Here is a 72089-nt window from a genome sequence, read left to right as displayed (position 1 = left end):
TGCGCATCATTCGAGGTCGTCAGACTGTCAAAAGGAAAATCATGTAACGGGTGAAGATGAGCTCCCAGACAGTAGCTTTCAATGGGTTTAAATTGCATGATCATTGGATTGGTGAGCGCCCATTTGCAAGAAGGAGAAGCCGGGGAAAAAACGAAGTTTATCTTTGTGCTTATCTTGAGAGTCATGAAATTTTGGGGGTAAGGAGGGTTCACATGGGGTAGTGCCATGTGGCAACAGGGTATATCCCACATGCGCAGATGCAGTGCGAATTGGTGAACCATATGGGCCAGGGGTATGAACCCTTTGAGATGTAGTAAAGGGAGAGGGGAGCTCCCCTTGCGTGGTGGCTATGGCTGCAACCGACGGGGCACTCTGTGGGGCGTGTCCGGTTTTGCGTTGGGCGGTCCTGGGCGATTTTGAGTAGCACCGGTGGCGCAGTTGTCTACCACGGGTAGCGGGGCTTACAAAGGAGGTGATGATGTGGCTGTCCGGTGGGGGCAGTTGCACATGCCCGTAGGGGCCAAAATCTTTTTTGAGGGCGAAGGTGGGAGCACCGACGGCGCCGTCGGTGCCCCGGTTGGAAAGGGATGTTCATGCAGTGGTATGAGGCTCAAGGAAAACCTGGTGCCTTCACATGCAAGGGGACGAGATAAAAATAGGAGAGGAGGATTCCGAGAAAAAAAGGAGGAGGTTCACACGCCCAAGGGGGACCCGTTTTTTTGGATCTTGGGGTCATAGGTTTCCCTCTATTCCAATGAGAGATCTTATGGTCCTAGGGCCATAGGGATGCCAAGGTGCCCATGTAGGTTCCTTTGAATGATCTAAATGCTCTTTGAGATCTTTTACATTGACACCTAGGCCACCCTCTAGTCGTAATACCATAGGTTTCCCTCTATTCTAATGAGAGATCATAGGGACCTAGGGTCATAGGGTGCCAATGTATAAGGTCAAGCACCATAGGTTACCTCATATTCTAATGAGAGATCCTATGGCCCTAGAGCTACCATGGTGCCCATGTAGGTGTCCATAAATTTCCTAAATGTTCTTTGAGAGATTTTACATTGACACACCTGGCTTTATGGCCATAGGGTTGCCATGGTGCATATGTAGGTTCCTTTGAATTTTGTTAAAGAGCTTTTACATTAACACCTACGCCACCCTCTAGCCCTAGGGTCATAGGTTTCCCTCTATTATCATGAGATATCCAATGGCCCTAGCCCCATAGGGTGCCAATGTAGAAGCTTGAGAGATCCTATTACTTGTAGGGCCATAAGGCTGGCATGGTGTCCATTTAGGTGCCCTTGAATGGCTTAAATGCTTTTTAGATCTTCTACATCAACACCTAGACCATTTGCTATCCCTAGGTCCATAGGCTTCTCTTGTTTGTAATGAGAGATCCTATGGTTTTAGAGCCATAGGGTGAAAATGTATATAAGCTCAAGGGCCATAGGTTGCCCTCTATTCCAATCAGAGGTCCCATGGCCCTAGTGACATAGGGCTCCCATGATGCCCATGTAGGTACCCTTGAATGGCCTAAATAATCTTTGAGAGCTTTTACATTGACACTTAGGCCACCCTCTACCCCCAGGGTGATAGGTTGTCCTTTATTGTAATGAGAGATTCTATGGCCCTAGGGCCATAGGGTGCCAATGTATAATCTTAAGGGCCATAAGTTTCCCTCTGTTGTAATGAGAGACCCTATGTCCCTAGAACCATAGGGCTGACATGCTACCAATGTTGGTGCCCTTGAATAGCCTAAATGCTATTTGAGACCTTTACATTGACACTTAGGCCAACCTCTGGCCATAGGGTCATAAGTTGCTTTCTATTTTGATGAGAGATCCTATGGCACTAGGGCCATATGGTACCAATGTATAAGCTCGTTGGCCATAGGTTTCCCTCTCTTCTAATGAAAGATCCTATGGCCCAAGGGACATATAGGTGCCATGGTGCCCATGTAGGTGCCCTTGAATGGCCTAAATACTCTTTGATATATTTTTCATTGACTCCTAGGCCACCCTTTGTCCCTAGGGACATAGGTTTCCTTCTAATCTAATGAGAGATCATATGTCCCTAGGGCCATCGTGTGCCAATGTAAAATCTCAAGGGCCATATGTTACCCTCTATTGTAATGAGAGATTCTATGGCCTTAGAGTGATAGGGCTCAAGGGCCATAGATTTTCCTCTATTCTAATGAGAGATCATATGGCCCTAGGGCCTTATGGTGCCAATGTATAAGCTCAATGGCCATAAGTTTTCCTCTATTATAATGAGATATCCTGGCCCAAGGGCCATAGGGCTATCATGGTGTCCATGTAGACACACTAGAATGGCCTAAATGCTTTTAAAGAGCTTTTACATTGACACCTAGGCCACCCTATAGGGCCATATGGTGCCCTCTATTCTAATGAGAGATCATATGGCCCTAGGGCCATAGGGTGCCAATGTATAAGCTCAAGGGCCATACGTTGTCGTCTATTGTAATGACCCTAGAGCCATTGGGATCAAGTCCTTTAGGTTTCCCTCTTTTCAAAAGAAAGATCATATGGCCCTAGGGCCATTGGGTGCCAATGCATAAGCTCAAATGCAAGAAGCCTAGCAAAGCACTTTGTGTTGCATAGTAGAGAAAACTTTGCAAATGAAAGGTTGAACTACAAAAAAAACAAGCATAACTTGAAATTTACTAACCTTGTCGCCGTCTACTAAGACGAGTGGCCGTCGATTGAATCTAGCTCATAGCCATGTATGTCCTAGCTGCCATCATGGCTTGGGTCATACTGACCTCCAAGAGAAAATCAAATAGACATGGCATCAAGTTTCCCGAAGTTAGTATGCTAATAACATATTCTAGACTTTGGAAACTTCTATGCAAGATGCCTTGAAGTGAAGCCTAATTTCTCATAGCTAACAAGTGCTCCTAGTGACACACATATGTCAAAGCAACAAAGAGTTAACCAAGCTTTTGTAAAGAAAATTGGCCTAGCCACAGCATACATCTTGTTGAGAATCCTTAGATTTCTCAATCTTGAAATAGATAGCTCAAGAAGATTAGCTATCAAATTTCATCTTACTACCAATCTCTACTCGACCGAAGCAGCGTTTGCTTGTCAAGTTGAATTGTAGAAAATGTTGCAAAAGTGAATAAGTTCAATTTTGTAACTTAAAGGTGACATACTTACCGATTTCTATAACCACTATCCTTGGAATCGAAAGTGGAACATCTAGTGGCATGCTTGTGATTTTAATGTACTTCACGTACCTATTTGCTTGCTCACTAGAAATCTATGATGACTTTAAAGTGATTATGCATCCAATTCATATCCATACATACACACGTGCGTGCGCGCGCGCGCGCACACACACACACACACACACACATAGGGAGCCATGTCCCTGGAAGTCTTGTTGTAAGGAGCCTTGCTCCCTGAGTAAAACATGATTGATGTATCCCTTTGAGAATTGGTCTTGTCGAGTAGAATACCATATTGGAAGCATAAAATTACCTAGACAAAGCGTACCTGAGGTGTGCAATAGTAGTTGCATGCACCTGTTACCAATTCCTCTTGAACAACCAAATTGAATTCGTCTTGTTGATCATGACTGCATCAAGTGTGGAGAAATTTCTTAGGAGCCATTTTTGGAGTGCGCGGCTCTCCAGGGTTGAACGGGAACGCACTGGGCTTCTCGCTGTCGCTGTAGACGGAGAAGTAGTCAAGGCATAAACCGAGCAAAAAAAATGGGGTTAGGACCAATTTGGTGTTAATAAGAAGACATAGAGATGATTATAGTGAAAACCCAGAATAAAATCACGACTCGGATCACAAATACCAATGGAAAATAAACTAAAACCCTGTTACAAATCGATTGCATACTCCATTGTCAGTATGCCTGTTGATTTGCAAACCCATACTAAGAAATCTCCAACCCAGTGGAAGTAATCTGTAATCACCAAGAAAACCCCACCCTTTGCAGTGTTCCCTCGCTCTTCAGTTCCCAAAATTTCCCTTCCGCCCTTTGCTCAGTCAAATTTTTACCTCCTCTCTGTCTTGCAAAACACATCCCTTATGCACTGTTTGATCTCCGTTGCAATGGTTGACTCCAAGACTTCAAATATCCTCTCGATAGGGACGAACCCCCACTAGACATTCCTTCGTTTGAGCTTTCGATGATGTTTGTCAATCCTTATCACCATAGCTTCGCCTTTCTTGTGATATAAAATCTAGAGAGAGAGAGAGAGAGAGAGAGAGAGAGAGAGAGAGAGAGAGAGAGAGAGAGAGAGAGAGAGAGAGAGAGAGAGAGAGAGAGAGTTGGCTTTTGGTTCCCAAGTTATGGAGCCTGATCTCAGCTCGAGAGAGCTCTTATCCCTTTGAAATGGCTTCTCCTTATCAACTCAAGGCAAGAGAGAGAGATTTTTCCTTTGATGAGAGAGAGAGAGAGAGAGAGAGAGAGAGAGAGAGAGAGAGAGAGAGAGAGAGAGAGAGAGAGAGAGAGAGAGAGAGAGAGAGAGAGAGAGAGAGAGAGAGAGAAGAGGCAAGAGAGAAGCTTCCTCTCCACTAAGCCTTACAAGCTTTTGAGAGATTTGTCTCTCCCCTTCATTCTTCCCTTGCTTAGCCAAGAGTGGATATCCCCCCTGACCTCCCGCTCCCTGCCAGTACATTCCTCTCTTTCCTCCTCACGCTATGCCCTCCCTTCTTCTCGTTTATGCCCCCCTTATAAAAAAACCACTCTATAAAATAGCTCCCCCCTTTTCCTAAGCAACGATGGCGCCATCATTGCTAGGGACATGGCAACCCCTGATGATGTGGCAGCTCGTGGCTTCGATTAGTGCCAAATCCGTTGGGACTAGGGCCAAAAAGATTTGCCTCTGCAAGTTGGGCATCTTTTTCTTCTTGCTCGATGGCGTCCAAGCACTGTAGTAGCCTCTGCGAGCTCCTCTTCCCATCCCCAACGCCGTTCTCACTGCGTGCAACCCTCTTCACCTTATCCCCTCCTCCCCCCCCTTCCTCCCCCCTTCACACCCATTAACCATAATGGGCAACCCCTTTCACTCCCCAATGGGCGGCCATCCTTTGAATCTTATGGGCGGCCATAGCATTTTGAAAGAGGCACTCAAGTCGCATGTGCTTAAAATTGCCTGAGCTCCCTTGCCATAGCCCTATTGTAGGCATATCATAGTTAAAATGTCCCAAAAGATGGCATTTTACACTGAAAGCTCATCAAGAACTTCACATGCTTTCATAAAGGCACCACATTTGGAAAACACATCAATCAAAGCATTGTTAGGCATGAAATATCTTGGTGCTTCTCTTGATTGTCATATTAGGAATTGCCAAAGCATCACTCTATACATAAATCTTGACCACGGTAGTGCTGAATGAGCACAAATTCACCAGCTTATCCAGCAACCAATGTGCTGCAAGAGATGACATTCCAAACAAGACTCTCCTTGACCACCTATTGCACCACATTCCAAAACCTGGATGAAGCTCAAAAATCCCAGATGGCACACCAATCGAGGCGACCAAACTGGCTCGAAACTGGCCCCCGATGAAACTTTAACCTGCAATATCTTGGCAACCAAAATTTCGATTGCTGATCTGAAAAGAGCAACACGCTCCATAAAGTGATTACTTCAGCCCCATGCATTCATATCAACTTTGACCCTTCATTAGCAGCTACCCAATCCGGTACAGGTCTGCAAACCATCTAGACTTCAAACTGCCATAACTTCTTTACGTAGCTCCAATTGACGAGCCGTAAAGACAGGCATGGAGAGCACGTCAAACACTATAAATTTGGCTTATAAAATCACATTTTGGCAGCATCACTTACAACTCGTCTTGCATGCAACAACTCCATTTCTAGGCAATGAACCCCACATTTAGCATACACTCCATCATCCTGATGGCATAATAGGTTTTGGCATAAATCTTAAGTTGGGAAAAACCTCAAAAATGTATGCAAATTTGCATCTTTCACCCCATGCCCGCAGGAGGCATGACACCATGCCCTAGCAAATCCAAAACTTCAACTTGAAAGAAAGAAGACTGTCAACTTCGTAGATGGAAACAAATAGTTGGCCATGCCGAGCATTTGTGCCTTATCAGCCACATGCCTTGCCTGTGACTTCATGCCAAACATCCTTGCCTGTGACTTCATGCCAAACATCCTTGCCTTATTGGCCACAAGCCTTGCCTGAAATTTTTGTTACTTCTTGGAAACGCTGCTTTTGCATCAAAAGTGAAGTCTCAAAGATCCCTCTATAAAATTATGTAAGATTAGTTCATACATGGATTAATAAACCCACATATATGAAATGTCATACCTACAGACCGTGTCGTGAAATAAGTAGCAAAATGCCTAGCATATTGTTGTAATTTGAATTCCATTACTAAATCCTCCACATGACTCCCCGCTCATGCCTTGCATGCATTTGATTTGTCACATGCCTGATGACGAAGTGGAAGCTTGTAGTGTTATTGAACCATGTTTGGAAATCAACTTGAGCTCTCTGTGAGTGGAAATGGGATTGCCTTTGCTATCATACTTTTCCTAATAGCAAAAAAGACTCTTACAAGTCCGTTTCGAAACGACGGAACCATGTCTTTGTAGCCTCAATACTCTCACTGTCAACATCTTGCATATTGCATGATAGAGTCCTTACATGTGCCATCTATAGCAGAAGCTTCATAACGTAGAGGCGGTCTGTGGCCGTTGTCTCAACCATCAATAGGACTGTCTTCAACATGGACTTCGGGTGAGAACTATCACAAGAATTCTTCCACGTTGGTGGTAAGGTGCTCTTGGAATGGTCCTAGGACTACCCCTTGGGCACCCAAATTTGCGTTAATATGAAAGAAAAAGAACCTATCCATGGTTGCTACAGAGGCCGTCGAGAAGCACAAGGGAGAGAATAAAGAGATGGTGCAAGTTGTGGTGCTTCTCGGCTTGCATGTCAGCAACAAAAAATGTGGCCCTTGTCCCTGTTCTCCTAACAACCCTGCTCTCATCGGTTGTGGTGTAGGTTGACCTCTCTCTCTTCCTTGTTGCAAGTGGCCCTACATACAGAATGTTCCTTCCTTGATGCTCATGTGTATACAAGGGTCCATGCCAAACCTTGCTTGCTTCAATACCTTGCAAGACAGCTTGTCCACGGCCCAAGCTTGGGGGGGGAGAGAGAGAGAGAGAGAGAGAGAGAGAGAGAGAGAGAGAGAGAGAGAGAGAGAGAGAGAGAGAGAGAGAGAGAGAGAGAGAGAGAGAGAGAGAGAGAGATCATGCAAACACCTTGTAAAAAAAACATGCAAGGTTTCCGGCCCTCCTTCATAGCTCTCCCCTCCTCTGATTTCTGATACCAGTGTAAAGACTGGGGACATCAATTTCCACCCAATCATGCCCTATATAGGTCATGCCCAACTAATAATAGGGACCCCCTATACTGCATGTCTGTGTTGGTCCTTGGTCTGCCCGATCTTACCCTAGGTGTGTTATCAAAGTTGTTAACATGAGTCTCATGTGGGTGAAATGATGTGGTAAGGTGTTAATATATGTTATAGATCTAAGCTTGATGCACTGGTATGAAGTCATACACCTTCCTTTTCATGTCATGTATGCATTTTAAAATTAAAAAAAGTTGTTTTGCACCTACATATGAAGTTATTGCATAGGGATGATGAAAGTGGTGGGGTTGTTTTGCATCATGAGTGGAATGATTTGGTCATGTTGTATAATGTATGGAATCTCAAAGATGGATGTGAATGTCTCATGCATATGTCCACCCTTAAAATTCAAAATTAGCTTTATGTGGTGTAAGGGGGCGAGTTGCAGTCATAGGACATCATTTACACATGGTTGAACACTCCCAAAATGGTATTTTGAGATTATGTTTGGTCGCTAATTGGGATTTCTTCACGCATAAATTTTTTTTCTTTAATGTTGAAATTAGGGTTGCAAGAAATACTCATAGCTTGGAGAATACAAAGGAAGCTTAAGGCACATAATAGAGTGTGTTACTTAGTGTAGAATGCAAATATAAGTTAACCCTACAGTAATGGGCGTATCTACAATGCACGGGGGGAAAAACCTCCTAGTTAGGATATGTCAAGATGATCTCTCCTGTTGAGAGCCTCTCCCTAACATACTGGTAATGCACCTTAATGTGATTTGTGCGAGCATGAAAAATTGGGTTCCTTGCAATTGCCAATGCACTTTGAATGTCAGTGTAGATAGTGCTGGCAGTGTCCTCTCCAACACCCAAATCAGTCATAAGGCATCTGAGCCATACACACTCAACTTTATATCTGTGAAGACTGCCCTGTACTCAACCTCACAATTGAAAGTGGCCACAAGAGGTTGCTTCTTGCTCAACCATGATATGCATGAACTACCAAGCATGAAACAAAAACCACTTGTGGAAACTCGTGTGTCAAAACAACCAGCCTAATATGTGTCCGAAAAAGCATTCAAATTTGGCGGCAATGATCCTCCCTTCTGATAAAACAAGTCAAGACAAAAAGTGCCACCCAAGTAGCAAAAACTCCTCTTGACAGCCTGCCAATGCTTAGACCCTGGGCTATGCATGAATTTGCTGACCTGTGTGATTGAAAAACTGGCCTCGTGTTTCATACATAAATGAGGCATCCAATAGCATTTTGGTAAAGAGTGACATCTGTAGGATCACTAGCATCATGAAGAATCAATTTCAAACCTGTTTCCATGGGAGTGGAAATAGGTTTGCGATCCTCATGTCCAAACTTACATAGCAATGTCTCTATGTAACTTTTCTGACACAAGGCAATACCACCATCACATTGCTTAAACTGTATACCCAAGTAATGATGCAAAAGCCCCAAATCTTTCATCTTGAAAGTAGTAATCAAATCAGCCTTAAATTCAAAAATATGTCTCTCATTTGTTCTAGTGATCAGCAAATCATCCACATAAAGAACCACAATGATAAGTGCATCACCTTCACGCTTTACATACAATGTGATTTCGGTTGGACTGTTACAAAAGCCTCATTCGACCAAATGAGTATCAACCTTCTCATACCAAGCACGAGGAGATTGCTTCTACCCATACAAATCTTTGCTACATTTGCACACATTATCCTCTTGTCCTTTCTTGACAAAACCACGAGGCTGCGTTACACAAACTTCTTCAAATATTTCACCATTCAAAAAATAAATAACAATGTCTGTTGATTGATGTACATCTCAACCAAAATGAGCTTCCAATGCACATAGAAAATGCACAGTAACATACGACAAGTGGGAAGAAAAGTATGCATAATCTATGCCTTTTTTATGTGCATAACCTTTGCAACAAGTCGAGCCTTATAGCCATCAATCTCACCATTCGGCTTGCGTTTCAACTTGTAAACCTACTTTGCACCAATGAACTTTTTGCCAGGAGGCAAATCAGATAAAGTCTATGTGTCATTTTTTATAAGTGCATCGTATTCTGATTTCATGGCAGCCATCCAATTTTTTGAATTATGTGCTTCATCAAAAGGAAGAGGTTCCTCAACATCATGTAAGCTAGACAAAGCCAAAGCATAACAATCTGATGCATAAGATCCATGGAAAGAACCCGAACAAGTATGACTAGATAAAGGTGCATCCGATTTACTGTCACAAAAATTATGCACCAACCATTTTATCATACCTCTAGCCTGATCATTTTCAGCCCTTTCCTCATCTAGTATATTATGTACATCTGCGTCAGTAATAGTCTGGTCTGTAACATTTTCAGAAACCCCCATAGGATGTACATTTGCTTCATTGTAATTTACATTTAAACTTCCACCAGTGAACAAAGGCAACAAAGTGTCATAAATATCTTGTGAGCTTACAGTACTATATCTAGTACATGATAGCAAGGGCTGATAAAAGTCTTCCACAAACACAACATCTCGTGAAACTAGAATACGCGTTGTTTGTGAATGATACAATCTGTAACCTTTGCTTTCAACACTATAACGAAAACCCTATCATCCAATTTTTTGTGTTGTGTTTGTGGCACCAAAGCATATGCCAAACAGCCAAAAACGTGTAGTGCTCAATAGAAGGATTTTTATCATGCCATGCTTCTTATGGAGTCATAGACTGCAAAGCTTTTGTAGGACACCTATTAAGTACATAAGTGGCACACATGATGGACTCAAGAAAAAAAAATTGTGAAAAAGTTTGACTTTTGACCATACATCGTGCCATTTTTGTAAGTGACATATTTTTCCTCTTAGCAACACCATTTTGCTGAGGCATATAAGGAACTGTACATTGGTGTTTTGTCCCACAACTAGACAGAAATGCATTAAATTCATGAGACATATACTCCCCCTCTCGATCAGAACGAAGGGTGCCCATAGTACATTTTGAGACATTTTCAGTCATAGCCAAAAATTGTTTGAAGCACATAAATAATTCGAACTTCTCTTTAAGTGAAAATACCCATGCATGCCTGGAGTAATCATCAATGAAAGTCACAAAGTAAAGGTGATTGCCCAAGGATGGAGTTTGCATGGGCCCACAAACATCACTATGCACAAGTTGCAACCTGCATGTGGCCCTAACTGAACCATCCTTTGGAAACTTAGAATGCTGCATCTTACCCAAAATAAAGCCTTCACAGACGTATTTGACAGTTGATCCAAGAGGCAACAAAGAAGAAACCATATCAGATTCTTGCAAACGCAGCAAATTGGCAAAATGCAGATGACCAAAACATGCATGCAAAAATTTTGCATGTGAAATAGCCTTTGAATCCACAACTGCATTTGCAAAATTCTGCCCACACTTTTCATACAAAGTGAGCTTATACAACCCACGACATAAAATGCCAAATGCAACAATTTCATCACCAAAATTGAGATCATCTACTGTACATCTGATTCATCCACAAATTTGACTACAATACCAAGTTTAGCAAGTGCAGATACAGACAAAATATTCTTCTTGATCCCAGGTATATAAAGTGCATCAACAAGTGTGAAAGAACTTCCATTTCTAGCAGTAAGCACAATCTCTCCAGCTCCCTGAACTGGATAATAGAGTCATTGTTGGCACAAGTAACTGAATTCCCATGAGGGACAGATTCAAAAGAGGTGAACAAATCTCGATGTGAGGTCATGTGCTTTGTAGCACCACTGTCAAAATACCACAAATGTGAATCTGCAACACATGCATGCATCATGGAAAACATGATTATAGGTACACTCTGCACTAAAAGCCCATTCTGCATCAACATCAACATCACAGTATCTTTTCACAGAAGACTCAACAATAGCTGCGTTTGTGGTGGAACCTGCATTAGTAGTGGAACAAACCTCTTTCTTCTTAGCCTCTTTGGCGTTCAACTGAGGACATTGCTTGATGATCATTAGCTTTATAATAATGGCAACGCATCTTCTTTTTACCCTTATCACCAAAATTTCTAGATGAACTGCTATCAGCAGAAGCATTAGGAACAGGTGATTTTCCACTCGCAGAAGAACCATGAGAAGTGCCTGCATTACTGCTACCACCTTTTCTTTTTGCAACATTAAAGTCCTGCTCAACTGCACACTGTCTAGTCTTATTTTTCCTGGAAAGTGACTCTTGCAACAACAATGTGCATAATGCATCAAACTTGACAACTTTAGGATTTCCTTGGGTCATAAGTCTCCAAGTACTAGCAAAAGTCTAGTAAGAACCTGGAAAGGAATTAAGAACATTCTTCATAAGAAAACTGTCTGAAATGACTTCTCTTACAGAAATAATTTTCTCATTGATATCCTTGACACCATCAAGGAAAGTGTCCATGTCATCTTCCTCATGCATAATCTTCCATTCCAGTCTTTACGCAGCAGCAATGCAATTTTTTCCTCATTATGACTTGCATAAAGACGAGCCAAAATATCCCAAGCCGCTTTGCAAATTTTGTTGAACGAATGTGAGGAGTAATAGTGCGCTTCACAGACAGCACAATCACTGCATGATCATGTGCATCTTTTACATCTTAGCAAGCTTGTTCTGTCATGGGCAAAACAACTCTAACAACAGCAATCCTTGCAACAAGACCTGCAACATTTGCAACATCGCCTATATCCTTAGAACTAGGATGTACATCAACGCCCTACACAATAGTCCAGACACCCTTTGACACATGAACATGTTGCATCATCTAAGCCCACATAGGGTAATTGTCCCCATCCAATCTGTCCTCACCAGCAAACATCTTGAACACATCTGTGTTGTTGTCAGCCATGGTGAATGCCTACACCTGATGTGAAATCTGCACGAAAAGAGGTGAAATGAAGCGAGAACAACACATGCTATATAGCAAAGTCATAGAAGACCGTGAGAGACTTGTTATGCAGAAAATGGTGTGAGCAGGATGGAAACACAAACAACGCCTCTCTAATCACCTGACACACACTCTTGGGATTACACACACACACACACACACACACACACACACACACACACACACACACACACACACACACACACACACACACACACACACACACACACACACACACACACACACTATGGGGCACCACTCGGCTTACACAATCCACCTGGCCGAGACAGGAAACACACCTATGGAGTGAGAGGAGAGAGAGTATTCATTTTTCCACTCAACACAAAGACACACACCCAAAAACTTCAGCTCAAAAGAGGAAGATTTATGATGTTTAGATACAATTGAGCTTGGGACAACACCAATGGGGCAAATAGCTCACACAATATGGATGAAATATGCCAGATACAATCACAAATTGGAGTAGAGACTTCGCTCACAGGAGAGACTTACACGCCAAAACAACAAGAAAAATTAAAAATTTGGCAAAATGGACAGTGCCATTGCGTCTGGAGTGGCCAAAAACCCCAGTCTACAATATCCAAGTGCTCAAATCCGACCTCTAATGAGCAGTTTATTTCCAAAACAGGCTCCAAAAATAGCAAAAATTGAGTTGCGACTGTTCCTCCTCTTCTCTCCACGTTTTCTGGTCTCTTTCTCAGTTTTTTTTAGTGTCCACACTTCACTTTATCCCTTGGTAACCTTTGGCCTTTTAGTTGACCTCAAACGGACCCCGAACAGGCCAAACACTGGCCACATAGTGCATTTTTGTCACCCTTCTACATCCATATGCACACTTGGCACTCAACTTTTTCCAATAATGCATCCCGCAACCATGTGAAGTGGCCCCTAAATATAGTCCTCATGATGACATTTCTCCATAATCATCTCACACAAAAACACCCATGTTGTGTCCTCGCTTACCCACGTGCAAGTATTGACCCCATTCGACCTCCTGATGCCACTAAATTCCATCTGACGCACCTGCTTACCTCATGTCGTCGGCCTGTGGATAGCTTCCTTGAGAATTTTTACGTGCTACCAACTCCTCATTATTATAGTAAAAACACACTGATACTGGTGACGATGAAAATCGATGTACTATGTACACGCTATCCTACCCGTACACATGTGGGCCCCACGTAACCACTTGGCTCTGGAAAATGGGAAATCCTATATTTGATGCACCATGCATGTGTATGTACATATGTGAAATCACTTATTCCAAAAAACTCCTAACAACGGCAATGAAAAAAATTCTGCACAAAATGATGAAATATCTTGCATAGTACCGCCTGTAGTGGAAACGGAGGCTAAAATGAGCCCGAATGAAAAATTTGAGCAGACTAAGCTCTTCGAGTTTACCCAAAAATTTGTCGACCTACGAATGCTTGCCAAATCTCACTGAAATCGGATAGATGAGGAGGCATGTGCTGGAGCTACTTGCGACTAGGTCTGGGAGGATGCAACCTGCTCTAATACCAATTGTGGAATTTTAGGGTTGCAAGAAAATACACACATCTTCAAGAAGATGAAGGAATCTCAAAGCACACAATAAAGAGTGTGTTACTTAGTGTGCAATGGAAAGATAATTTAGCCCTAGAGTAATGGATCTCTCCAAGCCATGTCAATGCCAAATTTGACCACAAAAACACGTTTGCTAGGTGAACCCCATTTTACACAAGGTACATAAATTTCTAGACAATGACCCTATTTTTCCTACAAACATCAATATGCTTTGTCTTGTGAGCATGGTGGAGCTCACCCAAAAACAAGACATGTCTCGTCCTCTCGCTCAAAGCATGCTAACAAAAGAACCAAGAACATACCGTCTCAAACCTCATATAAATGTATAGGGTAAACCAAGACATTGCGGGCTCCCCTGGCAATCACTAGTGATCTGCAATGCATCTAGAAATATTACTCTCTAAGAAATATCTCACACCTAGCAATATCTCACACCCACAATTTGCTAACTGTCTCATAGAGATCAAGCTCTGTCTCAACTGAGAAACATAGTGCACATGTCGTAGCGTATATGACACACCACTGGGCAATGACAAGCAAACATCTCCTGCACCTGCAATGTCAAACAGCGAATCATTGGCCAAGTGCACACAACCAAAACTCCCACTAGAGAAGGTGCTAAACCACTCACAATGTGGTGTGACATGGAAAACTACATCCTCATCTAGCAATCAACGAGAAGGTGTGTCACCTCTAAAAAAAATGTAAGGAGGAAGAACGCTAAAGGGAAACATGAAATCACCGTCATTGGCATATGAAGCCACCACTTTAGCATGTGTCAAAACCTCATCTGCATCTCGCATACAGCTTTGCTATTGTCTCATATGTCTCAAACAACTTTACCTTACGTGCCTTGTGTGAGCACAATGCCAACATCGCAAGTATTGACAACTACAAGAATGTCGTCTCTCACAATTCATCACTGTCGACTTTGAATTGTCACACATGTGTGCTAATTGGATGCCAAGAAAATATGACAAGAAAACCTGGGAGAAAATTGGTAGAGTCTCCCCTATAGATTAAGTAGATAACTCAAGCAAAATCTCAACCATAGACCATGAACATCTGGAAATAAAGTGGGAGATAAATCGACCACTACATAATCATGGAGTGAGAAAACAGTGCTCAAAACACATCCCAAGTAGGCCTGCAAAGATCTGCCAAAAAACCTGTAGAACTTGTAAATCCTATGGCTATCTGTCAATAGCTACACGAGCAAATGAAACTCTCACTCCTATGAGAGTGTGTACAAGGACACTAGTCTGTGTCAAGTTCACAAAACCTATCAAAGTGGGAGTCAAAACTTAACCAGTAAACCATCACAGAATAAAACTACAAGTACGCATGAAACATGGCAAGAACTCAAAAAAAACCCCGATAGAGTTTGCCTTGAAAATTGAGTTAAAACTCAAAAATCTCATTAAAACCGCATAAAGCATCAATAGACACTCAATGTCTCAGTAAACAGATCCACATGTGGTATACATCAATTGCCAAAACCTTGGCAAACAAGCGTCTTTATGGACCTGTACTTGTCCAAAAATGGTGTAAACCTGTGAACCTCCTACTTGTGAGCTATGCGTAGCTCAAGATGTATCCACAAATACATGCATAGCATAGGCTGCACAAAATTATGCTAAAACCACTCTCAGGACACTACAAGAGCTCGCTTAAATTCCGACATCAAGTTATTGGTGTTAATGGCGGGCGTCGATATATGCGTAGGTAAATCTAGAAGAGATTAAGTTTTTTCAAAAAATAATTTTCGAATTTCCGACGCTCATACCAGCGGCCATCGGTGCCTATATAGATGACTGTATCGGCACTCATACCGATGCTTATACTGGCACCCATACTGACACCTGTATCCATGGACCCTACAAAAAATTAGAACCGCGGGTCTTTCCTTTGCATTTTCTCCTCTATTCGCTTCTTCTCTTTCCCTCCTCCTCACTTGCTGCAGATCTGTTGCCTAACGACTTGTTGGAGGTGAGATTCTTACTCGTGGACTACTCCCCATCATCAAGGTGAGATTCTTTTCAAGTTTCCTTGTAGGTTTGTGCAATTTAGTGTATGTGTGTGTAACATAGTGTGTGTGTGTGTGTGTGCATTTTTGCAGGTTTGAGGAGGTTTTTCCAACTCTTTCTTGCTCAAATAGGCCGCATGTGAGTGCTCTAACTTTCTTTTTTGTTGCATACACACACACACACACACACACACACACATTCACATAAACATGCATGCAAGTAAATAAAAATGCACAATAAACAATATACTAAACACACACAATTAAACACACTACATGCACACACAATCACATTAATTTCAAATTTACAAATTTTTTAAATTTTTATGCAAAATTTATTTTAAAATTATGTTGTACTTTGAATTGTGGCTTATCGTAGGTGTTATGAATGTTAATGTAAAAATGTTCAAGTTATAAAGCTGGTTTTAGTGTTGATTAGTTTTGATTAGTACATTTGATTATTTTCATATGTTTGACCGTTTTAAGTTTAGCAGTTTAGCAGTTCAAGTTTAGGTTTAGGTTATAGGTTATAGGTTAGTGGTTTTTGATTTGGCTACTTTAAATCCTCTTATTGTTGTATTAGTTTTAGTAATCCGCTTTTATAGGGCTAGCTACTTATGTAAAGCGACATTTGTTGTTTCAGTCCGGATACAGTTAGCAACTTAGGTTTTAGTTGTTTGCAATTTGCCTGTTTCAGGCCGCAATTAGGATTAGCGGGTTTAGATTTGGCCATTCTAAATCACCTAATTAGGTGTCACATTAGTTTAGGCATTTCAATAATCTGCTTAAGATTAACCACTTATAGGGTAAGAAATTGAGCTATTTCAACCCGCTTAGGGTAAGCAGTTGGGCTTTTTCAACCCACTTAGGGTTAATTGTTGGGCTATTTCAAACTCCAAAACAAACACACACTACAAGAGGTCACTTGAATTCCGGCGCCACATTACCGGCGTCACTGGCGGGCGTCGGTATATGTGTGTGTATTTACGGAGGGAGCCAAGGTTTTTTTTAAATTTTCATTTTCAAAATTCCGACGCCTATTTCGGTAGGTGTTCCGACGCCAGCGCAAATGCGCTTTTTGACGCCCGTTCTGTTGGCTGTTCCGACGCCTACACCGACAGCTGTACTGTCGGTACTTGCAAAAACCGAAACCGCGGGCTTTCTCTGTGCATTTCTACTAATTCTTGCGCCACATCTCAAGCTCTCCTCTTCACCCTCTCTCACAGATCTGCTGCTATACACGCCATCGGAGGTGCTAATCTTGCTTGTGGGTTAGCGCATAACACTAAGGTAAGATTATTTTCATGTTTTCGGGTTTAAGGTTTAACTTTGTGTTTGTGTTTGTGTGTGCGTTTTTGCAGGTTCTACGACTTAGGCGACAACTTTCATTGCTCAAATAGGACTAGTGTGAGTTCTCAAACCTTTAAATGCATATTAAGTTTATTACTTTGTATATTTAAAAAAGAAAATTTTGTGCTTTAAACTTTGAATGTTTTAAAAGAAATTAGAATTTGTTATGTGAAATTTCATTTAAAATTATGGAAATTTTTTGTTTATGTTTATGAAAAAATCTTGTTTTGAAGAAATTTTTTATTGAATTATGTTGTTTTTCAAATTATGTAGTTGATGGGGTTTATGTTTTAGGTTAAGTTTAAGTTATAAGCTAAGTTAGATTAGGTTAGGTTATGTTAAGTTAAGCTACATCGTTATGTTAGGTTATACGTTAGGTTAGGTTAGGTTATCGTATACGTTAGGTTAGATTAAATTAAGCTATATTAGGTTAGGTTAACTTAAGCTACATTAAGTTAATTAGGTTATCTTATAAGTTAAGTTAGGTTAAGTTTCATTAGGTTAGGTTACGTTAGGTTAGATAAAGCTACATTAGGTTAAGTTAGGTTAAGCTACATTTGACAATACGTAAAGGTATAGAGCTTACTCACAGTGCATATTAAAAACAACACAATGGCGTTCCGTTCGTCAATACGGAAATCCATAAAGCTTACCCACAACACATATGCATTGTGGGCAAGCTCTATGGCTTTCTGTATTGCCAACGGCTCACCATTGTATATGTCCGCGAGCGGATTTCAAGTCCTAGAATAGCACCATGGCGAGCCGTTTGGCAATACAGCAAGCCATAGATCTTGCTTACAATGAATATGCATTGTGGGAAAGCGTTATGGCTTGCTGTATTGCCAAATGGCTCGCCATGGTGTTGTCTATATGTTTGCGAGAGATTTTCAAGCTCTAAAATTACCTCGTGCCCCTAAAAACAACACAATGGCGGTCCGTTTGGCAATACGGCAAGCCATGAAGCTTGCCCACGAGGCGTATGCATTGTGGGCAAGCTCTATGGCTTGACATATTGCCAACAGCTCGCCATGGTGTTGTCTATATGTCTGCGAGCTGTTTTCAAGCCATAAAATCGCTTCGCAACTCTAAAAACAACACAATGGTGAGCCGTTTGCCAAATTGGCAAGCCATAGAGATTGCCCACATCGCATATGCATTGTGGGCAAGATCTACGGCTTGTCTTTTTGCTAAATGCCTCACCATTGTGTTGTTTTTATGTTAGGTTAGTTTATGTTATGTTTAAGTTATAGGTTAGGTTAGTTTAGAGCTAACGACGACATAATAGTTGAGAAAATACAAACGAACTTCGAATATGACACGTGTACTTAAAAAACGCAATCGGACTTCGAAGTGACTCGTGTACTTCTAGAAAAAACGCAATCAGACTTCAAAAGTGCACACAGACTGAAAGAACCTTAATATATAGTCATTGACCAATAAAGACGAAATTATTATCCTGTGGTCCTAATCTCCGTGCACCTCTAGACCGAGGTGTGCGGGGATCGGGTCTGGCTAGAGAATGTGAGGTTGTTAGAGATAGCAGATAATAGTTGGAAAAATGCAATCGGACTTCAAAAGTGCACACAAACTTCAAGAACTTTAATATATAGTCATTGAACAATAAAGACGAGATTATTACCTTGTGGTCCTAATCTCCGTGCACCTCTTGATCAAGGTGTGCAAGGATCGGGCCTGGCTAGAGAATGTGAGGTTGTTAAAGCTTGTAGTTATAACAACTAGAGTGTTTTAATTATTTGTTGCATCATTGGTAGATAAATTATGGACAATAGGATGGCGTGTCCTTGTGCGCATTGCAAGCATCAGCTCTTTCAAAAATGAAAAATCTGCGACCAACAGATACGCAATCATAGTCTCTTTCCAATAGAGCAAGTACAAGACCTGCGTTATCGATCTCATGGTCTAGAGATTGAAGGTCAACGTCCGCAAGTAGATATTGCTCCAACTTCATCCCAGAGAAGACGATTTTCAAACGAGCAGCCATTGACTGGGTCCTCTTAACCAATACCTGAAGCGGCATTTCAAGAAGTAGAGATGGAGCAGATGTTGGACGTGTTCTTTGACATGGATTCCAACATAGAAGGCGGCAACATTGAATGCAGTACTGTGGACCAACCTCAGCCATCCCGTTCATATCGACGGCATGATAGCAACGATGAGGAGGGCGAGATGATGCAAAGTCTTGCGCGCATGCCGCTCTACACTGGTGCAAAAATCTCAGTCCTCCGTACCGCATTGGCAATGCTTAATTTGCAGTCTGTCTACGGTTGGTCTGACGCCTCAGTCTCAAGAGCTTTTTAGGTAAACATATTTATCCTAAGCATGGTAAAGTGCAAATTACAGTTCATATAAAGTGATCAAAGGGCTGACTTGTTCATGTAACGTTAGGTTGCTGAATGAGCAAATCTTGCCAGAAGGGAATCATATGCCCCCTACCCGTCCAACCGCTAAAAAGCTTCTTACTAATTTGGACTTGGATTATCAAAAAATACATGCATGTCCTAATGATTGTATACTTTTTTGCAATGAGTATGCAAACCTGGAACAGTGTCCCAATTGTGGATCAAACAGGTATAGGGAGGACACACAAGGAAAATTTATCCCAACAAAGGTCCTTTGACACTTTCCTATCATTCCAAGAATAAAGAGCATGTTCAGGTGCAAGTCCATAGCCGCCTTGATGACATGGCACTCAAATAATAGATCAACAGATGATGTTATGCGGGTACCTGCTGACTCTCGTGCATGGAAGCACATAGAGGAAAGTTGGCCTACATTTAAGAACGAGCCTCAATGTATCCGCTTTGGTTGGGCAATGGACGGAGTAAACCCATTCGGATTATGGAGTTCGTCATGGAGCACGTGGCCTATTTGTCTGGTTGATTATAATCTTCCACCATGGCTCGCTATCAAGAAGGGCCATCTGTTGTTGTCATTGATCATCCTAGGAAAGTACAAAGCAAAGAACATGGACGTCTGTCTGGCACCACTTATAGAAGAGCTCCAAATCTTGTGGACAGGAATCGATGTGGTTGATATGTCTCAACCAATTGAACGACAGTACATGTGCAAGGAATTCTCATATGGACCATGCACGATTGGCCAGGGTTCAGTGAGTCTTTAGGTAAGTGCCTTTAAAACCCTCACATGTACGTGATTCATGGCTATGTCAACGCTTTTAAATATTAATATGTGATGTTTCAGGCTTGAATTACTTGGGCAATCATGCATGTCCAATATGTGGTCCTCGACTTGGCTTCCGCTGCTCTGAGCATTTGAGCAAGACAGTTTACAAGGAGCAAGGTAGATTTTTGCCTGAAGGACATACGCTACGTGGACCAAACATATGCAAACATGATATGCATCCATTAAAAGTGAGTTATTGGAAAAACATGTGACTGGAGAGGGGAGATTGGATGCCACCTGGAATGAAAAGACTTTCTATTTTCCATGATCTCCCGTATTGGAGTGACCTGCTGATTAATCATTTGCTCGACCCAATGCACATCTTCAAGAATGTGGGGGAGATCATCTGGAAGAACATCACTGGAAAAAGGGAGAGCAAGGCCCAAAGAGATGACCTGCAGGCTGTGGGTCGAATGCCAGAGATGTGGCCTCGACTTAAACCCAATGGAAAGTGGTCTATACCAAAAGGTCCATGGGTTCTGAGTCGCGCAGAAGAGCAACAAGTGAATAAAATTACATCTTCATTCAAGACTCCCACAGGGTGCATGCGATGTTTGAAAACGGATTTTACGAGAGATGACAATCTCAGTGGTCTTAAGTCCCACAATTGGCACAAATTTTTACAAAATCAGTTTGACAAATGACATTAGAAGAACAATCTACAAAATCAGTGAGTTGGTACGCTGGATCAGTTCAAAAGAGATAAGAGAAGACATCATCAATGCAGCACACTTAAATGCTATTGAAGCAGTGTGCATGGTGGAGAAGTACTTTCCAACAAACATTCTTACCATCCAAATGCATGTACTTGTGCATGTGGTCGATGAAGTTGCAGTTGCTAGAGTGGTCCATAGTAGGTGGATGTTCTTGTTGGAGAGATTTATGAAGACTTTAAAGGGGTTTGTTCATCAAAGGGCTCGCCCTGAGGGTAGCATGGCCGAAGGATGGCTTGTACAAGAGTCTCTTGTCCTCATCAATGAATTTTTGGTCTCAATTGATCCAGAGATGCCCAGAATGTGGACTACTGAGGTCAATGTCAAGGTGACAGGGGACAAGCCGCACGGACAAGGCATCGTTAGGAAGATGTACAACACAATGCGAGAAAAGGTTATGAGATTTTGACTTCTCAACTCAGACATCATGCAAAAGTGGCTAGAGAGGTACGAAGGGGAAAAGCAACAACTTTTGACAGATCTCCTTCAATTTAAGCACAACCGTGCAACTAGAAACCTTCCTTTTCCATACCATCTTCAAAAATTGCCTGACTTTCCAACTGGGCGGTGGTTAGATGCGACACTCTTAGAGGCAAAGAGGAGTGGAGTGTTGATTACTGAAGAGGAAGAGGAGATCTCAAGGGGTTGCAATTGGCATGTACATTTCACAACTTCCTTTTTGAGTTGTACATGAAAATTAGTTTGCTTTAATAACCTTTAGTCTGTTTCAATTTTGTGGTGGCTGCAGTATCACAATTATGGAGCTTTGTGGTTGCATGGAAAGCACTTCAGAGTGCAACGGATCGACGAACAAATGGTCACTTTCGACAGTGGTGTTAGGGAAATCTTTGTCCAAGAAAGTAGGAGTAGTGCTAGGGATGAGAATACAGAGACTGGCTAGCTTGAATACTTTGGCTACATCCAAGACATCTTGAAGATTAGCTTTAGAAAGTTTGATATGTTTATTTTTTATGTCAAGGGGTTTGTTCGTCAAGGTGACAGGGGACGAGCCGTAGGGACAAGGCATCGTTACGAAGATAAACAACACAATGCGAGAAAAGTTTATGAGATTTTGCCTTCTCAACTCAGACATCATGCAAAAGTGGCTAGAGAGGTACGAAGGGGAAAAGCAACAACGTTTGACAGATCTCCTTTAATTCAAGCGCAACCGTGCAACTAGAAACCTTCCTTTTCCAGACCATCTTCAAAAATTGCTTGACTTTGCAACTGGGCGGTGGTTAGATGCGACACTCTCAAAGGCAAAGAGGAGTGGAGTGTTGATTACTAAAGAGGAAGAGGAGATCTCAAGGGGTTGCAATTGGCATGTACATTTCACAACTTCCTTTTCGAGCTGTACATGAAAATTAGTTTGCTTTAATAACTTTTAGTCTGTTTCAATTTTGTGGCTATAGTATCACAAATATGGAGCTTTGTGGTTGCATGGAAAGCACTTCAGAGTGCAACGGATCGACGAACAAAAGGTCACTTTCGACAGTGGTGTTAGGGCAAGCTTTGTCCAAGAAAGTAGGAGTAGTGCTAGGGATTGAGAACACAGAGACTCGCCAGCTTGAATACTTTGGCTACATCCAAGACATCTTGAAGATTAGCTTTAGAAAGTTTGATATGTTTATCTTTGATGTCTAGTGGTTCAAAGTTATTACCAGCGGCCCTAATGCAACTGTGTGCAAAGACAAGAGTGGATTGATTCAAGTGAACTCTATGCGGGTGTGGACAGATGTGCGGGATACGTTCGTACTTCCGCAGCATTGTGAACAAGTTGTGTTCATACATGATCCACTATGGACAGAAGCTGATGAGAATGATCTGTCTAAACCATATTGGCTCTATGTCGTTCAAGTTGCTCCAAGTAGCAAGCAAGTGTGTGAAGGATTGGATGTTGAGCTTGAAGAGGTGATTCATGAACAAGTCGTAGAACCGACTCCAACTTTAAGTTTAGATTTTGAGGTGGATGTCAGCATTGAGCAATTGTCTGAACCTAGAGATGAGGTGTCAAATAATGAAGTTGATGCAGAGAGCGACAAAGAAGTAGAGTTCAACGATGAGATGCAGAAGTACAGATTGAGATAGACATGTTTGGCGCATCAGATCTCATAGAGGATGAGAGATTAACTAATGAATTTTTCTAGAAAACCTTTTGCATGGCTCTTTTAATTAGTCTACAATACACTTTAGATTTTGGTCATTTATGTAGCAGTTTCATTGATTTGTTTCATTTGTGTAGCAGTTTTGTTGATTTGTTGTTTGCATTGATTAAGCATTTCTTACATAAACTAACGTATTTTGTGTGTTTTGTTTGTGTTTGATTAGCCATGGCCAATGACGATGAGCCCTACTCTCCTAGTTTTAGTTTTCCAATCACTCCGATCGGCATGTCACCCGAGTAGATGGGCTCGTTTCTGTCTCAGTTCACACCTGAGCAGATCGCCATGGCACAACACCTTTGGGATGCAGGTGCATGTACCTCTAGACCTACTATGGCCGACCCTACGCCCGGGACTAGTGTGGTCCCTACACCGAGCGGCCCCACACCTCAGTCTAGTGTGCCCCCTACGCCTAGGACTCGTGTGCCCTCTACACCGATGGGTGGTTCATCCTTGAGACAACGTCGCCATCATTCTGGAGGTGGTGGTTACTGTGGTAGCGGTTCTACTGATGCGTCCACACCACCGAGAGAGCGCCCACCACTCTCTTCAGTAGAGTTCACCGATGGGCACACCACGTACACCTTGGAGATCACACGAGCATGATCCTAGCAAGGTGTATAGGAGCAAGGATGGGGCTGTTGTGGCAGATAAGGTGGGAAAGGAAATGTGATAGAGGATTCAACATCTCCGTACGATTCAGTTTGGTCATATTGTGATGGAGATTTGGAAAATTATCGATCTTGAGAGAAAACATTACATTGTTGATACCATTCAAAGAGATTACAGGACGATAGAGGGGTACGACAAGGTCACAAATGCCTGTATTTTGAGTGTGGTGAGGTCCACAATGTCACACCGTTGGTCAGAGGCCAGAGACATATTCAATGATGGCGATCCCAAGCCAACATGGTTGGACGCAGAGGAGTGGATTGGGATTGCGAGAGAGACACAAGACAATCCCAATAGATTTCAGCAGCAACAAAGATATGCAACAGAGCACGTTTGGAGTCTGCTGGAACGTCATATCTTGGGAGTGGAGGCTATGATACGCTTCGACATGAGTTTATAAGTATTATACGTATGCTTTAAATTATTGATAGTATATATGTTATTTGAAGATTTATTTAATGATTAAACCATAATTTTGCAGGAAGTTGCAGTGAAGCGCCTTCTGACACGCCAAGAGGAGAAGTATGGGTGCAAGCATGGACTTGTGGCCCTTTTGACCCAGCTGGAGGAGGAGGGAGTGGACGTCGATTGGGAGGCATTACCATGAGGGCTTCTCACTTAGTGACCTCTTGCATATGTACAATTTTGTAGTACTTATGTTTATGGTTTATGGTATGGTTAAGGTTTGACACTCAACTTATGTTTATGGTTACGGTTATGGTTATGGTTGTGCAAGGTTATCGTTATGGTTATGGTTTTGGCAATCGTGCTATGGTTATGGTTTTGCTATGGTTATGGTTATGGTTATGGTTGTGCAAGGTTATGGTTATGGTTATGGTTGTGCAAGGTTATGGTTTTGGTTCAGGTGATGGTTATGGTTTTGCTATGATGGTATAGCAATCATGCTATGGTTATGGTTTTGCTATGGTTATGGTTGTGCAAGGTTATGGTTATGGTTTTGGTTCAGGTGATGGTTATGGTTTTTCTATGATGGTATAGCAATCGTGTGATGGCTATGGTTATGGTATGGCATACAAGTTATGTTTATGGTTTTACAGTTTTCAACTCATGTTAACAAGTTATGTTATTTGTACAATTTTACTAATTTTCATACACTCGCTCTTTAGCATCAGCTTGTCGGTGGAGTGCGGTTGCTTGTGCACTCTTCCTTTGGGCAGAGAGGGTTGTTTAATTTTGCTACAGTACATGCAACATAAGTTCCCAACCCTCTCTGCCCAAATTTTTATTGCAGGTTTTGGTTGTCGGTACAGGTTACGGTATGACCGCCACTATGGATTACGGAATAGGCGTCGGAATTTGTTTTATTAATGCCAAGGTTTATACCATTGATTATTTCGATGCCTGTTTATAGGCCTATTCCGACGTCCGCTACACCGATACTTATACCGACGCTACGATACCGACGCCTCTTTCAAAACTTATTTCAACGCTTTTAAGTTTAAAATTTAGCGCTATTTCGTCGGTACCTGCACCAAATTCTGCGCGACCTCTTGTAGTGACAAATAAACTTCAAAAACCTCTTGTGCACTTGGGGAAAGCAATATACATAGTGGCTAGAATAAATGGCAAGTGTGCAATCCATTTCTGAAGTTCGGCTATGTTTTTTAGAGAAAAAACACCAAAGGACTATAGAAATGCCTTGCATACTTGCCATATTTGCTTGCTACTTTGCATATGGCTTGCCCATTTGCTTGTTTTTCATTTGGGCAAGACATATGAGTTCTTGTTAGCAAAAACAGAAAGATAGAAAGACGTTCTTGAAGTCTATATATATTTTTAAGGAAAAATGCAAACGGACTCTAGAAACGGATTGCCCTCTTGTCGTTTGTGCTAACAAGAACACATATGGCTTGTCCAAACCATCAATAGGAAAATGGGAAATCCATATGCAAAGTAGCAAGCAAATATGGCATGCCATGTACAAAACAGGAAGCAAAATTTATAGGTGCATAAGTCGTTTTTGAAGTGCCTTTTTATTAATTAAAATGCAAACGAACTTCAAAAATGGCTTGTGCACTTGTCTTAACCATCCATATGTGCAAACTTTTTTGAAATCTGTATGCATATTTTATAAAAAAAAACAGACTTCAAAAATGGCTTGCGCGTTTGTCGTTTTTGCTAACAAGAATGCATATGGATTTCCCAAACCATCAAAAGGCGAATGGGAAAGCCATACTCAAAGTTATAGCAAGCAAATATGACAAGCCATGTGCAATCCATATGCATTCTTAGGGTTAGCAGCTTAGGATTAGGTGGCTCTTGAAACCCTCTACATGCATTGTCATGTAGACGTGTGTGTGTGTGTGTGTGGCATCCATGAATATAGAGACGAGATTGTTACCTTGTGGGCCTAATCTTCGTGCACGTCTAGACCGAGGTGTGAGGGGATCGGGCATGGCTAGAGAATGTGAGGTTATTAGGGCTAGCAGCAAATAGTAGAAAATGACTTCGAAAATGACTTGTGTACTTAAAACATGCAAATGGACTTTGATAAACGAAGTAAAATAACACAATCAGACTTCAATAACGCACATAGACTTCAAAAACCCTAATATATAGTCATTGATCCAAAAACCTAAACATTTTTGGACTTTGGCTGAAATTTTTTAAGTTTGTACACAAGTTCTAGTTATAGTCAAGTGAAACTTCAGAAAGCTCACCTACGGGCACCCAAGGAAACCCGACAACTGGTGATACAATAGCAACTTGCACTGCATGTACCTGTGAAATGCAAGATCAATCATAAAAACGCAAAAGAACATGTCCAAACACTCTAATGAGAGTCTATCTTAAACCCATATGTACATTTCTTTACGAAAAACAATGTTCTCAAAATGTGCGCAACAATGCCAATCAAGGTGTTACCTCCTTGTAAGGAGAAGGTCTTCTTAGATTATATACTTCAAGATTTTAGGTATAGCATACTACATGGTTGGGCAAAATAGTACTATTGGAGTTTTCAAGGTTACCATGGGTAAGTTGGAAAAGAATGATGGCCACATATTTGGGGACTATTTTATAATAGAGGAATTGGTTTTTCCAAGGTGTTTAACATTTTGACTGCAGCTGGAAATGAGGTGTCTAAAGCTATTGATAAGGTAATGGAAAAAGCCTTTGGGTAATATCAAGGTGAAAGACATTACTACCAACTGTCAAGGAGGAAAAATCATGTTAAACTGCAACATATAAGAGGTGGTTCATCGAGAGGGTTTTTCTGCTGGTGAAGTTTGAATACATAAGTAGGGAGAATTATGACATTTTGCTAGCAACAAAGAGTGGTAGAATGTTGGGATGGTCCAATATCCTGTATGACAGGATTAAATTTTAGAATTACACAAAACAGAGGAGGAAGGACATCACTACCAAAGTGGGGCCTTACTTGGCTGCAATTTTTCAGCATGTTAATAATAAAAGTATTTTGCAAGGAAAACAAATTTAGATGGCACGATAATTTCCTAATTAGGGCTTACAAAGAAGAGAGAAGAGATAGAGTCTTCATCAAGATCAGAGAACAATTCAAATGACCAAGGATGTGGAAAGTTACATGTTTGAAAGTTATTCCAAGACGGATCCTTTGGAAGCAGTTAAGGTGAGGTTGGTGGACAGGGAGTTTGGGGATTTAATCCCTACATTTGTTTTGGAACCAAGTGAGAAACCAGCAGTCCCAGTGTCAGCTAATAATTGGGAAGCAGTTATAGTAGACAAGGGTGGAGCTTGTGGTAAGGAAGAAATTGGTATTGCTAAGACTTATTTTTCAAATGTGTCATCTGTTGAAGTGCAGGAGGCACTGCATTTGGTGAAGGAATATGTGGAGCAGCAATCTATGGACCTAACACTGTTGAACACGCAGAATGATGGTCTCCATAGTGAATTGAAGTAAATAAAGGATTGAGCATTGAGAGACAAGAAGAAGGAAACTGAAGTTGTGACATTTTAAGAGAAAGTAAGGCATGAAAAGATGCAAAAGGAGTTAGATTTCTATAAGCATGAAATTTCCACCAGAGATAAAACTTCATTGAAGATCCGCGAATAGAGAAATGAATGGTTTGAGGTATTGCAGGGGCAACTAAATGAACTATTTAAGGTAAATGCTACTTTGGAATTTCGTTGAGTAGGGTAATATCTTAAAGGAAGGTGGAAGAAAAGATCAGACAAACGTTAGATGAGGAGCTGGATGTTGAAGGTTGGTATTTGAATTCAGGGGATGTGGAACAAATGAAATAAAAAATGATGGATTACACGAAGACAATGTGGGATCAGATTAAAATGAGAATGTATGATGTGGTTAGCAACCCATACCATGCCTTTGCTGAGGAAGAGGCTGAGGAGAAAAATCTTTTGTTGCAAAAGCAGCATAGTGACTTGAAGGATCAACATGAAAAATTGAAGCATAAGGTGGAACAAGAGGTCCACGATCAACTTGAATTAATGGGTGCTGATTGTGAGGTAGTACTATTGAATAAAGTTGAGAATGAAGTTTGGGAGCAGCTAATTGAAGATGTAGTTGTAGTAGCAGGACAAGAGAGTGCAAGAGAACAACAACATGCTGAGGAATCATTCCTGACTATTGTCAAGGAAGTGTTGGTGGATGAGAACATTAAAGAAGATACACTGGACGAGGTAGCAGGTGAGATGGATGCATGCATTAGTGAGGATGTTAGCAAATCAACTTAGATTGAAGATGCAGATAAGAAGGAGCATTAGTTTGAAGTTGAAGACCATTTTAATTTTGATTTGTCTCATCAAGGGATGATAGGTCCTCACAATGTTGTTAAACATTGCCCATCGAGTGTGCCAGGTGTTAGTGCTTGACATGTCAGTATTTACCTTTTACTTACTTTTTGGTAATAACTAAGGTTGAAGCTTTGAACTTTAAGGAAATATTCACATAAGTGACTAAGTAGTTGTATTTACCTAAAGAGTCTTATAAAAAGAGGGACATTTGTTCATGACACAATCCTGTAGTTTGTTAGTGATTCAATAGTTGTACTACTTTTGTGTGTGTATCTTGAGGTTTATAATAAACACATAGTGAGGAGTACCCTTCCTTTATCAGTCATGGTGTTTAATGTGCTTCTACTTTACATTTCTATGGTTTAAAGATGGAGATGGAGATGCAAGAACAATTGATGCATTTTATTGAAGATTACAATTCCAATGGATTTGATAAAAATCTAGCAGTTTTGCAAATTTTCCAAAAATGTTGGAATTCGTTCAGGATGTTTGCAGGAAAAGAAAGCCATGCAGATAAATAATAAAATTGATGCAATAGAGCTAGCACTTGATCCTGTGTATGGGAGCAGTATCGTTATTTTTTGGGATATGATCCATAGGGTTTTATTGCATGTTATGAAGCCGAGATGAAGAGCCGAAATGTTCCAAAAATTGGATGATTGCATTTTTTGAAGAGATTGTAAACTTAGATTTTAAAAAGCAAGTTCAAGAACTAACAGAATCATATCCCACACGTTGAGACTATTTTGCAGAAGAATTTATTTGCAAAAGCTCAAGGATTCTAGATCTAGAAACAAAGGAGAAGCCAAATTATTTTCACTAAAGGTGAAGGGGATCAGATGCAATTCCTTAATTACAATCAATTCTGAGAGCATATTTCTACAAGAAGCAAAGTCAAAGCAAATGCAAAATTGGAAGTAGCAGATTCAATTTCAGAGGAGCATATTTTGAACAACGTAGAAAAGGTAAACAATGAATTTAATTTTGAAACAAAATCATATTGAATGTTTTTCAAAGATCGCTCGCATGGATGCTACCTCCAGTAATGGTCCCAATGAAGACATATACTGTACAACAAGTGGTTCACAATATGCTGACCTTGACATGGGTTATTCTGAAGGAGTTCATCAAGCAGATGAGCCTCTACATAATATTAATGAAACTATCATCACTTTAGCCAAGCAAGACAACATGTTTGTTGCATGATTGCATAAATAAAGCTATTATGTACACATTAGCTGATGAAGTGATGGAGATTGTGGACCCAACACATGATGATCCTGAGAATTCCATTGAACTTATGATTGCTACTATAGATGTTTCTGTCAAAGAATACGATGCCATAATTGATGATTTCTTGACTAGATCTAAAGGAGATGATTATAACAGTATAGAAGAGCCTTCTGATGCATGTACCTCTTTAGAGGGGGTGCCAAACGAGCCTTTACAGTGCTATAATGGATTCTAAGTAACATGGATGCAGATGAGGAAGTAGAGGATGACATTGATAAGTATGAAGATGGCCTAGATCATGCTGATTGTGAACAGATTATTGGTAGAAATTCTACATCTATGCTTATACATGGGTTGCATGAGGAGATAACGCCTACAATTTTGATGAATGTGGATATTTTTCAAAGAGTAATTTTCCTGAGGATGCTATGGATGAATATTTGCAGGCTAAAGATATTTTACATGATCAAGCTCAAAACCCAAGTAAAGATACCTTTGCTGATACAGGTCTAGATTGTTCCAAGGTTTGTGGGGCCCATCAATGCTATGTTCCCTTAATGGTACTTGATCCAGGAGATTCAAAGGATCTTCAAAAGCAGGTTCAATATGGATGGGTATTTTTGGGTAAGTTGATTGATATAGGAAATGTATGTTCATGTGGATATTAGGCTACTCCACTATTGGGGAAATTTCTTACTATCCCATTTGATTATGGGGGCTACTAAAGTGCAACTTGAAAATTCAAGGATATCAATTATTTTCTTGTAGAAGGTTACTTGGCACTAGGTTTTGCTTTTGGATTTATTCTATGAAGAAAAGAGTTTTGGGTTTCTTGGTCAGTAAGCTTACATAGCTAGCTTCTAATTGACTTCTTTGGACAATTGATGAAGTATCTCACATCTTTTGAGTTGGTTTTGTTTCTAGAATTTGAGAAGAAGGACTTAAATGACATTCTGTGTGCATACAAACTAAGGAATACTTGAGCTTGACAGAGTTCCCTAAATTGAGCTTGATGGTCAAGCCGTGTGCAGAATTACTTGGAGCACTTGAGTTTGGTAGGGTTCACTAAAGAGGTTTTTCATAATTGAGTGCTTTGGAGATGCGACCAATATGGTTGAAATATTTGGGGGCAGCTACCAAATAACTGAGCTAGACCATTGATGATATGGTTTAAGCCTTATTTTTTTTTACATGTACTTACCAGTTATGTGATCTTGATGGCAAGCAGCTTAAGGTGATTATAGCATATATAGATTGAAAGCCGGTTGCCACAAACCGGAGGCTGTGCAAGTTCAGAGGGGGTGGATGTCGTGCAGCTTCGCTTCCATGATGGGAGAATGAGCAAAGGGATAATGATAAGGTTTACTTGAATGCTATATGATGATTCAATCGTAATAAGACCTTGATAACAAGCCAATTTTAAGCTAAAGGTATGACAGATGCGGCTTTAAAGGGCCAAATTTTTTCTTGTTAATGCTAATAGAGAGTATGATTGAAGTGATCATAGTTGAGATTTTATTGATTAAAATTGTAGTACTTGAAGTTCTCTACATGCCTGTCTTTGCGGCTCATCAATTGGAGCTATAGATAGGAAGTTATGTCAGCTTGAGTTTTGAGTCGAATGTAGAACCATATCGGATTGGGCGGCTGTTGATGAAGGGTAGAAGTTGATATGAATGTATGGGCCTAAAGTTCTCACTTTGAGGAGAGTGTCAGTATTTTCATATTGTCAATTGGAGTTCCGTTGTCAACATATGGCCAGTATCAGTTTCACCAGGGGCCTGTTTCGTACCACTTTGGTCGTCTCGGTTTGTTCTTCATTTGGGAGTTTTAAGCTTCAGACCGGTTCTTGAAAATGGTAGAGTGCTCAAGGAGTATCTTGTTCAAAATTTCATCTCTTGCAATGCAATGATAACTAGTGCTTCAATTGAATTGTATTTCATGAACAGCTAATGAAGACACGACTGATGTGCTTAGCAGTGCGTTGGATGATAAATATGCTAAGTGGATCAAGTTTGAGAAGTATTAAACTGCTTGAGGAACATTGATTGGGTGATATGCCGTGCGGAGTAGTGCTTTGTCCGATAAATAAACCAAATTTGGTTCCTTTTATGACAACATATTAAGTTCTTAATGAGCTTGAGTCTATAAATTTTAGCCAACAATGCCATGATCGATATACATGCTAAATATGATGTTATGTACATCAAATATGGTGAGTTTTACAAGCCGGCCACCCAAGGAACTCAAGGCTAAAGGCCACCCAAATGGCCGTCCACTATGGAAAGTGAATGACTGCCTACTAAGTCTAAAGGTCCATCCACAAAAGGGTTTTTTTTAACATAATGTGAATGGGGGGGGGGGGGGGGGGGCAATGGCGAGGGTAGCAGAAAGTGAGGGTGCAAGGGAGAGAAAGGATCTAACGAGGAGCGCTATGGCACTCAGATGATTCCACCAAATAGATGAGTTTTTCTCAGGTGCCCCTGGCACCCCTATTTGGTCTTGTTTTTTCCATGTTTGGATCTATTATAAAAGCCGATTGTGATGTCATCAAGGGGCCGTGCCCACTAGAGATATCGCTAGTGGGTAGCTGTAAATAGAAGGGGGGAGCTATCCATGCAAGAAGAAAGATCCCAAAGTTGGCTCATGCAAGAGGGCCTCACACTCTCTCTTCTCTTCTTATGCCATAAGCCTTAAAAATTCTCTAGCTAAGCTTCCATAACCGACCACATTCGAAATCCCTCTCTCATGCCACACCTTGCATAGCCTGCTCTCATGATTAATTCATAAATATCTCTCTCTCTTTCTCTTTGATACTCAAGCCTTGATCTATCTCCCTCCCATTGTCATGGGCATCTCTCGCTCTCTCCCAAAAGCTTTGAAATCTATCAAGTCTATATTGTTAAGCCCAATATTATTAGCCTGATCCAAATGAAGCCATAACCCAAGTCATAATCTCTTTCTCAATCCCAAGCTCATCAACTTGGTTTTCAATAAGCCATAATTAATAATATCTGTCATCTCTCTCTCTCTCTCTCTCTCTCTCTCTCTCTCTCTCTCTCTCTCTCTCTCTCTCTCTCTCTCTCTACCTTGAAGCAACAAAGGAGGAATGAAGGAGAGGAAGAGCATCAAGGAAAGCTAGGTAGACCAATTAAGACAAAGGGAAAAACATCGGGGATGACCATTTTGCCAGCATAATCCCACGAGCAAGACGAGCGATGGAAAAAAAAGTAACATAATTAAAAAGAACCCCAAAAACACAAACATTATGCTTGATGTATTTCACTAAGAAACACTCGATAAAAATCAAACACAGCTTTGCATCTTATCAAAAAGAATCTTGTTAAGCAAAGGTAGATCAATGCTACATGTTGCGAACTTCCTTTACAATATGTATGAGCATCATAGTATCAATACCTTTGATATAGATTATTCTATTCAACAAACAAACTAGCAACAATAATTTTGTGTTGCAATTTCATAAGGATTTAACTCATAGAAACTGCACGTAGTAGTGGTGGTTTTATTTGAGAAACATTTCTACATTTCCAAGAATCACAAGACCATATGCAAATTGAATCTTTATACATTGTAAATGTATCACTAGAAAAACAATATATCACACTTTGTTAAATCTACCTTTAGTTAGCTCTCTACCTTTTTGAATGCCTAATTGTGGAATGTATACAATAGTAGCCAAGGATACATGCTCATTTTAGGCTAAAAGTTTTGAAGGCTGTATACCATAAACAGTGCATTTGCAAATAATTCAATTGCTAGAAAAAATACCTTGTAAGTAAACATACAATGTAAGTTTTTGAAACTATATATAGTACAACTGTAGGAAAAAACACCTTGAGACTGTATATAGAACCTAAAAATATTTTCTCAAAAGTGTCCTAGAACATATAGAAATGTATAATGAGCAATCATGTAATGTATACAAATACAACAATCACACATGGTAGTTTGATACAATCGCACATGGTAGTTTGATACAATCGCATATGGTAGTTTGATTGAGCAGCTATACATAGACAACATTTTCCAAAATTTCCAAAAAAATGCAAGGTAATCTAAAATCTATGACAAAAGTCTAAGTGCTTGATGGAGCTCCCTTTTAGTCAAGGCTGCTTGATGAACAAACCTTTGATGAAACACATCTAACCCAAGCTTTTTTGTGTAGACAAAATAAAGATGCTTGCAAGGCATATATTTTTTACCCTCTCGTAAATGCTTTTGGAAATCCTCACATGTGCAAGAAGGAAAGATGGACACTACCACCAAATAGCTCTCCTCATTTTGCTCGCTTGTACTGGTTGTCAAAGCAAATTCCACATGCTCATTTTGAATCACCACACGTTGGCCATGAATTGTGCAAATCAACTCTGCAGCTCTGTTGATTCTTGCCTCCATCTCTTTTGTTATGACCCTAGTGACCACCACCACCCTACCATCACGGTGCTTAGGACGCACATCAGCATCATCTGCATTGTGCACCAAATTTGCATTTTGTTGTGATGTAGTTTCAATATTCTGCAAGTCAAATCTTGCAGCCCACAATGCTTCTATTCCTGTATAATCTAAGGATGTTCCTTTTGAAATTGTCTATATAGTAGGACGGTTTGCTGGTCTCTCCTTCACAATTTTTGATGGCTCCCATGTATGATCAATGTTGTTTCCACAGAACCATACAAATTGTTTTCTTAGACTTGAAGGGATTTCAATGAGGCCCTCAAAACAAGGGGCAGACACCCCTAATAATCCTCCTCTACCCTTCTTATCAATTAGCTCATTGCACTTTTTGTTTTTATGTCGTAAGTATCCTTGGCATCGCACTTCACTCCCTGGATTTGTCCTTCGAATAGCCCATCGTGTGTGGTGAACATCCACCTCAATAGTGGTTTGTATTCCAATTGAGCTATGGGTTGGTCGAGTTGAGCGACGTGCAGGTTGTGTGACATACTCAAATTCAGGCCGATGTGAATCTCTATCTCTAATTGGATTATTGTGTTTGCCTTGTCGTCGTCGCCTCACTGTCCTTGAATCACCATCTGCCAAAAAGTTTCTACTGGCAGCATTAAACTCAATTACTGCCTGATTAGTTAGGTCCACCACTTCTGTAGGTCTTGGGAGGGTTGCACTAGATGAAGCTCATATTTTTTTAATTTTGTCAATTCCAGGGCCACATCCAAGGTGTCCACCCTTAAGAAAAGAATCATATTTTGACTGCTGCAAAAGAACATTACAAAGATCACCGTAGCAAGCATTGTATAGAGAAATATATTTAACCCCATCATTGGAAGCTAACCAGCTCCCATGCACGGACTCCGCTAAGTTTGCCTGTGGTACTAGTTGCCTGTCACTCCCCTGCCAAGCCTGAAATAAATTTAGAACATTTAAACTTGCAATTATTTTATCTGCTCTAAATATTTAACGATGACTCACCTTGACCATGTATTCACCCCAATGTGCAACTCTGGCATGCCACCAGACAAGCCATGTCTCGAGAATTGAAATCTTCGTCTTGTCTAAATGTCCTTTTCTCAACCACATACGTAGATTGTCCAATTCTGTTTCGGCAGCCTCTTTAGAAGGTGCAATCCTCCATGCTCTACACCTTTGTTTAAACTCTTCTTGACTGTGGGGAAGGATACATTTTCTTGCATGTTGATGCATACTCTGTTCCCAATGAAATGAGAATGATCTTTCCTGTCCAACCATAACATTATTAGGGCCTCCATTAAAAACTGTCCTCACAGCTCGCCAATTTGCCTGAGCTTCATCAGCCATAAATCCTTTGAATTCAGCCTTTTTGTAACCCTCCTTTTGCATCACTCGATTCAGTAGCATCCAAAAAAGAGTTTGAGCTTCAATATCTTCCACTTTAAAATCTCCAATAGCTATGGTTTGCATTTCTTGAACATAAGGGTTATATACATGGCATGCCATAGTTGTCCATTCTTGCATTCTTTTAACAAAATCAAAGAAAACCCAACAACTTTCCAATTCACCACCAGGACGCATTTTATTAACCAAATCAACACCATTGCTAGGTCCTTGGGTTGACATTTTAAAAATGTGACATCTATCAAAGCCAGAGAACTCTAGTTGACCAGGAAAGGCCATGCTTTGAAAAAAGTCAAAAAGCAAGCGCTTCTTCAAACTAAATATTGAATCATAGCCAGTAGTGGGTTGGCTGACCTCCTCTTGTGCTTCTTTCCTCCACCGTGACAATCTTTGTTTGTCAAGTGTAGCTGCAAGTTTAGCAAGGACCTCACCTAAGTCCTTGTCAGAAAGCATTGTCTTAGCAGAGTGGTCTTTAAAAAGTGCTGATTGCAGTACTATTTCCTTTGACAATTTTTGTTGGAGAGACCTTGGCCTACCCACAAAATCTTTAGATATCATGTCCTTCACTTTGACTTTAACATCCACCATTGCTTGTTTTGCAACACCCTCAGCAACTGGGTGTAAGTGACAACCCATGTGAAGAATCCCTCTCGTTATTCTCTTACCAGGGATCTCTTAGGGCAAGCAAAGAATGATCTTACAAGGGCATTCAGAGATGCAAGTTCGGGGAAGATTACAATAAAAGCATTTTAGGCTTCCAAAGCTGCCTGTCGTGGATCCTGAGGGACAGACTTTTGACAAACGCCCTGTCCAAAACTTTTTGTTCATTTCTTTTGATCTTTGTACTCCTGAACATATATTGTTTAGGCACATCAAGTGTCCACCACATTTTTTGAATCTGACAATCCCATCAAATCCAGCGATATTGCTTGTTACCGCATTTGTCCAAACATGTCCATCAAATTTGTCATTTGCTCCTGTTGTCCTATTGGAAGGGTCTGCATATGGAAGCTCAAACATGATGTTTCCATCATATCTTTGTGGTAGCTCATCAATCTTTCTTATCTCGCGAACTAGCTCAAAGTTTGCTCTTAAAGAGTTCTTTTGTGGCAGATTTTTAAGCATCTCAACTATGCTATGTGCAGTGGAAGTTTCCAAGCTAGCAATCTCTATTGCTTTTGGCTCACCTTTCTCCTCCACTGCTTGCTATATTGAACACTCTTCCTCAATTTCTATAACAGGAGCTTGTCTTGATAGCTGTCTGCCATGCAAAACAAATGTCCTTCCAAATTGAATATCCAATTGAAACACAGTATTCTCTCCTCTGTGAATATTTGGCACCTCAAAAGAAATACCTTCATTTTGCTCACCAAATAATTGATGCAAACTTATTGTATGCTCTACTAATCTTAAATGTGCACTTAACACTAGGTTGGTAATGGGACACTTTTATGTCCTGGGACACTTTTATGTCCTGTTAAGTGACCATTTTCCTTGAATTATGTCAAGAGTTTCAAAATGGATTTTCAGGTGCTATCTATCTAGAAAGTTGTCTCATGAGCTGAAAAAAACTCGACATTTTTTTTGAATATCAATTTCATCTTTAACCTTGTCCTTGCACAACATTTCACAACCTAAACTGTGTGAAAAAACGGGTCCTGTTTTTGGCTTTTTTCAACTTTTTGCAACTAAACCACTCTAGAATTCATTTTTGTTAGGTCTATAATGCTAGAGAACTATCTTTAGTAGTCCTCGACATGTCCTAATGCTTCTAGGGATAAATAAATGTTAAAGTTGTAAGTTATGACCAAATTACAAAAAATGTCAAATCCTGTTTTTTAGTCAATTTTAGCTCTTCTATGATTTTTTTGGTGGCTTTCATGATATCCAAATGCAGTTTTGATTTTCTATGTCTCATATTGTAACATAAAGATAATATTCCTTGAGTTTTGGGGCACCTAATACCCTATTTTGCATAGTAGACAACGATGGTTGATTTTTTCAATTATAGAAGAAAACGAAACATTCTAGTATGTCAAGTATAGCTTTTTCAATATTGTTAGTTTCTTGTGAAAACTACATGCATTTTGTAGGTAGTAACCATATCTACTCATAAGGATCAAATTTTGCTAGATATTGAATAGTTTCTATGGGATTCTACAACTCATAATGTTGAACCCAGTTTTTTCATGTTTGCTGTATTTAGCACTTCATCTTTGTCTCCAAGATTCCCCTTGGTAAGAGATGCATTATTATTTTGACATGCTCCATGGCTCCTTATGAACCTAAAGGAAAATAGGGAACTAAGAAAACATGCATATATTATTTGTATTGAGCGTGGCTATAGAAACTTTGATGATAGGTTTGTAGAATGGTAAAAATCCAACTTTTTTGTACCTATTTCTTTTGGTAAAACAAAAAATAGTGAGTGAGAAGCAATCATATGTTCTGATCACCAACCCATTGAAGTTAACTAGGGAATTTATCTCAAGTCCTACAAAAATCCCTAATCTTATTTTTATGCAACAAAACGTAAGAAATGACTGTTTTGATGAAAATGTACTGGTCCATCAATTTTGGAGGCTTGGTGCGACCAAAAGATGAGAAATTTTACAAGTTTCTTATTTTTTCCATGTGTAGTAGGCCTTAAACTATATCCTCATGAAAGGATTTTACAAAATGAGTGGATCTACTATGGTTTTGGAGGTTTTTTTCAAAACCTTGAAAGGACACTTTTATGTCCTGTTAGGTTACCAACCTAGTGTTAACTCATGGCGTGAGATCTCCACAACACTGTTTTGAGTTGAAAGCTCTATCTGTTTAGTGCTGCTCTCATCTCGTATAATTGCAGTATTCATATTTGCAGAAAGTAGAAGGCAAAAGGCGAAAGTGGCAAAATATAGTGTTAAACAGAGAACAAGACTCGTATATATGATGGTATGAGAGTGAACAATAAAGCACAAGATATTGTGTTTTAAAGTGAAGATTGGCGGTATTCAATGTGGAGTATCTTACTTTAGATATGACTCAAGCATTGTTATCATTTTTATTATATATCTTGTATTATCATTTTTATAGTTTTCATATATTCAATAAATAAAAAAATAGATTTAAAATGTCCTACACACCGTGGTCTTTGATTGTGTGGACAGCTTGAAAACGTAGCTCTGTGTGCGATCCCTAGAACACACAATGAAACGGAGCAATCAGCAGAAACGTGAACAGGTACTCCTCTCTCTCTCTGTTGTTTTTGCTACCAGGTCGTGGAGGGGTTTCGGCAGCGAAACTCCTCTGTATCTTAGCAAATTGGTTTCGGGTGCACATAGTAGCATGCTGTGTAGATCGAATTGACCCTCGAGGGCACACAATCCCTATCCTTGACACAATCGGGGGTAGCCCCTATCATTGACCCTCGCACACAGTAGCTCCACTTGACCCTCACACAAAGTAGCAGGCTGCTCTTGGTCTAGATGGCCCTTCTAAAGGGGCCCCAACCCACTGAGAAAAACACGTGACCAGACCAGGTAGTTTCGACGGTGAAACACTTACTGTGCAGGTGCCCTTTACTTTCCAGAGGTTAATCAACCTTTGCTGATTTTGCGAAAGGATACAAGCCTGTTGATAGCCACCAAGGACGCGTGATGTGTTGCAAATCTGATGCAAAAACGCATGATCTGTTGCAAAATCTGCTGCAGTAAGTGTGTAGGTGCCCGTTGCGCAGGTGCCTGAGAGCTATTGCGAGCAGGTATTGATGAATTGCGAGCAGGTGCCTGAGAGGTATTGCGAGCAGGTGCCCCTTGAGAATGAATTGCCTGTGCAGGTGCCTGAGAGCTATTACGAGCAGGTATTGATGCCATGGCAATTGAGAGATTTAAATTAAGTGAATGATGTGATATACTAGCCTGCTACTGCTGTATGTCAGTGATCGTTTGACAGAAGCTGTTGCTTCATCTCTCTAATTCATAGATTCTAAACAGAGCCCAAAATAGAGAGCCTATTCCTTGCCATTTTCCTTGCTTGTAATCACCCAAATTATCCAAACTGTAGTATCAAACATGTGCCTTCTTCCCAATCATCTGTCAAGATGTGTTTTAGAACATGTCTAAGCATGATCTACAGGCGGGCGAAGCTCTTTTGCCAAATAGAACATGTGCCTTCTTCCCAATCATTTGTCAAGATGTGTTTTAGAACATGTCTAAGCATGATCTACAGGATGGCGAAGCTCAGTTCAACAAATCTAAATTTCACCTCTTGAAATCTCTTGAAATTATGTACAGACCAGGTAGTTTCGGCGGCAAAACACTTAACTTTTAACCTCCAACACCATGAAAGAGTGGATGATGCCATGGAAATGACTGAGCAGGTGGCTTGGGGCTCTTGGCAAGATTGGTTTTCGCCAGAGAAATACCTGTGAATACGTGGATTCTTGACCAACATGGGACTTGCTAGCTGTGTATTGGCTTTCCACACCATCAAAAGGGGCTAGCTGTGTATTGGCTTTCCACACCTTTGACCTTCAACTGTGTTATGAGCTGCCTTTCCCCATCGAAATGCATACATATCTTAGTAAAATTCCAACATATCTCAGTCGAAAGGCATTCATATCTCAGTCAAAATGCATACATATCTCAGTCGAAAAGCATACATATCTCAGTCAAGCCATAAGATGAGGAAAGTTCTTTTCAACACTGCTCCATGCCAGGGGTTTCGCTGGCGAAACCCTGCCTGGGTATTCGTCATTGGAAGGTCGCATGGGGGGGGGGGGGGGGGGGATCATATGCAGGGCATCATCACAAGAGTTGGGGCATAACTCATCTATGGTGTTGGAGCATAACTCCTCTTTGGTGTTACACTCCGCATTTCTTGCGAGTTCTCGAAGTTATTACTTCATCTCTAACTCCACCATAACATCAACAATAAACACCATTTTGTGATATTGTACAGTTGTAAACAAAAATTATTTGACAGGGATTGGTGGTCGGGAGCCACAGGTGGTGTAGGCTCAATGCAATGCCAATTGAAGTACAATCAAACAGTAGCCATCGGTTAAGGGAGATACCGACCCTTCGTCCTTCACATATCTTACTATGGATGTGTTAATGGCGGAGGTTAAATTTTTTGGTTGGACTTCTTTTCCCATTTGCTTTGGCCATGAAGCCCATTGGCTATAAACTGCCTCTAACATGCCATTGCACTTAAAATGTCAGAAACTATCTGGAGTATTTCAAACCAACAATATTTCGAGTGTTTGTGTAAGTGCCGAGGCTCTTCCCCCATTTTTGGAAGAGGCTACTGCTTGATTGTACTTCAATTGGCATCTCTTGCCAATACGTTGATTGTAGGAGGTACCCAGTATGGACTGGTGATTGGTTGAGATGCGTATGATGCATATACATAGTATGGGGCTGGTTTTAAGCATACAAGGCTAATGCTAAGACCTCCGCAAACACACACACACACACACACACACACAATGCATGTGATGTCGGATTTTGACTGAAATGCATGTTCTTAAGATTTTAAATTTGGCCCATAAATAAGCATCTTGTTTTGAAGAAATTTTAAATGTATGTAAGTTTAATATTTTTGTTGATATGATTATTTGTTCTTTATTTGTGCTTTGGAAAGAGGACAAAAGGTTCACCCAAAGTCATACGCAAGAAGAGGAAATTTGTTGCTAGCAGTGAGGATAGCGAAAAATTACTTGATAAAGCTGAAAATGCTCAGGCTAATCAACAAGTAGAAGACATTCATGATGATCAAGGAGATAAAGAGGCCACTAATGATGATAAGGATGTATATGGGGGTATGAAGGACAATGAGAAGGTGACAGATGACAAGGAGGTTGAGGAGGTCATCCCACAAGCTATTATAAGACCTCAAGGCTCCGAGTTTATAGACGGTGTAACCCTCAATAAAGGATGTATACCCCCTATGATTCCTCTTTGTAGGTGTTTGATAAATGAGAGAGTACGAGAGCTTAGAAGGGACCTTTCTCTACTTAAGAAGTTTTTTGAATAAGAAGGGTACCTTAAGATGAAAGGTATGTTCATCTTATCCATAAATCTTCCTGATGGTTCAAGTAGAGATGTTAATGAGGACATTAGAAAAACTTGGGACAAGTATTGGCATATGGTTAACAAAGAGTTTGAGGATGAGCTTGAAAACAACGATCAATGGTCCATGTTGAAGGGAAAGATGTTCTTTGTCTCGGAAGGGAATCATCGAGCGGCCTCTTGGATGGAGAGCATAAGCGAGGTCTCACATAATGACAAGAAGAAACATGTGAGGGTTTTGGCACAATTTATTGTTCCTACCCAACAAGAGGAGTTGAGATTAATTGCTGCTCTTCAAAGATTGAACATGTAAGTCTTATTTTCATTTGTACATTAAATTTTGCTTTTTCTTTGTTTTAATGATACGTCTTGAGGTAAATTTTTTTATGGTTTATTGTTTATGTAGAATGAATGAAGAAGCAATCATTAAGACCAACCTCAAAGACTACTTGTATCATACAAGTACCATTTGTTCTTTAGATGGGTCTCAAATCACTGAAGATTTTACTGAGGCTGAATGAGTGTCAATGGAGAAAGCAAGGGCTCAAGAAGCACAATCAGGAAAGAGGGTTAGGTATCCTCTTACTCAATCTATCCTTGGTCCCATGGTTTATGGGGTATGTACTTAAATTTGTTAAGATTTGGTAAGATTCTAATAATCTTTTTGGTTCTTGATACATTTTATTGAAATGGTGTATGTAGAATAAATGGAAGTTTGATTTACAGGTAGCATTAAATAAGATACCTCTTACTTTGTCACAAGATGAATGTGTGAGGGCTGAGATTCAAGCAAAGAGGAATGTTGTTAAAGCTTACAATAGACGCATGACTCGGGTGAGTACAACACTCTATTAAAAGTATAATAAAAATATTTGTTTGTTTATTTTGTTTGGTTATTGTATAATCTATCCGTGGTGAATCCTGCTAATGGAGAAGAATGGTTTCTAATTTTATGGAGTCTTCCTTTTGAGGATGAAAAATTCAAGATTACAATAGAGAAACTCTACTCTATATCTTGTGCTACATGTTCTCAAGAGCTAAAGATAAAAACGCTAAAGCTTTTGGGTGCAGATGAGAACTTTCGCCAAAGTTTTGGAATGACTTTGGGAGATCATTTCTATATCCCTTGGTTGGCCAAGGAAGTGTGGATGGATCAAGTCTTGGAGGATGGAAGAAGGCTTTTACAACAGGTTATAGATTCCACACATGGAGTTCACAAGGTGGTTTTGCCTCTAGATGTTCACTTGGAGTCATATTTTGAAGACATTGTTAGTAGATATAGAGGAGTACATTTTTATGAATTTCAAAATGAGATGAATGTGGCTACTCCACCATCAAAGCATGTGGACTTGAAAAATTCTTCCCGTCGATTGGTCTATAGGTAATTCCTATGTTTTGCATTTTGCTAAGTGACTATTGTTGTATTATATAAGTTCGTTTTATTTATGTAATCATATTGTTGTAGGTTCTTGATTTATCTCATAAGAAGTAAGAAGATCACTTGCATGCCTTACATATGTAAAGCATGGACAATTATGTGTCCTCCTACATATAGTATGTACACCTCCACTATCTTCAGAGAGAACAATGATTCTGGTGGAGCCTTTCTTCTCATGGATAGGGAGCGTAACCATCAAGCAAGGGTGGAATGTCAATCAAGGGTAAGTAAGTTAAATTGTTGGTGGGAACAATATGTTCTTGCTATTCTTTCTTTTGTTATGTCTTACGCTAATCATTATGGCATGGATTGATTTGAAGAAAAATGTGTTATTTTTTTGGCTATTGTTAGATACAAGAAACTTAGGAAGTTCTCATACCCAAAAGAATGTTGGAAAGGGAGCTTTGATTCATGCACCTTTGGCTAGTTTCCATTCCATTCAAAAGAAAGGAGACATAAAACAGTCAAAGGTTTGGATTTATGATTACATTGAGCTTGGCAAGGAGTTCACTGCAAGAAACTTCAAGGATGGTTTTGTGGTGATGCGAGAGTTTTTTGTTGGCTTGGGAGAACGTGAGAAGATAAGAAATGGAAAACCTAGTGCATGGAGTGTTGATATTACTGTTATTGATCTTCCTACTGGTAAGAGATTTTTCAATGCTATCTTGTATACACCATGCATATACTTAGCTCAAATTGTTAACACTCAAATACAATAATTTTGCTTGTAGGTGGGCTTGTTCAAGGTTTTGATGGCATTCCTGCATGGAATGAGCTAACATATGACCATGTCAAGTTTTCATTGGTGGTTGCATCTACAGTGATGGATGCCATGGGTTAGGTGCTTGTTCTTTGTCCTAGCACCGCTCTTAGTCTTGTGGAGCGCTTGGCCACACACACAGGCCTAGAGCTGAGTTTTAGGTGGATCATGGAGAGCTCTAAGCCATTTTCATCACGAACAAAGAATGGGCATACACAAAATGTAATAAAACATCCTTCAAAAAACATGAACAATTCTTTAAAAGAAATTTGATACATGCAAAATTGACTTTTTTATGTGTTGTTTCCATGGCTATGATAGATGAATGTATTCTATGATTTGGCATTTCACAAGGCAGGAAGTAATCCTTCATTTGATCATGAGAGTGCTCAAAAGGTTTGTGTGTCGTTGTTTATTATTCAATGTGATTGTTTTTGCACTAAAATTCTTAAATGTTCATACATAACTGCCTCATTTTCTTGTATGGTAGGTGGGGAGAGTCTTGCAACAAGATCTCTCAGTGGAGATTATCAGTCACTACTTGCCATCGTCTGCTCGCACAACACGTAATGTCAAGAGTGGTGGGTGGAGAGGCATGTTAGAGAGGAGTGTTGCCCATATGCTATTGTTTTAGAGGCCTTGTGCGCTAAAATAGGTACATGTTTGGAGCTTGGTGGTGGTACAGGGCCTTTATTAAAGGTGGCTATGCACACTTCTCGTGGTTGCTTGGTCATGGAGAGTGATCTAGAGGTATGTGAGGGATACTTGTCTCCTTTGGTACAGGGGTACTATGGTGCTCCGCAGGTTGCCGAGCTTGGAGATAGTGATGATAGCATGGATGATGTGGGGAATGATTTGGTTGTTAATGATGTGCCTTCAGAATAGTGAGTTTGCTTTATTCATTATTTTATAGCACCTAATTTTTATTTTTTATGAAATTATTATCTCATTGTGATTGATAGTGAGCTACATTGCTATGCAGAGGCAATGGCAAGGCACATGGAAACCACCTATTCATATGACCAATCACTCGTGCGCGAGAGGCGAAGGCGAAGATGTATCTTCATTGATGACCACGCAGATTTGGAGTAGTCTTCTTTAGAGTGGATCTTATTTTTTTTGCATGATCACTTAGCTTCTTTTTGGGTGTGCAAAAACTTGATTCTAGCCATGCAACTACTATTGTCTTTTAGTTTTATTGACTTCTAAACTTTGAGAAATATGTATTTGGGAAAAACATTGCCTAGACTTTTGGACTACATTAAGCTTGTTTTGTCTATGCAAACACTTGATTATGGGCTTGCAATATGCTATTGTCATTTGGTGTAGAGTGATGTTTTCTTTGAAGCCTCATAAGGATGTTACATATATGGACATAACAATGCCGAGACTAGTGGACAATATCGTTATTGTCAATCTTCTTGTCATTCATTGATGATTGCTCAATATTAAGATGAAACTAGCTAATTGTTTATTGTAAAATGTACTTTTTCCTGTCACTCATTATTGAGTGCTCAAAATTGGGATGACATTAGGGTCTACTTCAAATAAATTAGAAGTATTGTCTGTGTGTGCACGAGTGCATATTTCCCCTCAAAAATGCCCCCTTCCATTCTCGGCCTCTTTTTATAATATCACGCTTGACAGTCGTGTAAAATCCATTCGTAATATGTGGGTATAGCATGGGCTTCGTGAACTCATGGGCTTGTAACACTAGATGTCAATTTGAAAAGAAACATCTACTTAAATTTTCATGACAGTTGGAAACTTTTTGAAATTGTATGATTGCTTCAAAATCCTCATGTGAGGTCTCTCATAAGGAGAGAATGTTTTTGGTAAAATAGTCTGTTATTCAAACAAGAATCTGGCCAATTTTTTAAAGGAAAATACATGAACTTGAAATAGTGCTTAGTTAGGGTTACACACACATATGCAAGGTGGAGTGGTGACCCCTTGATCCTAGTGATTAGTAAGTACATGAACGCATGAAAATTTGTTCGGACATATATACATGCATATATATTGGATTAGTTGTACATGTGATGTCTATGAGGTTTGCTAAAACTTGTTGATTTCTCATCATTTCACTCTACAATTCCCTCCATGAGTTATTCAGTCCACTTCTAAAGATGTCTAATTATGCGTATCTAAATAATTATCCACATCAAGGTGGAGCGATGATCCCTTGATGATTTGATCATTTGAGCATTTGATGCTAGTGATCCTTGCAAGATAGACAACTCTAAATTATGTAGAACTTAAAAAAAAAACATTGTTTAAGCTCATTACAAGTTAAGAAATACGCATGCACACATCCACATATATGTGCACACACACACACACACACACACACACACACACACACACACACACACACACACAAACACACTTACACTCACACATAGATATATATTTTCATATAGAAACATACATAAATTGTTCACTTTTATATGTTGCTTGAGTAATTCCCTTGCTCGTGTTGCTCATGAAATTATGCTCGCATGACTGACGTACTCAAAAACATCGTCATCCTCAGTATTATGATAACTGACTTCAACATTATCATCATCGAGATATTTGAAGTTTTAATTTATTTATTATCATCTGAATTAAGTCAGGTTAAACCGATGTGAGGAGCGTAAATTTCTCAATTAGCATTTAATTTAAGTAGCGGTGCTATTAAGAGTCTGCTTTGAGTAATCAAGCTTCAGAATCTTGTTCAAGTTGTCAGGTTCAAGTGTTTAGGCTTCATTGATTGTGTCTGCTGCAACTCTTTTTCTCACACCTCTCATAGCCAAAGGCCCCACGCCTTCCCGGCTCATCTTTCAAACACAAATCCCCCGATAGCATAAACCCTTTCCTCTCTCAAACACAACTCATTTTCATGATATATTGGATCTTATTCATACAAAAATATGTGGACCTCTATCTTCTTCAAGATCACAACATCGTTACTTCATTATGTTTATCAGTGATTGCTCACGGCATACCACTTTTTTTCTTCTTAGACAAAAATTTGAGGCCTTATCTGTTTTCAAAGAATTTCACAAGGCTGCAAAACTTTGAACTGGTTGTTGTCACCTCAAGAAGCTTTGCAAGGACGATGGAGGAAAACATGTTTCTTGAGAGTTTGCGAGCTATTGTGCTGACAAAGTGGTATTCACCATCATGAACACACTATTCTGTATTTACCTCAATAGAACGATGTTGCTGAACAAAAGAATGGCACTATTACAATGATGTAAGATGTATGCTGATTCATTCTGGGTTATCTCGAGTTTTTTGGGCTAAAGCTACTTTGATAGAATTATTTATTCTGAATCATCTTCCTACTATTGCACCATCTATAAAGATACCCATCACAGCATGGACATGTGACACTCCTTCTGTATCTCATTTTTGAATCTTTGGATGTATTATTTATATTTAGGTTCTCAAAGAAACACAAACAAAGCTTGATGCTCTTGGACTTAAAGTTATTTTTATTGGATATTCAAACACTTCCAAAGGCTACAAGCTCTATGATTCTTCCTCCAAGAAAGTAATTGTGAATCTTGATGCTACTTTTAATGAAAAGCTTATGGGAGGCTCATGGTCCATGGATGATGCTGATGATACTCAATTTTTACTTAAGTCTTTTTCATTTCTTTCAGATGATGAAACTCTTTCTATAGAGGAGCTTTCCTCTTCCCAACCATCAATTACAAACGTTACCAATGATGATATTGACATTTTTATTGATCTACCTACTGATTTTGAACATGGTTCATGTGATGTTTATGATGACGATATTGTTGATAATATTTTCTCTACCTTTAATGATATCATTACTTACAATGAAGCTATCTCTACTCCACAAAAGGATCAATGGAAAGAGGCTATGAAAGCAGAGTACGATTCTATTATCTCTAAAGGTACATGAAAACTAACTGAACTATCTCCTAGTCATACAACTATTAAGTGTAAGTGGATGTATAACAAAAAAGTAAAAGCAAATGGATCTTTTGACAAGTTCAAGGCACGTTTAGTTGCAAAATGTTATTTTCAAGTTGCTGGTGTTGACTATTAAGAGACCTTTTTACCAACTTTTTACATTACAAGTGTTCAAGATTTATTGGTATTTGCTATTGAAGTTGATTTAGAATCTCATCAAATAGATGTGTGAACTGATTTTTTGAATGAGGAAATTTATGTGGATCATCAAGAAGGGTTTATTATTTTTGGTGAGGTGGTTTGGGGCTGGCAACAAGAGAGGCGACCTCTAAACACCCCTCAAGGCTCCCATGATGCTCAATTGGGGATGGGCCAACCACAAGCAAAAAACAACAACAAAAAACCCACAGCGAAACAAGTGAAGGGGCACCACCTAGTTATAGAGCGAACTAGGATGCAAAAGAGGAGAATCCCTTAGCAATACAAGCGATAAGGAAGGATAGACTATCACTAATATCAATGCTAAAAATACACACAAGCAATCTCACACCAAGACACACACCAAATTGAGCAGACAGAGCTAGAGAAAAGGGAAGAGAGAGAGGAATGGAACTTGCATAATACCTTGTTTGTAGCTTGAAAATGGAGATGGTTTGCTATGATGCTATTGAAAAGCTTGTACAAAACTAACTCAATGCTTAGTGGATGATAAACATTTCCAACACACACTCTCTCTCTCTCTCTCTCTCTCTCTCTCTCTCTCTTAGGGTGTGGGAGACCTCTCACCACGATACCCACTTACAATAATGGACACAAAATTGGCAATGAAAACACACTAAAAAACTTTCTCAAACAAGATCAAATGATAGAAACATAAAATACATAGGTCACCTTGAATTCACCAAACCGTATTGCACCAGTGGAAGGACGAAGATTTGAATGTCGAATCATGCCTTTGATGCACCAAGCCTCGATTTATTGATGATGGAGGAACATATACAATAGTGGTTTTGTGATTTTGAACTCACACTCTCTCACTTGCAATGTGTAGCTTGAAAGCTTCTCTCACACCAAAAGTGAAGCTCACAAAGTGGTTGCTACGCCTAAGTCTCCTCTCACGTATAGAGTTTTGGGGTGCTATGTGAGATATTGGGGATGCTTTACAAGATGGAGAGGGGCCTATTAATAGGTTAGAGACCTCTCATTAAGATTATTGGAAATCATAATTTACAAGCCAACAAATAAGGATTATGCTGTTTTCTGAATATCAAAACATTGCGGGATTTCTTTGTCTGCTTGAATCATTGATGTGGGCTCAAAAGGGAGCATTATTATGGTAGGTAAGGTAAAAGTAGAGTTTTAAGGATGGAGAGAGAGAGAGAGAGAGAGAGAGAGAGAGAGAGAGAGAGAGAGAGAGAGAGAGAGTTACTATGCACATGTAGGCTTGAGGTGAGGTGTCGTTTATGGTAAGTTCAATGGCTATTTTGTGTTAGTATGTTAGTTGTCAGTGTTAGTAGTTTGTAGCTAGTAGGATGAGGTAAAATTACATGGCATATGCACTCAAGGTGCATTACACTCAAGGCATATGCACTCAAGGTACATTACATGATCTATATAATGATAAAAAGTAAGAGAAGGATGAGAATATACACAATTTGATGGAAACCACAAGATGAAAAGGAAATTGTTTACCTATCTCCTCCAATGAATGAAGCGATTATAGAACTCTGTCGGTGTAGTTGTTGTGATCATGGAAAAGTTACATGGCAGATGCACTCAAGGTGCATTACATGTTCTATAAAATGATAAAAAGTAAGAGAAGGATGAGAATATACACAATTTGATGGAAGCCATAAGATGAAAAGGGAATTGTCTACCTATATCCTCCAATGAATGCAACGATTGTAGAACTCTGTCGATGTAGTTCTTGTGACCATGGAAAAGTTGAATTTTTCATGATCAAACTCCTACTTTGCTAGAGCTTGAATTTGGTTATTTGTTGATTTTTTCTATTTTTGTGAAAGGATGAAGAGATTATGGTAATATGAATTTGATTCTAGAGAGAGATATTGAGCTATATATGTGTAAAAATGATAATTTTGAGCTATGGAGTAAGGGAAACATGGGAAATGTGAAGAAGATGAAAGAAGCCATCAAAGTTATAAGGTATGGATAGGAATGAGTGTGTGTATGTGTGTGGAAGTAGGAAAGGAGGTGAGAGAAGACTATGGGTTACTTTGTGAGAAAAGTGGGTAGATTGGGGTCCACTCAAAAATTCATATCTTATCGATGGTAGATCCAAAAACTATGAAAACAATTAAGGTGATTATTCAGGTTGTGGACTACATTTTATCTGTTCGTCTTCACTTCTTCAAATTGTGAGCGGAGATAGGTGCCAAAAATCTCACCAAAAAGCCTGTTGTTTTATCTGCAAAAGTCTTTTAGTGACCCCCTCCTTTATTGAATTTGCACAATGCATTCAAGAGTGAGCCCGTCCTTTGTCATATCATGATACAAAGCATCCAAGTTATTACCTTTACACATGCAGGAGGAGGATTATTGGTGAATAAAAAAAAAAAACATGGTGGGACTTGTGTATGGACTATTCATGGATTTTAGCTCAATGAGCACATGGTGTTAGAATAATGAGTATATAAAAAAAATATGGAAGAATTATGGATATGAAAAAGATATTGTAATCATATGATATGGTCCCTCTTTTGTATTATTTTGGGTGAAAGAGGTAGAAAAATATGAGGTTAGAGTATGTACACATTGGCAAAAAATAAAGTTATGGTGCAAGAGATGAAAGAAGGCATACATAGGTTTAATAAAATACACACCTAGGTATACATATTTAAGTAAAATACCAAAATAGTTATAAAAAATCCTTATATTTAGGCCATATATACAATGAAATATTTTCACACAAAAATGGCCATAATATACTCTTTTTTTTTATTCAACTAGCCCAGTGAGTAGCTAATTGAGAGTTTTTAACACTAGGTTGGTAATGGGACACTTTTATGTCCTGTTAAGTGACCATTTTTCTTGAATTATGTCAAGACTTTCAAAATGGATTTTGAGGTGAGATCTATCTAGAAAGTTATCTCATGAGCTGAAAAGAACTTGACATTTTTTTGAAATATCAATTCCATCTTTAACCTTGTCCTTGCACAACATTTCACAACCTAAATTGTGTGAAAAAATGGGTCCTGTTTTTGGCTTTTTTCAACTTTTTGCAACTATACCACTCTAGAATTCATGTTTGTGAGGTCTATAATGCAAGAAAACTATCTTTAGCAGTCCTCAACATGTCCTGATGCTTCTAGGGAGAAATAAATGTTAAAGTCGTAAGTTATGACCAAATTACAAAAATTGTCAAATCGTATTTTTTAGCCAATTTTAGCTCTTCTATAATTTTTTTGGTGGTTTTTATGATATCCAAATGCAGTTTTGATTTTGTATGTTGCATATGTAACATGAAACTAATATTCCTTGAGTTTTGGGACACCTAATACCCTATTTTTCATAGTACACAACGATGGTTGATTTTTTCAATTATAAAAGAAAACGAAACATTCTAGTATATCAAGTATAGCTTTTTCAATATTACTAGTTTTTTGTGAGAACTATATGCATTTTGTAGGTAGTGACCATATCTAGTCATAAGCATCAAATTTGGCTAGATATTGAATAATTTCTATGGGATTCTACAACTCATAATGTTGAACCCAGTTTTTTCATGTTTGCTGTATTTAGCACTTCATCTTTGTCTCCAAGATTCCCCTTGGTAAGAGATGTATTATTCTTTTGACATGCTCCATGGCTCCTTATGAACCTAAAGGACAACAGGGAACTAAGAAAACATGCATATATTATTTGTATTGAGCGTGGCTATAGAAACTTTGATGATAGGTTTGCAAAATGGAAAAAATTCAACTTTTTTGTACCTATTTCTTTTGGCAAAACAAAAAATAGTGAGTGAGAAGCAATCGTATGTTCTGATCACCAACCATTGAAGTTTACTAGGGAATTTATCTCAAGTCCTACAAAAATCCCTAATATTATTTTTATGCAACAAAACGTAAGAAATGACTGTTTTGATGAAAATGTAATGGTCCATCAACTTTGGAGGCTTGGTGTGACCAAAAGATGAGAAATTTTACAAGTTTCTTATTTTTTCCATGTGTAGTAGGCCTTGAGCTATAACCTCATGAAAGGATTTTACAAAATGAGTGGATCTACTATGGTTTTGGAGGTTTTTTTCAAAACCATGAAGGGACACTTTTATGTCCTGTTAGGTTACCAACTTAGTGTTAAGGAGATATGGGGAAAGTCCCCTAACTCACACACGCCTATGTACTTTGAAAGGGTGAGGATAGCCACAATATTTGGGTGATTTGGTAGGGTGAGGTATCTCACTATGAAGATTTTGGATAGCCAAAAAACAACTATCATTAGCCCTCCCCTAGGATGATGGTATATTCATGTACCATCATAAAGAATCTTTTCCAAAGAGAGTGCTTCAGAGTCCTTGACAAGATTTTCATTATTTGGCTCCTTGGCATTTGGGCTCGAGTTACACTCATGCTTCATGCAACAAAACTTACATGAGATAGTTGCCTTTTGAAAAATACTTGGTAGATCCTTAGGTAGAAGGCGACTCAAATAAGGCTTTAGCCGATACCCATTTACCCTCTTGGAGTGCTCTTTACCATTCATGTCCATGAGCTGGTAGTAACTTGAATCGAAAGCGTTCTTGACTATGCATGGTCATTGGTCCCTGCCATCTAGTTTCAAACTTGGCATCAAAACAATTGTCAAGTCGATTGTCATACCTTAGCACAAGATCTCCTTCCTTGATGCCTTTGTCCTTGAGTTTCTTGTCAAGCATCTCCTTCGCTTGTGTAGCTTTCCTCTTGTAGTACTCATAGGCTGCTTCTCTTTTCCACTCAAGATCCACTAATGTAAGAAGTCGATTCATCCAAACCTCTTGATCATCTTGTGCACCTCTGCTATAAATCCACATTGTTGGGATGTTGAGCTCAATAGGGTGCAAAGACTCTTTACCATAAACTAAGTGAAATGGTGTGATTTCTGTGGATTCCCTATATGTGGTTCGATACGCCCACAAGGCACCATCCAAGAAGTCATCCCACAACTTTGTCTTGTTTTTCACCATCTTTTTAATGATGCTTACAATGACACCATTAGCTTTCTCAAACAAACCATTTGAATGTGGGTAGTAGGGTGTGCTATGACAATGTAGAATGTGAAGCTGTTCAAAAACTTCCGTGAGTAAACCCTTCCTAAACCCTAGACCATTATCAGAAACAATCTCTAAAGGTGTACCAAATCTGCAACAAATATTAATGTAGACAAATCTGCTCACTTTTTTTCCATTTACCCTTGCCACACTTTGAGCCTCTACCCACCTAGTCATGTAATCTACAGCCACTAGAATGTAGAGTTACCATTTTTTGTTCTAAGCAGAGGACCCATAACATCAATGGCCCACTTTTCAAAGGGTCCGTTAGCAAGCATGATCCATGTTGGACCATGGACCAATCTTCTATTTCCATTTACCTGATAGTTGTGACAACTTTTACACCAATGCTAGACATCCACATGCAGGCTAGGCCATATATACCCCGCAAGCAAACTCTTCTTCACAATTAACTCTTGGGAAAAATGACCACCACATGCTTCTTCATGCAAACCTTTTAAAATGGCTGGAGTTTCCTCGATAGTTGGTACTCTTTTGCACACTTGATCCTTCCCTATTTGATAGAGGGATCCTTCTAGGAAGAGATAGACACTTGTCTTCTTCATGAGTCTCCTCTTATGAGCTTTTGTGAAATCTTGTGGAAACTCGCCCTCCAAAATGTAGCCAATAATGGGAGCCAATGACTCCAATCCCTAAAATCTTGGTTGCTTGACAGCTGCTGCCACCATGATGACTTGCACTTCTTTCTCAACACATGTAATTTCTTGTTGTGCATGTAAATCAACATCTTCATTCTGTTTCCTAGAAATATGATACAATCGCACTTCTTCAAATTGATTAAACAACCTACGGATGACATGAACCTTTGTCCTTAGGGTTTCATTCTTGCATGCCCAAATGCCTAAGACTTGCTTCATAATGAGAAGTTCATCCCCCTTTACCATGAGATGTTGTATACCTTGACTAATGTACATCTTCAAACCATGAAGTATTCTGTTATATTCTACTTCATTGTTTCTAGTTGAACCTGGTATATTGATCTTCTCTTTCATAACCACCTCTCTACTTGGATTGAGAAACACTAGCCCTCCCCTTGCTTTTCCTGTGGCTCATCAAAAAGCTCCATCAATGAACAAGGTAAATACATTAGGAATAATTTTTGGTGGTAGGAATGGTAGGGTCTTTACTTCAGGCACCTTAATATCCTTCTCATGTACCCTATAAGTGAGAATCCCTGCCAATTGTGCACCCACACTATCTTCTACCTTGAAAGATTATTGGAACTCTTGCAACTCCATAATCCACTTTGAGATCCTAGTACTAAGATTCATTTGAGGTGACACCCAAGGGAACAATTTTTTTGCAGTGAGAATTACAAGAGGTTTTGGTAGCAAGTAGGATCTAAACTTCCTCACCACAAACATGAGATAAAGCATCACGAGTTTTGCCTCCGTGTAGCCTCTCTCCAAAGTATTCATGACCCTACTAGCAAAGTAGATGGGTCGCATCCTAGTACTGTGGGGATCTTGTTGTAATAAAACTTCACCAATTGTTTCCTTCCCAACACTACAACTAACAAAGAATGTGTACTCCCAACAAGGAGGCATGAGTGTTGGTAGCTCTGACAAAATGACTTCAATCTTATAAAAGTACTCTTCAAACTCATTAGACCATGAAAATTCTACTTGTTGTGTCAACTTTTGCAAAGGGTGAAGTAACTCTGAGGCTAAATGAACGAAATGTGACATATACTTCACCTTCTGAATGAATGAGATGACCTCCTTAAGACTCTTGGGTGATGGTAACTCAATAAGAGCCTTTGACTTTGAAGGATCTACTTCGATGCCTTTGTAAGAAACATTGTGACCAAGCAAGATTATTTCATTCTCACCTATGTGGAACTTGCCGGGATCGAGCTGACCTCCCATGTCGTAAAGTTTTTTTAAACCTTCTTCTATCTTTTGTAGATGCAATGATTTTGAACTATAAATGCAGAAATCATCAATGAACACCCTAGTTGACTTTCCAAAGAATGCTTGAAACACCATGTTCATGAAATGTTGGAAAGTTGTAGGAGCATTTTATTTGGCATGACTCTAAAAGCATAACAACACCAAGGAGTGATGAAGGTTTTTTTCAATCGATCTTCCAATGCAATCCCTATTTGAAACTAATCCGAGTAGCCATCACACACAATGTACTTCTCGTAAAGAGCTGCTTCATTTAGTATCTCATCCTGAAATGGGAGGGGAAAGTGATCTCTTTTTGTTGCCTCATTTAGTGGACGGTAATCCACACACACCCTCCACTTGCCGTTCTTCTTGGGAGTGACAACAACAGGAGAGACCCACTCTGAATTCTCCACTCTATAAATGAAGCCTGTTGCTAGAAGCATTCTTACCTCGAGTAAAGCCTGATCCTTGATGATTCCTAGCCTTCACATCTTTTGAGCCTTAGGTGTGGCCTCAGGCTTTAGCTTGATCTCATGTTGAACATCATCTACTCCATGCACGTCGGTGTCATCTTTAGCAAAAAGCTTAAGAAATTTCCTTAACACACCTTTGAAATCCTCTCTTTCATCCTTTGTAAATGTTGTTGACAATATACCTTCTAGCATTCCTTCATCTTCCACATTTTGGTTCTCTTGGGAACCTACCTCCTACAGACCTTGACAAGAGGTCTTTTGGTTGTTTGCATTAAACCTCACCCCCATGACTTCAATGGAAGACTCCTCTTCCATAATGCTGCTGCTACTTCCTTCTTCTGAAGTGTTACCGGTCCAGTCTTCCTCCATGTCACTTTGCAATGATTCTTCATGGAGCTCCTCTTAACACTGCTCCTTCATGTCAAGGACAACCTCCTTATGATTGTCATTCTTGCAAATGAAATTTCCACTTTCCCAATCCTACAAAGCTTGCATTTTCATTAGCCATGGTCTTCCTAGGATAAATGGATAGCCACTTCCCTTGGTTGACATAACATAAAAATCCAATGCCTGCTTAATTCCAAAGGCCTCCACAAAAACATTTTTACAAATGCCTACGCACCTAGCCTTGCTATTGTTTTCCATTTTTACTTTGATTTCAGGTGTCTCATGGATGTGCATTCCTAGTCTCTGCATGAGTCCCTCTGTCATGATGCAAATTTTTGCACCCCCATCCACTAGAACTTTCCTAACCAAACTTCCTCTAATGTAACAATCTAGAACATGTGTAATATCCTCATTCGTTTCAACTTGTGCAATTTTTACAATAGGCACACTATCTTTTACCTTTCTCCTCGTGCTAACTACCTTTGTTAAATCCCTCCTAACTTGTGGACATAATGCAAGAAACTGAAGCCATGAGATATTAGAAACATTACCTCTCATGTCTTCCAACAAGTTGTATGGATAAATACCATGTAAAAGGGGTAAGTCTTGGAGGTTGATACGGCGTCAAGTCCGCTTGGCTTCCTTGGTCTCCTTCACCTTCTTTTCTCGTCCATGGTCGCTTTGTGACGTGAATCCTTCTTTTTCCTTACCTTTTCCACGGCCACGCTTAATGCCATTTGCTTCCATGTCACATGCATATTTGGTCGATCTGGCAAAATTGGAACTCCTTCCACTCCTTGTGGAGGTGGTCTTGGTCCATTTGGCCTTTGTAGAAGCCTTGGTTGTTGACTAGTTCCTTCACCTACATTCATCACTGGTTAATTCAAGTTAGGTCTCCTTGGCTCCCCAAGGGGCCAAGAAAATTATACATCCCATGTCCAGATTCTTTGCAATTAAAACATTGCAAGACTCTCCTAGGTCGTGGCTCTTGCTCCTCGGCTTTCTTTGTTTGTCCCTTGGGACCTACAGCTTGTGCAAGGTGGATTGACAAGTTTCTTAAGGATTAATTTAGATTCTCAATTACCTCACTTGTTACCTCAAGAATCTCTCTGGATGTTGATGCTTGCAATTTCCCCTTTGGTCTAGGACCCTCTATTAGAACCTCTCCTCTTAGACACTTGAGTTTCCTATACTTCTCAACATCCCTAGTTTCAGCTACATGAAAGGTTGCAGGTGCACCTGCCTCAATTTTTATCTTGAGTGTGGCAAAGAGATCGGCTATGAACCTCTCCTTCTTTAGTAACTCCGCACAATCATCAGGGCTAGCAACATTTCTCAGCCATATAGCCCAAAGACGTAGAAACTCTTGTTTATACATGTAGTAGTCATCTAAGTCTTTTTGTTTGTGAGAAACGATGTCTTGCCATAGCTTTTCAGTTTTTTGGGGGCAAAGAAGTAGCTCTTGAAAAGATCAACGACTTTGTTATAGTTTCCCTTAACCTCGTAAGATAGAGAGTCAAACCAAATGCTAGCATCCTTTCTCAGACTACCTCAAACATTTCTAAGTGTTCCTCATCTCCTACCACTCTTTTTATGCGGCAAGACATTTTGAAATTTGCTAGAAATAGCTCGGCATCCTTGCCAGGCTCTCCAAAATAGAGAGGATATCCTAACATTTGGCATTGGGCCTCCATTGAATCAATTTCAAGGTGAAAACACGTTTTTTTTTTCTTTCTTAAAAAGATCTACACAATAATGTTTTCTAAATTACAATCTATTCTACAACAAATTAAAAATATGCACATCAAATGACCTATGATAGTCAACAAGAGGCAAGAATTTCTCTTACTCTTTAGACACCAAACATGAATACCATACGTTGTAGAAAATGGATCTTTCTACTAATTGCAACGTTTATTCTAGTGTGTGGAGTGGAATGGAAGGGGGAAACCTCCATTCTTGGGCCATTATCCATGGTCTATGCATGACCTAATTCTTAGAAAAAAACAAAAATAGACGTCCAAACTAAGTTCGTACCTAATGAGAAGCAAAATAAAAGGATTTAACAAAGCGTTTATCTTGGCCAACCTAAGAGGGCCCAAAATTGTACGAATTACTCGTTGAAATTGCATCTTACTACTGACAATTATGTGTACCTTTTGCCTTGCAATGGGAATGAAAGGATCATACAAATTCTCGTGATTCATGCAAATTACTTCACTATGTTAAAGATTGAATCTACACAGAACATACACAAGCCCTCATCCGAGGGGGCACAAAAATTGAGGCGGTCCGGGGCAAGCAACAAGAGAGTGACCTCTAGACACCCCTTGAGGCTCCCATTCTGCTCAATTTGGGCTGGGACACCCACAAGCAAAAACCAGCAACAACAAACCCACAGCCAAACAAGTGAGTGAACTAGGATGAAAAAGAGGAGAATCCCTTAGCAATATAAGCGAGAAGGAAGGATACACTTTCACTAATATCAATGCTATAAATACACACTAGCAATCTCACACAAGGACACACACCAAATCGAGCAGATAGAGCTAGAGAAAAGGGAAGAGAGAGAGGAATGGAACTTGTGTAATACCTTGTTCGTCGCTTGCAAATGGAGATGGTTTGTTATGATGCTATTGAAAAGCTTGTACAAAACTAACTCAATGCTTAGTGAATGCTAAACATTGCCAACATACACAAACTGTCTTAGGGTGTGGGAGACCTCTTACCATAATACCCTCTTACAATGGACACAAAATTGGCAATTAAAACACACTAAAAAACTTTCTCAAACAAGATCAAATGATAGAAATGTAAAATACACAAGTCACCTTGAATTCACCAAACCGTATTGCACAAGTGGAAGGACAAAGATTTGAACGTCGAATTATGCCTTTGATGCACCAAACCTCAATTTATTGATGATGGAGGAACATATACAATAGTGGTTTTGAGATTTTAAACTCACACTCTCTCACTTGCAATGTGTAGCTTGAAAGCTTCTCTCACACCAAAAGTGAAGCTTACAAAGTGGTTGCTACACCTAAGTCTCTCGTCAGGTATAGAGTGTTGGGGTGCTCTATGAGATATTGGGGATGGTTTACCAGAAGGAGAGAGGCCTATTCATAGGTTGGAGGCCCTTTATTAAGATTATTGTAGATCCTAATATACAAGCTAACAAATTAGAACTATGATTTCTTTTAATATCAAAACATTGCAGGCCTTCTTTTTCTACTTGAGTCATGGATGTGGGCTCAATAGAGAGCATTATTATGATAGATAAGGTGAAAGTAGAGTTTTAAGGAAGGGGAGAGAGAGAGAGAGAGAGAGAGAGAGAGAGAGAGAGAGAGAGAGAGAGAGAGAGAGAGAGAGAGAGTTACTATGCACATGTAGGCTAGAGGTGAGATGTCTTTTATGGTTAGGTCAATGGCTATTTTGTGTTAGTATGTTAGTGGTTAGTGTTAGTAGTTTGTAGTTAGTAGGATGGGGTAGAATTACCAGGAATATGCACTCAAGGTGCATTAAATTATCTATATAATGATAAAAATTAAGAGAAGGATGAGAATATACACATTTTAATGGAAACCACAAGATGAAAAGGGAATTGTCTACCTATCTCCTCCAATGAATGAAGCGGTTGTAGAACTTTGTCGGTGTAGTTCTTGTGACCATAGAAAAGTTGAATTTTCCATGATCAAAATCCTCCTTTTCTAGATCTTGAGCTTGGTTATTTGTTGGTTTTTTCTCTTTTTGTGAAAGGAGGAAGAGATTATGGTAATATGAATTTGATTCTACAGAGAGAAATTGAGCTATATGTATGTAGAAATGATAATTTTGAGCTATGGAGTAAGGGAGACATGGGAAAGGTGAACAAGATGAAAGAAGCCATGAAAGTTTCAGGATTGAGTGAGGGATGGATAGGAATGAGTGTGTGCGTGTGTGGAAGTAGGAAAGGAGGTGAGAGAAGACTATGGGTTACTTTGTGAGAAAAGTGAGCAGACTGGGGTTCACTAAAAAATTCATATCTTACCAATGGTAGCTCCAAAAACTATGAAAACAATTGAGGTGATTATTCAGTTTGTGGGCTATATTTTTTCTATTGGTCACTTCTTCAAATTATGAGCGGAGACAGGTGCCAAAAATCTCACCAAAAAGCCTGGTTTTTTGTCTACAAAAGTCTCCTAGTGGCCCCCTCCTTTGTTGAATTTGCACAATGCATCCAAGAGTGAGCCCCTCCTTTGTCATATCATGATACAAAGCATCCAAGTTACCTTTACACATGCATGGAGAAGGATTATTGGTGAATAAAATAAAATACACATGGTAGGACTAGTGTATGGACTTTTCATAGATTTTAGCTCAATGAGCACATGGAGTTAGAATAATGATTATATAATAAAAATTCTATGAAAGAATTATGGATATGGGAAAGATATTGGAATCATATGATATCGTCCCTGTTTTGTATTATTTTGGGTGAAAGAGGAAAAGGTATGCAAAAATAGGTTTAATTAAATACACATCTGGGTATACATATTTAAGTAAAATACCAAAATAATTATAAAAAATCCCTATATTTAGGCCATATATACAATGAAATATTTACACACAAAAAAGGCCATAATATACTTTTCTTTTTTTACTCAACTAGCCCAATGAACTAGCTAATTGCAGGTTTTTAAGGAGATATAGGGAAAGTTCCCTAAGTCACACAGGCTGTTAGGTATTTTTTGGATGAAGATAAAATCACTAATCCATGCTAAAAAGCTTACTCACTAGCCTCGAGTACATAGATGTACATGATGTTTTGAGTTTTTAGAATGCTCTTATAAAATTTATGTATAAAGGCTTGGTTCTTCTTAGTCATTTGCAAGATTTTTGGATTGGTCGAACTTTTAAAAGGTGGTTTTCCATGAGTATTTTTAGTTGTGCTTGATAGTCGGTGAATCAGACTTATACATCATAAGTTACATGCATTTGAAAAGGGCGGTTCCTTACTTAGAAAATGGGTGCAGATGCATGCGAGGAAAGGCAAGTGGGACAATTTGATAGATTTAATTAGAAAAGGCGTGGTCAAAGATTTCTGAAAATGGTTGAAGTGATAAGCTCCGAGTCGGGCTTTACAGCGTTGGATTCAATGCTTGGAGTCACTTGCCATGCCTCCGTCAAGATTGCTCGGTGTGGGGAGCAGCTTAGGAAATTTATGTGCTTAAGTGGGGAGGTGGGAGGATGGTGCCAAGTGGAAATAAAGTAATCCCACATGGGGGGGAGCAAGTGAAAAATTGAGGGTATAATTAGGGGGGAGTGGGTACCCCCTAAGGTTGTATCAAAGGGGAAATGGTGCTCTCTTACCTTGCTGATGGGGGCTCATGGGTGTTGGGGGAGAGAGGGGGTGCCTATTTTGGGTCCCCACCAGCTGGATAGGCACCGGGGCTTTCTTTTTGTCCTCTGGGCACTTCCCCTCCCCCTTTCCTTGATCAAAAAGTGGCTGACAAGCCATTTTCTACCCAAATTAATCCCAAATGAGCAATAAAAAGGGGCCTACGAGGAGAGTCATGTCGGTTAAGAGAAGAGAGAAAATACCTTGGGATAGAGCCAAAAAGTCCTCCTTTTTAATAGCTGCAATTCCCAACACACCTTTTTGGCTTACAGAGACTAGTTTTTTGGAGCTTTTGAGAGATACTCCATCTTTGAAAGCTTGTAACTCTTTTGTCTATTGTCAGAATCAAGCATATGGATACTCTACAAAGGTCTACACAACATAGATTCATCTTTATGGTCTCGATTTTTAGTCATTTTAATCATGGTTTGGGTTAGAGTTGTTTTCCGCCCGACCTTACAGGTGTTCGACATAGGTGTTTTCTACAGCTTTATGGTGTTTCTTTCCGACGGTGTGGTGTGTGCAAGGCTATAGGGGTTCTTATTTTTGTTCTTGTTTATGCGCTAACATAGTTTTGGTGCCCCCACGGAGAAGAAAGTGCTCCTATGCTCCAATTCTGAGTGAATGTAAAAGGGATGTGGGTCCTTATGGACAACTGCCTATGTATGTGCAAATTGTGGACAACACTTGAGGCGGCCATATAATTGGATTGCAGCCTTTGGAGGGTCGTGAAGTTTTGTGAAGCCAAGCACTGGGGGCCGGGTTACCCAGTGTGAGGTGGATTAGGTACTAGAGTGACCCATAGACATCCCTTGAGTTTTTGACGTCACATGTAAGTGTTTTTGTGGCAATCAAACATGGCAGACGAGTTCCCACAATTTCATGGATTGCCTAATGAAAATGCATAGGCCTTTAATGAAAAGTTGAAAGTCAATTTCTTACTACAAAATATACTAGACCAAGCTATATTGTTGCGGATGAAGCAAAAGTTTGGTTACACAATTATGAGGAGCTGATGCAGGCACAAAATCCAGGGGTAGTTTTGGACTACAATCATGTGAAGCAAGATTTCCTAGAACAATACCGATCCATCAAAGTACCTGATGAAGCTTGGCATGAAATTCTGGGGTACACTCGAAGGGCTAATCAAAGTGTTGATGATTTTGTCATGTAGTTCACCCATTTATGGCATAAATGGGCCCGAGCCTTGGGAAATGAAATCCTTCCATCCATGTTAAAGAAGGACCGTTTTGTGGCAAACCTAAAAGAAAGTTTGAAGTTTAAAGTCAAGCTAAAAAGACTCGCTGTCGTGCTGTGACATGTACATAGTGGGAACGCATGCTACAAGATCTATCTTGCAACTTTTTAGATAAATAATTATATTTACTATAATGTACATATGCATTTCTAAGTATAATAATAAGCTTTCTATTTCATCCTATTATCTCAAGGATAACATATTCTTACTTTATCGTCAAAAAATACTATGGGAAAAGCATCAATAGCTCAGTCTCTTTAACTTCGGACAAAAGCATTGATTCTTTATTTCTACTATCCCATTATAATCACACACCCTAGCTAGATCCTATATCTAGGGTAACTTCCAATATATATATATATATATTCTATGCATTTTTCATATAGCTACTAGGAAGGAATCAAATGCTAGTGGGACACTAGCTTCCATGATTCTCAAAGATACCCCTATTTTAATGCATTATTGCAAGCATGATTACAAAACTTTGTCAAGGAGCAATGTCATGCTTTCATATGGCATGAGGTGTCCATTGGAATCAAATTAAAGTCTAAGCTAAGGGGACCACAAGAAGTCTTTTGCTGCCAAAATTGTACCCTATTTTGATGATCTTCTAACACAAGGTTCCAATCCGAATCGGAAAAAGTATATAGAATGGGAGTTGTAGCTAATGAGCTGAATTTGTTACCCATATTCTCACTTTTTTATTTGGAGCCACGGTTGAGGAGATATGGTCAAAATAGTGGACCCCTGTCTGCCCACATCATGGAGGGACAACTCATTTCCAACTTTTCCAGTTTCTATTCACACTGGCTCTTCTCTTCTTGTGGAAACCCTTGGGGGTTCCCTTCACCTATAAAAGGGTACCTCTTCTTCCTTGAAAACCATTCAAGCCATTGATGAGAGGAATTCATGAGGGAGTGAGAGTAGTAATGCCTAATTGTACTTAGCCATTAACATAAGCATAAGCCTACACTTTCTCCTAGAGGAAGACTAGCCATTCTTGTAAGCTATCCTTGGAAGATCAAATATAATAAAAGAAGGTCTTAAACTTGGTGTATCAATCAAAGTGGAAGTCTTCCCTCTTCTTCTCTCTCCATCAAAAATGGTGTCGAAGGGTTTGTCAAGTAAGATGTGTTCTACGTCATTGATATTTTGTTGATTTCTTGTTGTTTTATTTTTCATCTCTAATCCAACATATATATATCTAATCTCATCTCCTTAATCAAACCTATCTCTCTCACTCTTAGAAATTCATTCTCTCTACAAATTCTAGGTTCTCCTTGCTACAGGTACATCTCCCCCCACCGTATCCTTATAACCTACGAGCAAGAATAGGGCTTGGGAGGGAAACTCTTTTCTATTCTCTTCCCTTCTCTTCTCTCATATCTACATTTTGCACATACTAGAGTTATCTTAGATGAATAATCCACATGATGAGAATTTCTATCGCATTCACTCTGTGAAATCTATTAGAACTAACGTATGGATTAGCCGTAAAATACACTTTCAACAACGTATAGTATTTCTCTTTGGCCCACAAAGGCTCAATGAAATACTCCTTTCACAGGATCCCATCATACTACCTCTTATAGACTATACATTTTCTTTTGAAGTAAGTTATCTTGCTATGAACCAAGAGGATTTGTATACACAATTAATCCCAATCACTATACAAAACATATATATTATGGTAAGCACAAAACTACAATTCCAAAGAACAATTTGTAGCCTGTTTGGTCGCCAAAGATACAATGCCACTAACTCATCTATTAACCCTTTCATATTACCCATGATATGATATGAACGTAGACTTGATGTTTTCATCTTTGTGTTGTTTTGATATTCTCTTTTGTGTTCTTTCTTTGAGTGTGTGAGTGCAAGGAAAAAGAGTGGGGCTTCTTTGATTGCACTTCCTTCCAAACCCTAAACTTCATGGCATCTATGGTTTAACTCTTTCATATAGTTTTTAGAGTTCTCTCACAAACTCTCACAGCCAAAAGCCCGGCACTTTCCTGGCAAGATCGCAAATTTCTCGACACCACTGATAGGAGTTATTTGGTTTGAAGTTTTCCGGCTCATGTATATATGGTGTGCTTGCTTTTCCCGCTTTTGAGTGTGCTATGGTTGCTTGTACAATGCTGGGCAATGCCAATTTTTAATATGTGCTCTTGGCTATGGTTAAATCCTAGCATCTTGTGAGTATTTGTGACTAAACGAGTTGGCTTCATGTAAGTTTCTTCCTATGTGCACAACTTGCAAAGATAGCCAATTAAATGGTGTTTCTTTTGGTACACCGTATGGTTTTTGACATCTTTGGTTTCGGCATGTCGCATCTGCAAGTTCCACCCATGATGGTGCACCTACAAATTGAAGCTATTGTGATGCCATGAGATTGTAGTTTCTATGGCTAAGGTCGGATGTTCTGTAGTAGTGAGGAGGGAAAGGCCTTGAAGCTCGAGACCTCTAAAGAGGGAGGGCAGTGGTGCTACAGACGGGAGCGTGGCTGCCCTGCAAAATACTCAAAAGAACACGCTGCAATCCATGAAAAAGCACAAATCGACATACCTCGAATCACACAACGCATAATCCAAGTTGTACACGAGCAGAGACAGAAAGAGAGCGTGATAGAACGAGAGAGCACGTGTAGCCGCACCTCCTAGAGCGGAGTGCTATGCCGGCACGACAAGAGAGAAGAGAAGAGAGGAGAGAAGAATAACACAAACACTGGGTGTCCCCCCGTGCAAGAGTGACCATTTCCCTCTTGCACGTATTTCATTTATAGATTTCTTCAATGGTCAATGTGAGTACAAACTGGCCGGCCGGTCATAAATGGCCAAAGCTCATAAAGAGCAGTTGAATAATAAAATGTACAATATATATTTCCATTCGCATAGGACTAGCTCGATCTAGTCTTTTCCACCTGTCAATTGCAATAGATCATAACATATCATTTCTATAACATACCTCTCTGTTGGAAAGCAATTGTCCTCAGTTGCGAAGATAAAAATCTGCAAACAATAGTTGTAAAAAACAATGATTAGAAATCTGTATCAAAAAGAAAAAAATCCATAAAATTAAACACATTGATTATGCTTGCCGTCATCCACATACTACCTATTCTAGTGTCCCATACTACTAGAATAAGCAGTATATGTCATATCCTGATGAATGAGGATATCATTGGTCACACTTATCATTCAATAATCCATTGATCTCATCAATCTCAAGTTCTATTCCATAAATACTGTCGCGACAAAAATTCATCATATACCAATTCCAAATCCGAGTTCAAAATATCCTTCATTTTTTTATACCCGGGTAACAAAATCATACCAGTTTACAGTGGTGGCCAGCCAATGTAGCATGATTTTGTGATCGGTGTTGCCTAAATCGACGAATCTACACCAATAAGACATGCTGACTAAATAGGCGAATCTGCACCAATGCTGCCTAAATCGGCGAATCGGCATTTGGTATAATGAATCTGCAATTTATCAATGTGCTGCCTAAATCGGCGGATCTGCACCAAGATGAGTATCTACACACTGCCTAAATCGGCGAATCTGTGTGCATGTGACCAATGGACTAGACTAGGCATAAAAACATAAAAAATGTACTACCTCGTTCACACCACATTGGAGTAAGGTTGAGTAACAAAGTATTGACAAATTATTATGCATTGGTGGAAGCACCTCGGCTCATGTAAGTAGATGCATAGCGCAATGTGAAATGATCGAAATAGCAATTTCATTTAATACAAGTATTGACACCATGTTAGAGAATGCAGGTAAGTAAAAAGAGCCATACTGTCTGTTAAAAAATAGATGGTAATCAAGCTGATAAGTGAGGTATGTGCGTTGAATTTTTGTAACCGTGTTGTTCTCTGTGGAATGGTATATGTGTAGGACTTTGAAAATCATAGAATTTTGAGAGAGTCCTATTGGTATATGATTGCTTGTGTTTACGAGAAGATTTTTTAAAACAAAAAAAATAAAAATAAAAAATTAAAATGCGGAGAGAACTCACCTGTGTGCTTTCTGTAAACCATTAGACTCTGGATGATGTACTGCATCTGAAAATATGTACTAGTTTGTGCGTGGGGAGAGAGGTACAAGTAGGAGACAATTGCAACTAGCAAACTTAGACCAAAGTATAGGTAACAGATCCAAAATGTGGTAGTGTGGGATTAATAATTAGTCATGAACTTGACAACTACAAAGGGGATTAGTATACAACGGAGACAAATGTGAGACAACTGAGTGGAAAAGAAATTTTCTATAGTTTTAACTTAATAAATGTATGAACCACATTTGATTTGAATTTATAGATGAATGTAAGAGACAAAATTATAGTACACGAATTACTTACAGACATCTACTAAATGAAGCAGTCCTCTTGATATGGCAAAATCTTGTCTCAAAAATGCTTAATAAAAGATTTTTTTTTCATTTTTATCGTTTAAAGGTCGTTGACTAGTGTTTAGTCATCATGTAAATGCTACACTATAAACAGTAGATTGATCCAAAAAATATAGAAAACAATGCAAAATTAATTTGACCTTAGCTGCTTTATCAGACATTTCAAGTTAGACGTCAAAGTATGTATAAGAATATGCATCAAGAAAATTCTTGGCAAGACCAAAAACTTAAGCTCCTCTTTTAAACTTGTACTAGGTACGTAGTATAAGAGTCTGCAGCGTGTACAAATTACGTAAACTAGGCTAAATAATTCCTTGAAATTCAGATAATGCAAACCACACGAGGTAGAACCTTGTTAGTCAAAATTAAGGGAAGTAAATGTGTAATTAGTTGAAATAGAAGAATAAAGATCGCACAAGTAGGGATGCCGGTTTGCGCATTAACGAGACACTCATACAGTAGGTGTGTTTGTGTGGTCACATGTAATGGCCATGGATAGTGTACAAAAAATGCAATCAAGATAGATGGGTCACACTGTCAGCTTGCTGAAAATAGCATAGTTGGAATTAATAGGCATATTTTACTAGATATATGATAAACAACTACATAATTACTAAGAAACTATATAACCATAATACTTATCTAAGCTCTAACCAATAACATCAAATGTATAAAACTGTACACAATCATTCTCTTTCTCTATATATTTATTTATATGGTTTTTAAATAATTATAATAAGAATGATAAATTCAATTGTTTGATTATGATACTAATATAGTTTATAACTGTAAAAAAGTATAACACTATTGATTGCAATTACCAAAATGCAATGGGGGGTGAAGAGAGAGGGATGAATGAATTGTTAGTCATCGTCTTCAAAACGCCAAAATTTCTTATGAGACCCATCGGCTAGAATCCTTGTGGATCCAATTTAATATCCAGGTACAAAAATAAAATGAAGTAAAATGGAAGATTGTTATGCGAAATGTTGTCCGAGAAAGTATTGCACGGGTCGTCGAAAAGCTTCGTCAGTGTGTACTTTTTCCACTGTCGTCGGGGGGGGGGGGTCAGAATGCTACATTAATCGCCTTCAAAGGCCAAACTTACATATGATACAATCTCTATGGAGCTATTTACAATATCTAGGTATAAAAATAAAACAAAGTGAAGTGTGAAACTAAGGCAACATCCTAAAATCTGCATGTTAAAACCATCATCAGCATTGTCGTGAATTCCCGATGGTGCTCCACAGTGGGCGGTGTCGCAGAAAGTATTGCAATGTTCGTTGCAAATCTGCGTCAATGTTCACTACTGTAGGTAGCTACACTGGTCGCCGAAGAGTTGCATCAAGTATCACCTCTACAGGTAGTTGGATTGGGCTAGGGGAGAGGGAGAAAGTGGGGGCAAGAGTAGACGACTTCGAACTACCATAAGTGGGGATTTTGTGGTCAATCGTGAGAAACTTTGGGGTGCTAGTGCAGGGGGAAGAGCAGGTTGGTACAAATTGATTGCAGTGCGGAAAGCTATTCTCCGAGCGTGGGTCTTCTCACTGCATGGATGCAGACCTTCCCCCCCCCCCCTTTGTGAGGCATGTCCTTGTGCATTTGGAGTCCCAAAGACAGATTAATGCTTTATTTGCTGCGACACTTGGGACATTTGCGTAATAATGGAGAGCTGCGTCTTGTGCTTGCATGATACATGGTGGCACTGTTTGCCCAACCCATTTTGAACAGCAAGGCACATGTTACTCCTGTAAATTTCACGAGCTCTGTATGCCAAAAGAAAGAAAAAATGAGGGGTAGCACCAGTACCAAAGAGAAATCCTCCAGGGGGGGACTCTCAGAGGCTTGCCTGGGGTTCTTCACGAAGAGGAGACCGCCTCTCACATGGCGCATGCTAACTGCGTGCCACAAGGGGTGTGTGGCTTACATAGAAATCGCAGTTGACCCAGGAGAGGGAGAGAGAGTGAGAGTGTTGGTAGCGGCTCTGAGAGAGAGAAGAAAAAAGGAGAGATGAGCACTAGTCGATGGGTGCATGTACTGAAAAAGAGAGAGACAAAGGGATGCAAGTGGAAAAAGAAAAAAATGAATAGTGATGCGGACGCATGGAGACAGTTTCCCAGAGTGAGGGAGTTGAGTGGAGTGTGACCACTATATCTCAAGTTTGAGTGGCACCATGTGTGCAGGAGTTGGCATCCACAGCTAGAGTGGCACCGAGAGAGGTGAGTGGACTAATGGAACCCACTGCTTGTTGGTCGGGAAGTGATAATCCAAACAAAAAGGGTGGGCGAGCACCACACGGCCCTCCAGTTTGCATGCACCCAGGGCAAGAGTTGGCGTTCTGCATGCCAAGAATAGAAATAAAAGAATATCAACTGCCGCTGCTACGCGTGGCCGGGTGTGTGCTCCATACGCTTCCAAACTGGTAGTCCAGTGGCAGGTAAGTTGCTGGCGCATCCTATTGAATGAGAGTGAGTAGTTCTTCTGAAGTTCCTCTCAAACACCGCCTCTCCTTTCCACCTCAACGTCTGCTCTTATCTCACGTGGTCCCCATGTAGCCCGGTTTGATAATGGAGTCTTTGATATCGGCTCTGAAGCTGTCGACGGAAGGAGGATAGGAAGAGCGCGCAGACAGTGCTGATGGTGATCTTGTCAGCCAGTCCGGCATGTGTGCGAACGAGACAACTTAGTTAAATAAAAGATAGACGTTCCATAATTAACCAGCCAAAGTGAAAAAATGAGATGTGCCATTGCTGCATGTTAGCCGCCAACTCCGTTGTCTCTACAAGGGTGCAGTTGCAGTAAAAACATGGGAATGGTGATGATGCAGTATGCCTCTACAATATCTTCGTGCATAGAGTTGTTCCTCTTCTTTTGATTGAGCCTAAACTTGACGCTCTTTTTTCACGATAATTGTGTCGCCTATGTCGAGGAGGTAGCACCGATTGTTAACAGAGAATCCCGGTTCTTCTAATTACTTCCTCAAAACTCCACCATTCAAAAAATCTTGTTCAATGTCTCCTGTTTCTTTAAATCTCTATGCATAGACTAGGTATTATAATTATATATGGGGGATGCTTAATACATTGTAAGTAAACGCTTAAACAAGTTAATTCTATTGAGTTTCATACTTAATTATTCTTCAATTGTCTTTTAATTCCATGATAATTCATGTTGATTATTTTAAACTTCAAGCAAGGTTTGTTTTAATTGAATTATATAACGATGTTTAGGCACTTGTCGAAATAAAAATTTGATACCAATGATACTAATAAGATAAGTAAGGTAAACTTAGCTGTGGGATTGATTGGTCATGAATCTCCTCGCATGCTCGTATCTAGCACTATTAGGAGCCTTTTAATGTGGCTCTGATACCACTGCTACAGACGGGAGCATGGCTGCTCTGCAAAATACTCAAAAGAACACGCTGCAATCCATGAAAAAGCACAAATCAACATACCTCGAATCACACAACGCATAATCCAAGTTGTACACGAGCAGAGACAGAAAGAGAGCGTGATAGAACGAGAGAGCACGTGCAAGTGCACCTCCTAGAGCAGAGTGCTACATTGGCACGGCAAGAGATAAGAGAAGAATAACACAGACACTGGGTGCAATCTCCCCCCGTGCAAGAGTGACCATTTCCCTCTTGCACGTATTTCATTTATAGATTTCTTCAATGGTCAATGTGAGTACAAACTGGCCGGCCGGTCATAAATGGCCAAAGCTCATAAAGAGCACTTGAATAATAAAATGTACAATATATATTTCCATTCGCATAGGCCTAGCTTGATCTAGTCTTTTCCACCTGTCAACTGCAATAAATCATAAAATATCATTTCCATAACAAGTGGAACCCACCCTTGACTAAATTTTTTTAAGGTTATTATGGATAAAAAAGTAAAAGGCCGTCTGCAATCATTACGAGCATGGACTGCACATGGCGTGGCGATGGAGAGAGTGCAAAAGGGGGAAGGCACAGCTGGGCATGCCAAGCATGGGCAAGGAGATAGAAGAGGGGCCCGAAGCCGCCAGAACACAAAGGTGAATGAGAGGGGGCTGCCATGAACAATGAAGGGGGTGCTATCTGAAAGGGGGTGGCTAGGTTAAGCAGAGAAATAGGTCTAGAGGAGGTGCATCCGCGAGAGCTGTAGGGAAGTCAGCTACACACAGAGAGGGATCTCAAATAACAAGAGGGTGTGAGCTGGCAAGACCAACTAGGGCTACCTAATACGTGAGGTCTGCAAAGGGAAAAAACGATGGGACCTACAAAATATGGCAAGTTACGTGTGCTGAGGATAGAAGATGAGAGCTTTGCGCATTGTGCTTGAGGGGCTAAAGCTCGAATAATTAAAAGGAGGGCCACACTATAGGTGCCTCCATCTGCAGCGCAAGGAAACTGAGGGAGCGTGCTACAGGAGTAGAGGCCGAGGGAAGGAGAGAGACAGAAGAAAGCATCCATGCCCTCCTGTAGCTAATCAACAAATGAGAGAGAGAGAGATAGAGGGAGATCAAGCCAGGGGATGGTGGTGGTTGTTCTAGGGAGGAGAGGGAAGCTAGACTGGTCAAGCACATAAAGTCAAGTGCAGGACTCGGAAGTAAGGAGTTGAAGGTGGGCTGTAGGTGCTGCCAAGGGCATGTAAAGCCAAGGGGTCTCCATGCTCAGAGGGTCACTCTCTTGTGTGGAGGAGGTGGCCATAATGGTTTCTAAGAAGGGATGATATCGTGCAAGAGGGATCAGAAGGTGGAGTTGGGTGGCATCGAGCAGGTGAAGAGGAGGAGCCGCTCAGAGAAACTGAGAGAGAGAGAGAGAGAGAGAGAGAGAGAGAGAGAGAGAGAGAGAGAGAGAGAGAGAGAGAGAGAGAGAGAGAGGACATAACTCAGGCTAAGGGGAGCCCAAGCTAAGAGCTGAGATTAAGTGCTCAAACCCTACAGGTAGGGGGTCGTCTTATCACACACTGCAAGAG

General features: G+C 39.8%; 3 pseudogenes; 2 read left to right on the top strand and 1 right to left on the bottom strand.

Annotated features, from left to right (window-relative positions):
* Window positions 1-34070: 34070 nt before the first annotated feature.
* Window positions 34071-38695, bottom strand: LOC147450527 (uncharacterized; annotated as a pseudogene).
* A 2707-nt stretch (window positions 38696-41402) lies between these two features.
* On the top strand, window positions 41403-43278 carry LOC147450526 (uncharacterized; annotated as a pseudogene).
* Window positions 43279-43630: 352 nt separating this feature from the next.
* On the top strand, window positions 43631-44239 carry LOC147450525 (uncharacterized; annotated as a pseudogene).
* Window positions 44240-72089: the final 27850 nt, after the last annotated feature.

This window comes from Adiantum capillus-veneris, chromosome 9 (assembly GCF_014529385.1).
Source record: "Adiantum capillus-veneris isolate H3 chromosome 9, ASM1452938v2, whole genome shotgun sequence".
NCBI classification, from domain to species: Eukaryota; Viridiplantae; Streptophyta; class Polypodiopsida; order Polypodiales; family Pteridaceae; genus Adiantum; species Adiantum capillus-veneris.
This window is presented reverse-complemented; position numbering and strand designations above follow the sequence as displayed.